The 72,089-nt window shown below is 45.9% G+C and overlaps 1 long non-coding RNA gene and 1 other non-coding gene across 2 annotated transcripts; both read left to right on the plus strand.

Annotated features, from left to right (window-relative positions):
- The first annotated feature begins 24,820 nt into the window (after window positions 1–24,820).
- On the plus strand, window positions 24,821–41,933 carry LOC149086308 (uncharacterized). The gene is made up of 2 exons (XR_016192679.1): window positions 24,821–24,935; window positions 40,975–41,933. It is a non-coding gene; the product is annotated as an uncharacterized LOC149086308 (long non-coding RNA).
- On the plus strand, window positions 28,781–28,852 carry TRNAA-GGC (transfer RNA alanine (anticodon GGC)). The gene has a single exon. It is a non-coding gene; the product is annotated as a tRNA-Ala (tRNA).
- Window positions 41,934–72,089: the final 30,156 nt, after the last annotated feature.

Raw genomic sequence — 72,089 nt, forward strand, 5'->3', positions numbered from 1 at the left:
TATTTACAGAAATGTTTAGAACAATTAATTATTGTTAATTTACGCTAGGGCCAAATCAATCTTGTTAATTGATTTACTTAATATTTTTATTACACCGAACCGGCTGCGTTAAATCCTTGAAGCAATTGACACTGCTTCGTTAAGCTAGTAGTCAGCATACGTCGCGACACGGGCAACACACGGAAAGGTGTGGTCTGAAGAGAAACGAGCCGAGAGACGGCCAACTGACGCCCAAGCTACGGTCCTGGCACGGTGCGGATATGTGTGTCCAGACCTTTCTGGAACTGTGTCGCGGGTCACTTAAGTGATCTGTGAATGTGCCACGGACCTACTTCTGTGGTCTGGAAAAATGTGTCACGGGCCTATTTAAGTGATCTGAAAATGTGCCACCTAAATGCTCTGCAATTGTGCCATGAGATGGGTCACCTAAGCGATCTGTAAATTTGCCGCGTAGTTTATTTTTACAAAATTTTGTTTGGGGGGGGGGGCACATCAGATAACCGGGTCCAGTGGCGTCGGAGCCGGGGGTGCTGTGGATGCCCACAGTACTTAGTAGCACGGGGCGAAGCACCCACAGAATTGACTAAGAAATAAAAATCTCCTACATAGATTTCTCATTTTTTTCGCAAATATTGAACTTGAAAAAAAAATTGAAAAGAAAAACAGTTTTTTTCTCTCTTATGCGTCTTGAATCTTGCTAGAGCCTCTGGTTTCAAAACACATTGATATAGCCTTTAGGTGCCGATAAAGGAGGGCCCACCCTTCTTTCTCACAATTTTTGCTTGTGTAAAAAATTCAAGGTTTTTGAATAAGAGATGGAGGCCATCCAGACACCATATGTTTTAGCAGGGGCATTGGAACCCGGTGGTGCTGTGATTGCTTGAGGATTGGATTGGATTTTTGGTTTAATGGCGCAAGGGCCAACAAGGCCAAAATGCGCCAAAACCAATGATTAATTAAAAGTAAGATGAAACTCATTCTTGTCAAGTGCAGAAAATAAAACTATGCGTGAAACGTAAAAAATGACATAAATTGTAAAAACTATAATTTGTCGTATAAACCAATGGCTTTGATGAATTTAAAAATGCGAGATGCATCGCTATTGTCATTTAAAATGTCATGAAGTGAAAGATGACTATGACCAAAAGCGGTCGTAAAATGATGACGATGATGTGAACAAGTAAAAGCATGAACAATGGTCAATGGATTTTGACAATGAGGGCACTCTGGTTGACTCTCTCGTAATAACAAATATGATTGTGTGAGGCGACTGTGTCCTATGCGTAACCGGGCAAGCAGAACTTCCTCCTTTCGGTTAGTCCTGCAGCTCGAACTCCAATGACCAAGAGTGGGCTTGATGCCATGTAATTTGTTATTAATTTCATTGTTCCAATGATCCTGCCAGCGGCGAAGCATCACTTCTCGGAGGGTTGAGAAGTGGTCCCTGGCAGGAACCAAAGGCTATTGTCGATGTTAGTTGTTGTTCCAGCTGCGTTGTCTGCTTTTTCATTGCCCGGTATTCCAACATGACCTGGTACCCAGTAAAATTTTACTGTGGTACCATGATGAATGAGGCGATTCAATTCATGAAAAATGGCATGAATGAATGGATGAGTGTGAAAAGTGAAGGAACACAGTGCTTGCAATGCGCTAAGAGAGTCGCTATAAATGATGCATCGTCGGTGGCGTTTGCGTCTTATATGACGTAGAGCCTGAACGATTGCGTACATTCTGCCGAATAAATAGAGAATGTGTCCGATAGTTTGAAAGATGTCTCCTCACAGCAGATGTAGGCACAACCAACATGCCCAGGGCTCTTAGAGCCGTCGGTATATATGGGGAAGTACCTACTCCTGTGCCTACAGAATATCTGTCGATATATGACATCTGCTGTGGTGGCTCTAGAGTAAGATTATAATGAAAGAGAAACATCTGGCAGAGACTGCTCCCATGGTGCCAGTTGCCAAGCAACAGGGGCCACACGACTGAAGTACGATTATAGTTCCTCCACAAGTGCCCTCATACGAAGACCGTAAGACGGAACACGTGAATGGCGAGCAGCAGAAAGTCTATTAAATGAGGGATTAAAAATGACACGATGAAGTGGATGATCTGGAAAAGACTTCATTTTGAAATAATATTTCAAGGAAAGTGGCTGGCGTCTTGACGTCAGTGATGGCTCGTTGCATTCGACATACAGGCTCTCCATTGGAGACGTCCGGAAAGCTCCAGAACAAATCCGCAGGGCGAGATGGTGGACTGGGTCGAGCACACTCAGATAGCTCCGAGGTGCCGAACCGTATACAATGGAGCCGTAGTCGAGCTTCGATCTTATCAAAGCTTTATATAAAAGAAGGAGCGACTTACGGTCAGCTCCCCACGATGTAGAAGAGATGACCTTCAAGAGCTTCGTCGTCTTCATGCAACGAGCTCTTAATTGCGCAATTTGAGGTTTGAAAGTGAGTTTCTTGTCAAATGTGATGCCGAGGAATTTAGTATTTTCTACAATAGGTATTAGATTGTTATTGAGAAACAATTGTGGGTCATCATGTAGGTCTCGACGCCGACAAAAGTGCATAGCAACAGTCTTGTCAGCGGAGAATGAAAAGCCGTTATTATGAGCCCACTTGCTAATCTTGTTGAGAGCGGTTTGTAATTGTCTCTCGGCTGACCTCATATTCACTGATTGGTAAGATATCAACAGATCATCCACGTAGAGTGCGCCAGTGACAGACAACGGGAGTTGGTTCAACACCCCCTTGAGTCTTAAAATAAGAAGTGTTATATTTAAAATGCTACCTTGAGGTACACCTTGTTCTTGAATTTGGGGAGCTGATAACGTGCTTCCGATCCGTACCTGAAAGATGCGGTGAACAAGAAAGTTCTTAATGAAAATGGGCAAGTTACCCAGCAAGCCGCAATTATAGAGGTCGCAAAGAATTCCGTGCCTCCAAGTACGGTCGTAGGCCTTTTCTACGTCGAAAAATACGGCTAGCATATGCTCCCTCTTCACAAATGCTTGTCTTATTGATGTCTCAAGGCGTAATAGATGGCATGTTGTAGACCTGAACCGTCTAAAGCCGCTTTGATGTGTCGATAAAATATTGTTAACCTCAAGGAAGTGCATAAGGCGATAGTTGACCATGCGTTCCATGAGCTTACACAAACAACTGGTCAAAGCAATAGGTCGGTAACTGTTAGGTTGCTGAGGATTTTTGCCAGGCTTCGGAAATGAAAGAACAATGTCTGCTCGCCAGGTGTCAGGAAATGAATGACAGACCCAGATCCGATTAAATAAAATGAGTAAATGTGACAGTGATTCAGATGAGAGATGCCGAATCATGGAATAATGAATGGCATCGGGCCCTACAGCTGAGTCAGGACTTCGCTGCAAGGCCGTCGTCAGTTCATGAAGGGTGAACAATGAATTGTACCCCTCCGGTGTAAAAGGCCGGAAGGTGTACGATGTACGTTCGGCTGATGATTTAATGGGATGAAACGATGGGGGATAATTCGCATCACTGGAGACAATGGCGAAATGGGCGGCGATGGTATCCGCAATATCCCTCACATCGCTGATGATAGTGCCATTGGTGTTTAAAATAGTGATCGGATGAGACAGATAATGACCATTGATTTTTCGGATCCGGTCCCAAATGACTTTGGATGAAGTAGATGAATTGATTGCCGTGGTAAACTTTTGCCAGGACTCGCGTTGAGCCTGGCGCCTGGTTCTTCTTACTATCGCCTTTGCTTTTAAAAACGCCAACTTGTTGTCATGGGTAGGATACCGCCGGAACCTACTCCATGCTTTCTTTTGTGCTTTAATCGTAAGGCCCTCCTCACACGGGGAAACTAAAATCGAGCTAGCTCGAGTTGCTTCAACTAGAGTTGAGTTGACTAGAACGAGTCGAGTTGCCCGTTCTCTCTCACACGGCGCTACTAAAAAAATATTCAAAGCCCGGGAAACTGAGTAAAAACAGCACAGTCTATTAGTTTTCCTTCTTATCTTCCGGTACTATCTTGTTAACCGGGTTAGGAAAAATCGAAACAAATAAATAAGAAAAATAATTTCTATTATATGTGAAATTGCTACAGAATTTCAGTTCACAGGTAAATACAAAATTTCATTATTTAAAGTGATATCATTTTGAAATGACAATAAAATGGTAAAAATTAGATAATTTTTTAGTATAATTTCATGTTTTATTCGGAAATAAAATTCGCAATAAAATGTCTGTTTTTCCTCTATAAATGTGCCTTTGAGTACCTATATATGTTGGATTTAATATATTTTTATTGTTTATTAGTTAAAATATTGTCACGCAGAATTTTAAGTAGTTTCATGAGATGAAACGACGAAAGCTGGTTCCCAGAGGCAAAAAATAAACTATAGGCAAAACTAGAGACAAACAACACATGAATTGTTTATGTTTCGGGGAATGATTTTCCCCTAATACTCCCACACACAGATGTGCGTGTAGGTGACCTAGATTACAGACATTCCAAGCAAGGGGGAAAATCAGGGACCATCCCTGTGGAACACGTGCTTGTTTAGGTACATGTAAAAGTAGACAGTATTTTCTGCAGGTTCTTATCCAGGGCCGTCTTAAGAGCAACATGGGGGCTCTCAGCCATTTATTTTTTTTTTCTGAGATCCTACTTGGCAAATTCATTTGGTTATTCCTGAAATTTTTTACCAGATATAATTTTTGTGATGCTCCATCTTTTGAAATCGCCCCCGCGGGGGAGTGCCCGGGTGGGCCCATGTGTTTACCACGGACCCGTCATCTAGGGGATCAGGTGGCTATTGCCCCCCGGCTTTCAAAAATACACTATAAATAGTATATATACGTACATACAGTGAGTATATGTTCTTTGCCCCCCCCCCCGAAAAAAGTTGAAATGACAGTCCTGGTTTACCATTTCATTCAGTGGCGTCAGAGCCAGGGGTGCAAACTCAAGCACCCACGGTAATTTGTGGCGTGGATCCGAGCACCCCAGAATTGATTAAGAAATTAAACTTTCCGATATAAAACTAAAGACGAGCACCCACAGTTTCGAAACAATTCCGACGCTCCTGATTTCATTATAATTTCAAAATAATATCAGTTTAAATAAAGAAATCGTGTATTTACCTGTGAACTGAAATTCTGAAGAAATTTCATTATATCCTTTCAACTGATAATTTATTATATATGTTGTATTTCTACGTAGAAAGAAACGTTCCCTCATGTACTAGGTGCTGGTGTACCCCCCATGTTTTCGGATTCTTGGAATGTGCTTGAGAATGGTAATGTAAATATAGGTCATGCTGTCTGGGGGTCACGCTGTCTGCGTGGGAGTGTATAGAAGAAGCCCATGTACTCGTATCAGTTGAGGTTTGTCTTTTGCAAAGGGTGGCAGCAGCTCTCATCTGCTCTCACCACTTTAAATAAATTCTCATTTTTCTTGATGTTATGGAATTGCTCTGCTGAGTGTCTACGTGTCCATATCTTAATATAAATACACTACGCATTTCTTTTTTAAATACCACATATATATACTCTGGATTGTTTTTCAATATGAGTCCAAACTCGCATGACGAAAATATGAAGGAATGCCAAAGGCAGTTTCTCTAGTTTCTTCAACAAAAGTTGGCGGCGACCAGCATGTCAGTCACCAAGTGACCGAGTCGCGTTCGGTATTTCGTCGCCAAGAGGCTAATTTCCTCGTGTGAGGGCGTCTAGAGCGATATACGTACTGGTCTCCGGGAGACGGTTTCTCTTATCAGTTGCCGAACTTTAGTTTCCCCGTGTGAGGAGGGCCTAAGACTACATTCGCGGTTCCACCAAGGTTTAGGAAATTTAGGAAGTTTCGAGGAGATTTTCGGAATTGTTTCATTTGCTGCAGAGATCATGCAACTGGTCACAAGGTCGACACAGTGGTCGACGTCGGGTTGCGAAACCATATCCTCCGTGATTTCTGCCTTGACCGTGAAGTCAGCCCATCGGGCGGCCACAAGCTTCCACCGAGGACGTCCCTCAGGTATGCTATGAGGTCGGTCAAGGCACTTAACCACTAGAGGAAAATGATTGCTCCCGTGGAGATCCGGATCAACCGACCAGGACCAGTTGGGCAAGAGTGAAGGTGAACATAAGGATAGATCTATTGCAGTGAAACGAAACTATTGTTTGGGGCATGGAAATGGGTGAAACTGCCATCATTCATGATGGCGAGGTCCATGTCGTCTAACAGTCGTTCAACCACTTCCCCACGAGGGGTGTTGCTGTTAGAACCCCAAATCATATTATGTACGTTGAAGTCTCCAAGAAGAAAAAATGGTGGTGGTAATTGATCAATCAGATCTTCTAGATCTCTCTGTAAGATGATATAATTTGGTGGGCAAATAAATGAAACAGATGGTAACTCTTAGGCCTGTAGAGATTTCCACTCCGATGGCTTGCAGGTTCGTGCGCAGCGTTAAAACGCGCCACGACACGTGATGTGGAACCAACAGAGCAACACCGCGCCAAGCCCTATTCCCGTCATCGTAGTCAATACGAAACAGGGAATGTCGCCTGATGTTCCATGTCTCCGAGAGTTTCGTAAAAGTTTCCTGGAGTGCCACGCAAACAGGATGATAGCGATTGATCAAATCCTTGAGATCGTCATAATTGGATCTAAGACCACGAATGTTCCATTGAATTATGTTGGCCATAAACTAAAGAATTAAATAGAAGTAGACGGTTCAAGGTCTTTGAATTTATTCCGGTCTAGTTTACGGCGAGTTGTACCGGAATCGGATCGATTGTCAAGCGCCATGTCACCAATTGATGTGTTATCAGTTAATGACACATTTTTCATTGATGGATATTTCAGTGCTCTTTGTATTGCTTTTCGTGAATATACAGTTTTGAAAGGTTTTTTTTTTTGTTTTATTACTAGAAATAGTTTTAGGTTTAGTACCTGTAGAGGTCTTTAATGTGTTTGCTGTTGCTTTTCTCGCTTCTTCTTCGGAGGTAGTGGACACCCTCCGGAATCCAGCAGAGCAACAGCAGCCATAACTGTTACATGGTTGGTTAGATGATGTTGATGTTTCAGCTATGAGTTCGGTTTGAGTTGTTATGGATATTTTGGTGACATTGTTAGTCTTAGCTAATGATAGAGTGGGGGTGTAATGTGATAGGCCTCCTCGTGGTGCACTCTGGGTAACGCTAAATCTATCACACGTCATAGTCATCGCTTATTTGTCCTGATATACTTCACCTCCAATAGCCCAGATTAGATGTTTATTTCTACACATCTTGCAGTACATGTCTTGCGTCTCTTTTTGTCCTGTACATGTCCTTGTCTTTTGTGTCCAACCCCTCATTGTGGGCCCCGCTCAGGCGGAGAGAGGTCCTCCCAGACGGGGCATTGCTTCTAGCGTATGCTCTATCTGGGACGCTGTCTACCTGCGTGTTTGCCGTGCGTGGAGACCCGTAAGGCTGGAGATGGGGATCCTGGTTAGCCTGATGCGCTAGCTTTGGCCTCGGATTCAGACGAAACGGGAGGCTTGGATTAGCCGCGTCCAGGTCAATCGTCTGTGGTCGCCTCGGTGGCTGAAGGGGTTACACTACTGGGCAGGTAGAGGGGCCGGGCCTGCCGGACGTCGTTGAGATTTGTTGGTGCTGCTTCACGACGATCTTGGATCTTGAACGCGTCTGCTCGCCTGCTTCGGTGGTGTATAGCTCTCACCTAACCTGGCGTTGCTACTAACCTTCATCGGTTATGTGTGCGCGTCCCCTCGTAGGGCTCCATGGTGGGCATGGTGGGTGAGAGTGGAACAATACCCATTCAAATATGGGAAAAACAAAAAATGCACCAAAACGTCAAAGAACTACTCTAAGTGAAACAATTGTCACAGAAACCGCTTCTTCAAATCTGTCTCTTTCTTCTTCTTGCATATCTCTGATACCAATAAACAGCTGGCAAAAGTATCACAATTCCTGAATGATAAAGCTCTCTATGGCGCAGTAACTCGGGGACATTCCCATAACTGTCAAAATCCACCCCACGCTGAATTATGCACGTGGCGTCATCTCAGACCCTAACTTAATTAACATGGATGAAGATGAACTAACCCAGGAGCTAGCGTCTCAAGGCGTAACATCTGTCAAACATATCATGAGCCGCAAAGATGGCAATCTAGCTCCATCACGTAATATACTCCTGACATTTTCATCCCCAACATTGCCGAAAGATGTCAAAATCGGTTATATAACCTCCATATACGGCAATACATACCTAACCCTGTAAGATGTTTCAACTGCCAAAAATTTGGTCACTCACGAATGGCGTGCCGAGGTCAACCCACCTGCGCAAATTGCGGCGAGAGGAACCACATTTCGGACAACTGCACTAATTTACCATTCAAGTGCGTCAATTGCGGTGGCGACCACCCCGCATTTGACAGAAAGTGTCCGAAATGGAATGAAGAAAAAGAGATCCAGAAGATCAAGGTCCTTAATAACATCTCATATATTGAAGCACGCCGTCGTATAATGCCTAACCAAACTGCAATAGCTAGTAGATCATACTCTAATATGGTAACAAATCCATCAACAGCTAATAAGACTAACAATGCCACGAGAGCATCTGTAAAAACTCAGACTGAACCTATAGCTGATACATCAACTCAAACATCATCTAACCAACCATGTAATAGTTGTGGCTGCTGTTGCTCTGCTGGATTACGGAAGGAGTCCACCACCTCCGAAGAAGCAGGAAAAGCAACAGCAAACACATTCAAAGTAACTACAGCTACTAAGCCAAAAATCAATAGTGGAAATAAATCTAAAATTAAACTATTCAAGACCGGATATTCAAGAAAAGCCATTCAGAGAGCAAAGAAGAACCCTACATTACAAAACATGTCACTTCTTGATGACAAATCAATTGGTGACATGGATCTCGATAATCCTACAGAATCCGGTACTACTCGCCGGAAATTGGACCGAAATAAGTTCAAAGACCTTGAACCGTCTACATCTATTTGAAATTTATGGCCAACATTATTCAATGGAACATTCGTGGTCTTAGATCCAATTATGAAGATCTCAAGGATTTGATCAATCGCTATCATCCTGTTTGCGTGGCACTCCAGGAAACTTTTACGAAGCCCTCGGAGACATGGAACATCAGGCGACATTCCCTGTTCCGTATTGACTACGATGACGGGAGTAGAGCCTGCCGCGGTGTTGCTCTGCTGGTTCCACATCATGTGTCGTCTCGCGTTCTAACGCTGCGCACGAAACTGCAAGCCATCGCGGTGGAAATCTCTACAGGCCTAAGAGTTACCATCTGTTCCATTTATTTGCCACCAAATGACACCATCTTACAGAGAGATCTAGAAGAACTGATTGATCAATTACCACCACCATTTTTTCTTCTTGGAGACTTCAATGCACAAAACATGATATGGGGTTCTAACAGCAACACCCCTCGTGGGGAAATGATTGAACGGCTGTTAGACGACATGGACCTCGCCATCATGAATGATATCAGTTTCACTCATTTCCATGCCCCAAACAATAGTTTCACTGCAATAGATCTATCCTTATGTTCACCCACACTCTTGCCCAACTGGTCCTGGTCGGTTGATCCAGACCTCCACGGGAGCAATCATTTTCCTCTAGTGGTCAAGTGCCTTGACCGACGCCATAGCATACCTAAGGGACCTCCTCGGTGGAAGCTTGTGGCCGCCCGATGGGCTGACTTCACGGTCAAGGCAGAAATCACGGAGGATATGGTTTCGCAACCCGACGTGAACCATTGTGTCGACCTTGTGACCAGTTGTATGATCTCAGCAGCCAATGAAACAATACCCAAAGTCTCCTCGAAACTTCCTAAATTTCCTAAACCTTGGTGGAGTCATACGATTAAAGCACAAAAGACAGCATGGAGTAAGTTCCGGCGGTATCCTACCCATGATAATAAGTTGGCATTTTTAAAAGCAAAGGCGATAGCTAAAAGATCCAGGCGCCGGGCTCAACGTGAGTCCTGGCAAAGGTTTACCACGGGAATCAATTCATCAACTTCATCCAAAATCATTTGGGAGTGGATCCGAAAAATCAATGGTCATTTTTAGTCTCATCCCATCACCATTTTAAACACCAATGGCACTATCATCAACGATGTGAGGGATATTGCGGATACCATCGCCGCCCATTTCGAAGCTGTTTCCAGCGACGCGAACTATCACCCATCGTTTCATCGCATTAAATCATCAGCTGAACGCACATCGTATATCTTCCAGCCTTCTATACCGGAGGGGTACAACTCATTGTTCACCCTTCATGAACTGACGACGGCCTTGCAGCGAAGTCCTGACTCAGCTGTAGGGCCCGATGACATTCATTACTCCATGATTCGGCATCTATCACCAGAATCACTGTCACATTTACTCATATTATTTAATCGGATCTGGGTCAGTCATTCATTTCTTGAGTCATTCATTGGCGAGCAGCCATTGTTCTTGCATTCCCGAAGCCTGGCAAAAATCCTCAACAACCTAACAGTTACCGACCTATTGCTTTGACCAGTTGTCTATGTAAGCTCATGGAACGCATGGTCAACTATCGCCTTATGCACTACCTTGAGGTTAACAATATTTTATCGACACATCAAAGCGGCTTTAGACGGTTCAGGTCCACAACATGCAATCTGTTACGCCTTGAGACATCAATAAGACAAGCATTTGTGAAGAGGGAGCATATGCTAGCCATATTTTTCGACATAGAGAAGGCCTACGACCGTACTTGGAGGAACGGAATTCTTTGCGACCTCGATAATTCCGGCTTGCGGGACCACTTGCCCATCTTCATTAAGCACTTTCTTGCTCGCCGCATCTTCCAGGTACGAATCGGAAGCACATTATCAGCTCCCCAAATTCAAGAACAAGGTGTACCTCAAGGTAGTATTTTAAGTGTCACACTGTTTATTTTAAGACTCAACGGTGTGTTGAGTTCCCGTTGTCAGTCACTGGTGCACTCTACGTGGATGATCTGTTGATATCGTATTAATCAGTGAATATGAGGACGGCCGAGAGACAATTGCAAACCGCACTCAACAAGATCAGCAAGTGGGCTCATGATAACGGCTTCAATTTCTCCGTCGACAAGTCTGTCGCTGTGCACTTTTGTCGGGGTCGAGACGAACACGATGACTCACAGTTGTTTCTAAATAACAATCTAATACCTATTGTAGAAAATACCAAATTCCTCGGCATCACATTTGACAAGAAACTCACTTTCAAACCTCATATTTCGCAATTAAGAGCTCGTTGCATGAAGACGATGAACCTCTTGAAGGTCATCTCTTCTACATCGTGAAGAGCAGACCGTAAGTCGCTCCTAAAGTTATATAAAGCTCTGATAAGATCGAAGCTCGACTACGGCTCCACTGTATACGAGTCGGTACCTCGGAGCTATGTGAATGTGCTCGATCCAGTCCACCATCTCGCTCTCCGGATTTTCTCTGGAGCTTTCCGGACGTCTCCAGTGGAGAGCCGGTATGTCGAATGCAACGAGCCATCACTGACGTCAAGACGCCAGCCACTTTCCTTGAAATATTATATGAGGATGAAGTCTTTGCCAGATCATCCTCTTCATCGTGTCATTTTTAATCCTTCTTTTCATAGACTTTTTGCTGCTCGCCCTTCATTCGTTCCGTCTTACGGCCTTCGTATGAGGGCACTTGTAGAAGAAATAGCCCTAAACTAGACCAGATGTCTCTCTTTCATCATCATTATATCCTAGAGCCACCACAGTAGATGTCATATATCGACAGATATTCTTAAGGCACAGGGGTAGGTACAGTAGGTACTTCCCCATCCATACCGACGGCTCGAAGAGCCCTGGCCATGTCGGTTGTGCCTACATCTGCTGTGAGGAGACATCTTTCTCACAGACACCAGACACATTCTCTATTTATTTGGCAGAACTGTATGCAATCCTTCAGGCTCTACGTCATATAAGACGCAAACGCCACCGACGATGCATCGTTTATAGTGACTATCTCAGCGCATTGTAAGCATTGTGTTCCTTCAGTTTTCACACTCATCCATGCCATTCATTCGTACCATTTTCATGAACTACATCACCTCATCCATCACGGTACCACAGTAAAATTTTACTGGGTACCAGGTCATGTAGGAATACCGGGCAACGAAAAAGCAGACACCACAGCTCGAACAACAACTAACATTGACAATAGCCTTTTGATTCCTGCCAGTGAATACTTCTTAATCCTCCGGGAATGATGCATCGCCGCTGGCAGGATCATTGGGATACTCAAGTAAATAATAAATTACATGGCATCAAGCCCACACTTGGCCATTGGCGTTCGAGCTGCAGGACCAATCGAAAGGAGGAAGTTCTGCTTGCTCGGTTACGCATAGGACACAGTCGCCTCACGCAATCATATCTATTATTACGGGAGAGTCAACCAGAGTGCCCTCATTGTGAGAGTCCATTGACCATTGCTCATGCTTTTGCTTGTTCACATCATCGTCATCATTTTGCTACCGCTTTTGGTCAAAGTAAACTTTCACTTCATGATATTTATAATGACAATAGCGATGCAACCTCCCTTTTTTAAATTCATCCAGGCCATTGGTTTTTACAACAATTTATAGTTTCACAATTTATGTCATTGTTTTACGTTTCATGCTGCTTTTTATCATGCGCTTTTTTCAATTTTGTGACATAACAAAAGGACAATCTTCTTTTTTATAATCATGTGTTTTGGCGCAGTTTGACCAAATTGGTCCTTGTGCCAATGAGTTTAGAATCCAATCCAATCCAAAGAAACGTCCGGAAATAAACAGACATGTTCGGTTTGACTTTAATTACTCTCTGGAAATCCGTCTGCAGCCGAACGGGAACACACGTTCCGTCGGTACACAATTCTCACGCCCGCTAGAGACCAATGGCCGACAATATGATCGACGGCGTCTGTTCCCTCTTCTAATCTATCCCCATCGCGATAATGCTGAAGTGTATGGGCAGCATCGACATCGCACCCTTACTATGTACAAGCTAGAAGACATCCATTCGGTTAATTCAATTAAAAACGGAACGGCAATAAACTTCCTTTCAACAAAAGACAGACAGTTAGCAAAGAGAGCAATCATCGATTGATCGGCTACAAGACCCCTGTCTGAGGAAATCTACATAATAATTTTTATTTATAACGTGATCCACACGTATTCCCAAGGGGTCAGCATGATTCGTCCCCAAACATTTGTTAGTGTTAGTAGACATCCATGCCCGAACCGGGATTCGAACCCAGACCTCCACAGTGAGAAGCTAGTTCCTTAACCACTCGACTGCCATATATGATTGGATTCCTCCTTTCCAGAAAGAGAGAAAAGAGTCCCTCAGCAGGGTTACACAAGGGTCTAGGAAACATAGGACCCCCAGCAATACTACAGCCCCCGTGGCCAACTGTCAGTAATCTCGACTTAGTTACCCGGGTCCTTCGTTGACAAACTGCGCCCCTCGTAGACGCTCTCTTCAACCCTATGGGCACTCTGCTGGATCTGATGTAGCATATCGTAGTATTGACAATCATCACGCTGATGAACCAGACGGTCGGAAATATTCTCGATTCTTCTACCCGAACTCTACAGATATACGGAAGTATGATCATTCCACCACTGGACGGCTAAACAAAGCTGGCACCATTAAACGCAAAGCCTTGGATGACAGACTCCAGTGGAGCCATATCTCGCCACCTCAAGTCCCCCTTATCACTCGCTAGCGCATCAAATCTCAGGTAGGTCGTAGGGGAGGCCAACATATCACGTTCCTGAAAACGCTAGAGCTCAATCATATTATGAATCATATGTTTAAATTCCTCAAAATTGCCAATACAACGCAGATCATGGTCAGTCCATTATGATACACGCCCTCCAAGAAGCATTGACGGGTAGAATTGCTATTCTGCTTCTTCAAGAGCCTTGGACTATTAGGCACGAACGCAAGGGCCTTCAGGAGAATTGGAAACGATGGCTTTCCAAAGATGGCAGGTCGGCTATCATATGTTATAATCCTCAGATACATCCTGTTACTGTGGCCGTCTTGGATTCAGCTGTCGCTATACAAATTGCTTTACAGGGCTTGGAGATGGTACTGATCTCTGCATATTCTTCACCACTAGAAGATCTGGAATATGTATTTTTGAACCATAAATCGTCCCATGTGCTTATCGGCGCCGGCATTTATAGTCACCAGCCCCAATAGGGATATAAAAAGGAGGACGTCCGAGGCTCCATGGCAATGTCTTTCATTAACCGTCACCGCTTAATTATCTTGAACAAGTCTGGCACCCCGACATATCAACATGGCGATCGTGAAGGCTGGCCAGATCTCACGTTAATGAACTCTTCCACTCTGGCAACTTTAGCACAGTGGTCAGTAGGCAGATTAATCTCCATTGGCCAACACAAGGTCATCTCAGTTGATTTCCAAGACTCGCTGTCACCACGATTTTCCTAGGTACAAAACTACAGAATGCAAGTGGAAGACACTCTGCAGGAGGCTCCATCCCAGGCTGGCTATACTACAAGAAGCTTTCCAGAAATCTAATGATATCCAGGCCGCTTCTATCGCGGTGGACAATTTACTAGATGATACAGAATCCCATATTAAGGGAACCTTGTTCCGTATTCAGCTCACCCCACGCTTCGGTCTCAGTTAGTGGAGCTCAGACTTTCAACGGGCCAAGCGTCAAGTGCGAGCTCTCGAACGAAAATTCCTCAGCACCACTGACTCATCAAACAAGCTTATTCTTCGTTCACTATTTCACCATAAACGAGCTGAATATAAGAAAACCCTACGGCGTGCCAAAATTCTTCATTCTGGGGTTTTTGTGAAAGCGTGCAACAACCTAGTCCTCAAGAGTATGGCGTAATGTCGGTGGAAGAGGAAGATTATACGATAAGCTGTTGATAATTTTTTCGTGACCAAAGGTTTGAAGGCTCCTCAAATATCGAGAGAAATGAGGGCGGAGAGAAGAGCTTGAAGATGATTGAGAGCATCATCAGTGGAGCGTCCCATCCGAAATGGATGGAAAAAACGAGAAACTTTGAACTAAAAGGCGTTCGAGTATCTTGCCCCGGTTAGATGTTAACGTCATGGGCCGAGATGCAGATGAAGAGTGTCCTCGTTTAGGGATAAAAACGAGAGTACCGGACTTCAAGAAATACACCAAGAAGCAAACATTTATTGAAAAAGTCTGTGATTTAGTTTGGGACTGCTCTGATGATAACCTGGACGATGCGGTTAGAAAGTCCGTCAGGTCCTGCAGATTTTTTCAGGTTGAGCTTGTTGGCCGCCCGCAGGATTTCCCCCTATAGAAAACGGCGGCTCAGGAGAAGAACTGTTAAAGGTAGCAACATCTATAGCAGAAGAGATGCTGGATGGGACGGGATTTGATGATGATTAAAAATGGCCTTGGTTGGACTCGCAACGCAAGAAACTCTTTATTCCAAACCGTGTCCTCTTTGATAGAATGATATGCATCCATGAGAGACGGCCCTTGTATGAAAGTAGAGATTCGTCAATATATCTCTCTCAGGGGTGTATACAGCTTGCAATTTCATGCATAATGGTTTTAAAACATCCCAATTATTTTTCAATTTGGGCTGTGGTAGGATATTCTCTGCATCAATCAGACTCAAAATGCAGGAATTTCATCATGAGTTCATACCTTCTCTGTGGCATTAATTTGCGAATAAATGGCGTACACAACATTGGAATTTGCGACCACATCTGTCTTTCTTCTGGCTTTTCGATGAGGCCTTGAAGAAGCATAAGTGCAAAAAACACTTTCATCTTTGATACGGTTGTCTACTCCCATTGGGAAGCCCTAGACTTGGGCGTCACATCATTGGTCTGTAAATACGTTTCAACATAATTGTTCTATTTTTGAACAATATCTCCAACAAGGTGATCGTCATAAAACAGTTGGAAAAAATCCAATGGATTGCTGATGTCTTCTACGTAGGCATTCAAACCAGGTGTTCCTTCAAATCGGAAATGAGGAAGTGCAAGCGGAGGCTTGCTCATTCTAATTTATACAAATACAACGCCACAACAGGCAAAATGACCAACGAGGTGGCTGAAAAAAAGATGGCCATGAAAATATGGATGTCATATATTTCAAAAATATAGCAACCCAATTAAAAATGCAATTAACAAAATTGTAAACAATATATACACATGATAAAATATTATACAATGCCCATAAAAAATACTTATGGTTGTCTTATACTAAGTATGGATAGCTTCTCGATTTACCCCAACATGTTTATCATATTTCATTTTAAACGTGTCAATTGTGTTACAATTTACTGCCTGTGGGGGTAAGTTATTCCATTTTTCTAACAACCCTATTAAAGAAAAATTCCCTGCGACACCATAATCCTGCATTGTCCCTCACCAATCGATACTGGTGTCCCCTTGTAAAAGCAGTTGATTGACGATGTACTAAAAGTTCATGGTTCATCCTATCCATCCCATTGAAAATTTTGAACACTTCGATCATATCTCCTCGACCCCTGCGTTTTCATCCAATGTAAACATATTCAAAAAATGAAGTCTCTCTTCATAACTCAAGCCCCGTGTGCCAATAAGGACACGCGTAGCTCTTCTCTGCACCCCTTCAACCAAGTCTATGTCCCTCTGTAGGTATGGCCTTCCAAACCTTACAGCATGCTAGAGTTGTCTATCTCTAATGCATGCTGGTTCTATTCGATTTTTTGACCACCGCTGAACAATGTTCAGAAAACCTAAGCCGCTCGTCAATGAGAATTCCCAAATCGGTGACCCTAGTTGCATCCGGGATAGTAACACCATTCAACTCATAAGAGAACCGTGGGTTGTTCGAATCCAAATGAGAGCTAAATCAACGCTAAACGTCATGCTCCAGTCATTTGCCCTAAGTTGGTCTGGAGCAACTCCTTATCACATTGATTCCGGATTACCCCCACTAGTTTCACATCATCTGTGAATTTGCTAGTAATCCCATCGATACCCTGATCGAGTTTATCGATAAAAAGAGAAAAAAATATGGGGCCGAAGACACTTCCTTGAGGAATTCCACTTGTGACGCCTCTCCAACCAGAGAATTCCCTGTTCACCATAACTCGTTGCGACCTATTTCTTAACCACGATTCTATCCAATTCAACAAGTTGCCCCAATTCCAATCTCGTGTAAACGCTTCAAGAGTGGACACGATCGAATGCCTTCTGGAAATCAAGGTAAACAACATCTACATTTTTACCCTTACCCAAAGCTTTAGTCACGTGATCATAGAAGCAAAGAAGGTTAGTTACACGTGACTTCCCCTTCCTGAACCCATGCTGATTATCTGACAATACATTATTCTCGTCTATCCACTTCACAAACTGCATTTAGATGATAATTTCCAAAATTTTCGGGATGGAGCTCGTCAAACTCACTGGACGATAATTGGACACACCTTCTCTACTACCCTTCTTAAATATCGGAACAACATTAGCAAGTTTCCAATCCCTTGGGACGATACCCTCAGCAACACTACTCCTGTATATCTGTGCGACTGGCCCCAACAATTCATTACCACATTCCCTGAGGACCCTGGGATAGATATCATCTGGTCCTGGTGCTTTGCTTGCACATACATTCCTTAGAAGATTTAGGACCTCCACGTCTTCTACTTGAATATCGTTGAGCGTTTTATTACCCCATGCAACACCCGTATATCGAATATCATTATCTCCATTAAAAAACCGATGCGAAAAATTCATTGAAAGCACTACACATGCCTACATTGCTTTCTAACCTACAGCCTCCTATCGAGGGAGGACCAAATGTCCCTTTACACCCATTATTGACATATCGGAAAAATGATTTTGAGTCAGAGCCAATGTTCTCTGCCAACCTAGATTCAACTTCCTTTTTACTATCACTCATCGCTTTCTTTAACACACTTCTTTTATCAGTAAACAATGATACGTCACCTCGTCCACTTTTATACTCTCTGAATGTTCTTTTCTTTTCAAGATAAAGGTTACGCACGCTATCCCCAAACCATAGAGGGTACGATGTAAACACACGCTTTTTTCGATCAAATGATATGACGTCGTGCAAAACAGAGGACAGCTTCGTACTAAATTCTTAACGTGGACTTACCACCCCTACTGATTCCGATGGGTCTTTGAAAACTTCCGCTAACCTTCTTCTCAAAACATCAAAGTTGGTTCTTCGAAAACAAGGAACCAGTCTTTTGTTATCAACCTTACCCAAGGAAAAGTTAGTGAAATCTGACTATACGATGATCACTGGAAGAAAGCTCTTCCCCCACCGAAACATGTTCAACTAGATCCTCAGAACTAGTAAGAACTAAATTCAAGATAGCAGTACCCCTAGTGGCTTCTGTTACAAGCTGATACAAAAAAATTTTCGAGCACCAACTTAAGAAAGTCTCTTTCATACTGATATTTTTCATACTGATCTCTAGATAAAAGGTTCCCCCGATCAATACCTTCGTAATTGAAATCTCCTAGTATGACAACCGTCTTACGCTTACACAGGTACGAAATTCCCGTCAGTACTGTTGTGAGTATCATTAACTAACTCGCTTCACACCAGTCTCTTGCTTCCGCCAAATCGTCATCGTCGGATTCGCTTAAGAGATGGAATCACTTTCCGAGCTTTCGAAGAGTTCTTCAAATACAAATACAACGCCACAACAGGCAAATTGCCCAACGAGGTGGCTCACTTAAGACATCATGGATCCCCGAGCCATTTTTTGGAAGCCCTACCTACTACTGCTACACCACACATGCACCCCGCCAACATAGCCCCCCCCCGCGGAACCCCCAACGAATCGGTACATGCGGGAATGTACGTGTAGTGAAACCTGACGTGAAGTTTTTTTTTGTTTCTCTGTAATGCTTGTTATGTGTAGTGCTGCCATCTGCCACCAGTTTTTCTAACTATGAGTGAAGTGTTACGATTGAATGATTTATCGTTGTAGGACTGTTGCTCTCTGTGGCGAGACTTTTTAACGGGGAGATCGGCTCGCATTTGCGCCTTGAAGTTGGGAACCACAGAAAACCAACTTCAGCCGACCACGACTGTGGGGTTCGAACCCGGATCCTCGCATCGTGAGTCCGTCACTATAACCACTTCACTATCACTCATAATTTTTTTAGGTTCTCTTGATCAACAACCGTAAAAATATATCAAACAAATAATTAACAAAAAAAAAACCTCAAAAAATAATCGCATAAAACTATTCAATATCAGAAATATGGTATATAGGATGAGACTGATCCGAGCAACGAAAACTAATAATCAACTGATCAAATGTAAGTGACTGCTACATGTCCAAGTGACAAAAGCGAGGGGAGGGGGAAGGATGAAGCTCGGCACATGTAGGGTGACTATACGTCCCGTATTTCCCAGAACAGTCCTGGTTTTCTTTCTTTTTCTTGCCGTTCCGACTTTTTGGCAAAAGTGTTCCGGTGTCTCCAGATTTTACATGACGCCCAATTGGATTTTTATTCTTTATTGAAGTCAAAGACTTAAATTATTTTTCAACTCATAAATTACATTATGATAATTACAACTATAAATAAGAACATTAATCTCCCACATTTGTCTTGGTGAACGTTTTATGACGTGGAATTTATTTTAATCTACTGCAATTTCAGTAATGCTTCGTTTCCCGCCATTGCGATTTTTCCGTAATTTCAACAATATTTGGTTACTTTGTTCACTTTTGTTGTCGTTCTTGGCGATAATTGGCGATGTCCCGTATTTGGAATCATAATTTCCCGTATTTCTCTCGAAGAAATATGGTCAGTTCAAGCATATGAAAAGGTACAACAGTTCAAAGAAAAAAATTTCCCCCTGAAAGTAGGATTGATTTTTTTTCCTCGAACTTCGGGGTACGACTTCCATGGAGGAAAGAATAACAGGAGGTGACATCGGGAACGAAAATTGAAGCCGTTGTGGCAACCCTATGGGCTGACGAGTAAGCCCAAACAAACTGCTCTTTTCCCTATACTTAACATGTGTTTTGCCAGATCGAATTCTTTTAAAATATTAATCTTATATATAAATGTGAAAGTATGTATGTATGTATGTATGTATGTATGTATGTATGCTCTTTATACAAATCTACAGTTTTAGACCGATCGTCGCCAGATTTTGCATATATACCAAACAGGACCGGGATTGAGCCGTAGGCTACTTTAAAAGTTCGTCAGAGCTGGGCAAATGCCCGAAATGGGCGAAAAACTGTCGGGCAACAATGGTTTTGGGGGCCTCAACAATCACTTTCGGAACGTTTACTTTGGTTACCGTGGTTCCCAACAATGCATTTCAGACGTGTATATATCTTTACAATAGTTTGTCACATCTTTAACGCTGCCATCATAACAGTTTATTCCTTTATAATGGTTTGTCACTTTTCCAATCCTCCCAGTAATTAAAAAAAACCCGGGAAGTGCCAGATATTTTTGCTTGCATGTCCTGTAAGTGCTAATGTGGCCTTTATCTCATCAACCACCCATCGTTGAGGTATAGTTTCAATTTAAAAAGTGCTTAAAAGGAGTTTGAATAATATTCGCTGCAGAAGCTGGACATATGGCGTCACTAACAACAGAGAACAACAACTACGGCGATGAAACTGAGAATAAAAATGTTCAACGCCAGCTGATGAACTCAATGCTTGCCTCAAAACATCAGCACTCTACTTCACCAAACACCAACTCTGGCCATATCGCTACATTGCAATTTACTGCCATTAGTGAGATGGGTTGGAAGTGAAGGTGCTGTCTATCGGTGGTCGCCTCGAGTTTGTTAGGACATCAACACTCTGGCACGAAGCTAAAAAATTATCATTATCCACCAACATGCGAGTTCAACTGCAAAATGACTCAGCACTGCTATCATTTTCACATCAGTTGATCAAACTTGGCAATGGAAGAATTCCCGTAGACCCAAGCACTGAACTGATAACGTTCCCAAATGGATTTTGCCAGTTATTATATATATAGACTCAGTTCAAGAACTTGCAGACCACGTCTTCCCAAACATTCAACAAAATCACCGAAACCATGAGTGGCTTTGTGAGAGTGCGATTCTGGCACCGAAAAATGACAGTGTGAACAAGATCAACGGGAAAATCCTAAAAATTATTCCGGGAGACTCCACATCTTACAAATCGGTTGACACTGTCACAGACTCAGCGCAGACAGTTCTGTATCCTGCAGAATTTCTGAACTCTTTGGATATTCCGGGTGTGCCACCACACAACTTGACCCTCAAAGTCGGAGCACCTAAAATGATTTTAAGAAATTTGGAGATACCGATACTCTGCAATGGCAACAGACTCTGCGTGAAGAAATTGCACAATTACATCATTGAAGCAACGATTCTAACTGGATGTGCTGGAGGAGAAGACGTCTTCATTCCACGTACCCCAATTATCACTGAAGAAATGCCATTCACTTTAAAGCGATTATAGTTCCCGATTCGTTTAGCTTTTGCCATGACAATCAACAAAGCGCAAGGCCAGTTGTTAGTAATGGCAGGTATCAACCTACATGAGCCCTGTTTTTCACACGGACAGCTTTTCGTCGCGTGTTGGTAATCCCAAAAATTTGTACATCTACACACCAGATGGAAAAAGAAAAAATATTGTGTGTATCCACAAGCGATTGCCTGAAGTTTTTAATTAAAATATTTAAAAATAAAAGTAATTTTTCTTACTTGATGCAGAAATTTTTTTCATTAAGATATAATTATTAAGCTATACATATATAAATTTTTTATGGGGCGGGCAACGTCGCCGGGTATCAGCTAGTAACTAAATAAATTTAAGCACCATGACCATTTAATGCGTCTTCAGGTAATCTACATGATCTAATAAAGGGGAAAAATAAAATCTTATCCTTATATAAGGGGTTGTTATATTTTTAATTTATTTTTGAAAAAGGAGAAGATCACTTTTCACGCTCGACTCGTCATAAGTTTTTAGTTCAGTGCTTCAATTTATTTAAAAATTTGATGCATCACATTTATGTCTATGGGAATATGATTAATTAAAATAATATGAAGCTGCAATAAAATGCAATTTCATAATTTTTTTTCTTTTAACTGTTTATCTTGCCCTTTTGTTTCGTTCATCATTATGATAGATCCGGGACATTTCGAGAGTGTTTCAGGGAGTGGGCGCTCGTCTTAAGCTTTACATGAAGAATTTTGATTTCTGAATCAGTTCTGAGGTGCTCGAGCACCTTCTGACAGGGCCGTAGCTAGGATTTTTGCCACCCGGGCAAACATGATTCAGCCGTCCGGGGCAAACAGCATTTTGCCGCCCCCGTGCCTCAAAGTACTGGAAGTGCTCGAACGTCGTCCGCCACTGTGTATTTATGGTTTTGCTGCCTGTAGGCTGTACAAATTTCGCCACCCTTCTTCCGTTATCTCTCATATTTTTAAATACGTATCCACTCCCATATTTTTGAGTACGTATTACTGGAAATACAGTCAGACCTTGCTAATGAGTTGGGAGAGCAAAAATATGACTTAGTAAGCGGAGTGACTCGTTAAAAGGAGTGAGCCCTAGCTGTGCCAATTCCTGCCTGAGGACAATTGGGACTTCCAAACAGTGACCCGGTAAGCGGAGTGACGTGCTAACGAGGTTTGACTGTATATGCCGCCCATCCGAACTTTCCACTATGTAGATGTATTGAGAAAAAAATATTAAAAAATAGAAAACTTTTTTTACGAGCCGCGATAAGTCATCTCTCTGGCCTATAGTATTTAGAAAAATAATCTGGGCTGTTTTTTTTTCTCTTCATTTTGTACCAATTACTTTGCTTTTAAAGTGGTATGTGTACGAAAATTTGACAAAAAGTTTCGAATTGAATTTGAAATCTAAAATTGTCTGTGCTCTAGTTTTTCTTCCACCTGGACTGGAAATATTTCAACGATATTTTAATATAAACAGCTGAAAGGCATTATATATGCTAATGTTTTGCATATATAATGTTTTTCGCAAAAAAAAGTCCGATTTTTTCAAACACCGCTTGTTCAAGTGTCTTTAAACATTGTGTCCCTCTCAACGCTGAGGTGTTACATACTTTGGCATAATTTTTTTTAAATTAAAATGCCGAGAAGAAATTTTGTGGCACAAGATATAGGTAAATTTTGGTTATTTTTGTAAAAGGTTCCATGTTGTTGAAGTTAATATTCGAAAACAAATAACAACTAAAATTGTAAAAGCTCTCGTTCAATTGTATAAATATATCCAAACAATTTGAGGGGTAAAAATGGAGTTCCTAAAATGAATAGTAAATTTTTAAATGATTTTTAAAAACGGGGATGTTTCTCATAGGAAAGCATGGGAAGCCACGGTTTTTTTGGGCTTACTTGGTCCCTTTAATAGAGCGATCACTGGCTTCATCTGGCAACCTAGATTCCTCATGCTTTCTCAACGGAGGCGCTGGTCGCGTCACGTCCTGTTATTCTTCCCTCCATGTACGACTTCGAACCAAGAAACTCGGCTAAAATATTATTTCGGTCAATAGAATTTCAATCTTTTTAGGTAGCATAAAGACGGCACTGAAATTAATCTTTTAATGAATATTATCACCAGAGAAGTCATAATTTTTAGAATTTTTAGTATGATTGTTAACAGATACATGCTTGCTGCCTTCGCCTCGGCTGTCCTCTATATCCTCTTTGTCTAAATTTTTATGAGAGCAAAAAACCCAGAGAAGGCCGTCCCTGGAGAACTTATCGTTTTAGTTGATCTATATCAGGGGTGGCCAATAGCTGGACCGTGAAGGGATTTTGTGCGGCCCGCGACAAAGTAAAAGTAACGTAAAAAAATTAGATTTGTCGTCATTATTTGAACTATCGGTTCCAACAGCAGATTTCTTGACTAACAAACTGCTTACAACTTCTTATTTCTAGTGACGAAATTAATTTAATAACCAACTAATTACTTCAATTAATAATGGAGCGGTTTATACACCGATGTTGCACCACTGATCCGCCCCGCGAACAGAAAGAAGTCGACTACCCGTGATCTATATCTTTCCTTCCAACAAAAAAAGGGCTCTGCCCCACCAGTGGTCATTTTTTATCTCCACTGGTGGGGCGAATAGAAAGGCTAGTGGGGCAAAATCCCCACCAGTTAAGATGTAAGAAAGGCTTGATGTGTAGTGCTGCCATCTGCCATCAATTTTTCTAACTGCGACTGAAGCATAATCATTGAATTGTTGTATCGTTGGTCTGTTGCTCTTTGTGGCGAAACATTTTAAGTGGGGTTGACAGAAACTGGTCTGGGGCTCGACAGAGATTCCAGCCTAGGAGACCCTGGGCGGGGACCATGCGTGATTCAAAAAGCCACATAAAGTTGAGTATACATTATCGAGCGTATCTTGAAATGAAAGCATTCGCAATTGGTTGTGTGTGTGTTCAGTAATTTGTCCGCTGTTGTGAACGATTCTTGAACTGATTGAACTGGACCCACCTGGAATCGTTTTTCAACGACCAAAAAGGAAACAAAGGAAGTTTGTGCACCCAGGAGATGATCAGAACCACTTCAGGTGGTCGTACCAAGATCGGAGCCCTAATGTATACGCGCATTTAGAGCATGTACCAGAAAATACTGGTCATATGGTCACGGCAAAAAGTTTCAGTGTTGTCCTGTCCGATGCGGGACATATAGTCATGACAGTAAAAAATGCATCACAGAAAGGCATGCTGTCGGCCTAGCCGATAAAAAGGCATGCACACTCCAACCAGCTTTAGTGTTGCACCACCACGTGGCAAAGATGAAGAGTCACAAATATCCCAATCGGCTTTGCATATATCCGAGGTTTATTTCAAGATCTCGTTGTTTTGTAAGTGAGAATTTACTTATTTTTTTCAAAGCTTAATGACTGTTACAAATTGTACAATCATTGTTTAAACATGTTCATTATTTTAATTGAAATCAACACTTATATTGTCTCACTCAAAAGGTGATTCATTTCTACTAGGGAAAAACGTGTGTAGACCAAACAATTTTAAGGTCCACACCTAGTTTTTTCATTACTCAGGGTTCGTACAGCCCTTGAAAGAAAAAAAGTTTTGAAAATTTTCAAGTCTTTAAAAGTCCCTTGAAAAAAATATAAATGATTCTCCAGTCCTTGTAAGTGCTTGAAAAAAGAATTTTAAGTGCATTTCTTCAGATATTATCAAATATCAGATATATCAAAATATTTTAAACTATTGAATTAATGAATGTCAGTTGCATATATGTGAGCTGACCATATTTCCTGGATAAAAATACGGGAAAATCAATTGTCACTGAAAATGAGAACAAAGGTAAGCAAACTTGTCAATTACTGCTAAAATTGCCAGCAGAAAATAAAGCACCATTGAATTGAAGCAGTATGTTTAAATGGATTCTATATGGGAAAAAATTAACACGACAATATTTAAAATCATAATTATCGTAATATAATTCATAGGAGTGGGAAAATAATTTTAGTACTTAATTTCAGTAAAGAATAAAAATTTCAATAGACTTTGTTGAAAATTATAAGACATTTTCATGAAAAAGTTGAGGTGATTACGTGAAAATATGGGAATGTTCCAAGAAGTACAGTTCATATACAGTCAAACCTTGTTAGTGTGTCATCTGGTTAACTCATCACTCTGCTTACCAGGTCACTTTTTGGAAGTCCCAATTGTCCTCAGACAGGAATTGGCACAGCTATGGCTTATTCCGTTTAACAAGTCACTCTGCTTACTAAGTCATATTTTTTGCTCTCTTAAGAGTGACTCATTAACAAGGTTTGACTGTAGTTACTCCAGATCAGCGGTTTTCGACCGTTTCTGACTCGCGGAGTCCTTTTCAGTGTACAATGTCTATAGTGGAGTCCTGTTTTACTCGAGGAGCCCTTTTTAGTATATTATTTATATGGTGGTATCCTTTTGGCCTCTTTTTTTTTGTCTGTTTGTTCATCAAATTTATTGATTTATTTTATTATCCTTGAGTGGCCGCGGTGCCCCTGAGAAGTGCACACAGATCCCCAAGGACTCTGCTGAGAACCGCTGCTGTAGATATACGATTACATGCTTTCTAATTTTTTTATTGAAGGCAAAGTTCAATACTGTTTCAAACATAGAATGATTTCTGCATACATATAGTTTAGTATGCAAACGTCATTTGCATACTAAACTACAATGACATTTTTAAAAGCAAGACCTTTAGCACTCAACATTATCTAGAAGTTGAAAAAGAACTATAATTGTTTTAAAAAATTAGCATTTCAAAATTAAAAATGAGTAAATGTTGAATATAAATTAAGAAATTCAAGTAATTTCATTTTTGTGAAAAATCAGTTTTTAACAACTGCGATATGAATGTCCTTGAATTTTAAAATTTTTCCTGGAAAAGTGCTTAAATAGTCCTTAAATTTTTTTTTTACATTCAAAGAGTATGAACCATGTTACTGTTATTACGAGGGGGGACGACAAAGTGTAATTCATGGTGGCTGTGGGAAGAGCTTCCTCATTGTATTCTACTCATTTTTCGAATGATTCCGTGAGTGTGAGTTTTATTTCATGTCAATCGTGATTTCTCTTAGAAAAAACTTTCACAAGTGTTTATTTTGAGATTTTTTTTTTCACGATTAAAAATTTGTAATTGACCCTTTACTGGCGTTGTGAAAATTCTGTGCGTAACTGGCATTGTGGTGCCATTTTTTGGCCTTTTCTCTAAATTTTTCAAGTTTTGTCAATTATTTTTTCGAAAGTTGTCTAGTCAAAAGAAATGGAGGCATGCATTACATGGCTTTTGGAAGTGTTTGAATGCACTTTTCATGATTGAAAAAGGAACAGATATGATTAAAATATACTCAATGAAATTTACATATTGTGAAAATATGTCAGATTATATTAACCCTTGAAATAGTCCTATTCCAAGTCAAACACAGTACTTGTAAACAACACCATGACGTGTTTAGCACACAGATCTTGTGTACAATTCATGAACAACATAATCCTTATATCCTATATTTCCATCATTAATTTGAAACCGTTATTTCGAGAAAATTAGCGCTCGTCGGATACGCCTTTTTGATCTGAACACTCCGTCTGTCCAACAAAAAAAAGACTGTGGTGAGTTAAATGACGGGGTGAGGTCATTTTGACTCTATGGAAACTTCGATCATTGATATAAAGGGAAGAAAAAGTAGAATAGCATCATAAATTTAACACACGCGTAAATAGTCAACTTAAAAGGTATTAAAAATAAGATGGTTCAGATGCAGTTCTTTCTCAAGGGGCAGCAAGATGAAATATAGTCTAAGATCATGAGAAAAGTTACACGAACACCCCCCCCCCCCCTCTCTGGAGAGGGTCCATTTCGGTGCGGGGAAAGGATAAAAATTGTCACAGGTTGCCAGTAAAGGCTGTCTTGGCGCAAATCTGTTCTCTGTTATAAGGGTATTTTTCACGCTTGAGTGAACTCTGTCGGTCTTCACGCTTGAGTGAGCTGCGTTTTTTGTGTTGCCGTTTGTTAAGATATACTCAAAAATTGTTATAAATTTGGAAGTAAATTAAATTTTTTAATTTCAAAAATTTGAATTTTTATTAAATTTAAAATTTTGAACTGAAATATTTGATACAGAAAAAAATTCGAAGGGAGTCGTGATCATTTAGTAATAAAGGGAGTAAAATTACTTTAAATTAATAATTAAATTCTTAAAATAATAAAATAAATTAATTGTTAGATTACTTTAAATTAATAATTTAATACAAAAAAAGAGTATTTTTGATATAATAATAATTTATTACTACTGTAAATTATATGGCATTTTCTTCGGTTTAATTTCTATACCGCAGCAAGAGAATGGCTAATTGCTAGCAGGTGGCATTCTTCTGTTTACCTTCTCTTATAGCCATATCATCGTCTTTTTTACTTTCTCGACAGAAGCTATTCATATGGGCTTTTTAAATAGATGACAAATACAGTAGTGACAAATAAAAAGATTGAGCATGCCTGCTTGTCAAGTTTGCAGTTACATCTATAGCCACCTTGAGGGCATGTCCCCCCCCCCCCCCAAAGGCAGGGCTGACAGAGATCCAGCCCTCGATGATGCTAATAATTTTTTACAACTATAAATTCATTTTAGAGTGACCGGCTGCAAGATGTGGGGGCTATGCTTAAGGGCATTGGAAGAATAGTTCTCTTATGATGTGGCTGGGATCTCTCACCGGCCGTCCATTCTGAATTTACAGTGTGGAGAGAAAAAGAAAATTATAATTTTCTCCTATAGGCTGGATTTTGTCAGCCCATCCTTCGTCTTCAGCTCGTCTGGCGTAGAGAACCTAGCCTTCCTTTGCCCATGAGCAGCGGATGGAGCGGTTGTCTCACATCGGGTACTTTCCCTATTTTCTTATGAGTGAAACCTCCGTTCTTGTGCAGGTGGGCCATCTGGTTGTCCAGCCAGACTTGAAAACCTCGCCTGGATGACAAAGCACATAGAACCCAAGTCCCCCACGGGCAGTGTGAGAGACCTCTGTATGACACTGGTCTGAGACGCGTCATTTAGGTTATCCCGGGGTGTAATGCAATAGGCCTCCTCATGGTGCACCCTGGGTAATGCCAAATCTATCACAAGTCATTGTCTTAACTTATTTGTCCTTGTATCCTTCACTTTCAATAGCCCAAATTACATGTTTATTTCTACAATCTGCTTCCATAGCTTAGTTGGTAGAGCACTCGTCCGGCAAGCGAGAGACCGGGGTTCGAGTCCCCGTGGGGGCAGTGATGAATTGGGGTGTAATGTGATAGGCCTCCTTGTGGTGCACCCTGGGTAACGCCAAATCTATCACACGTCATTGTCATCGCTTTTTGTGCTCATATACTTCACTTTCAATAGCCCAAATTACATGTTTATTTCTACACATCTTGCAGTACATGTCTTGCGTCTTGTTTTGTCCTGTACATGTCCTTGTCTTTTGTATCCAACCCCTCATTGTGGGCCCCGCTCAGGCGGGGAGGGGTCCTCCCAGATGGGGCATTGCTTCTAGCGTATGCCCTATCTGGGACGCTGTCTACCTGCGTGTTTGCCGTGCGTGGAGACCCGTAAGGCTGGAGATGGGGATCCTGGTTAGCCTGATGCGCTAGCTTTGGCCTCGGATTCAGCCGAAACGGGAGGCTTGGATTAGCCCCGTCCAGGTCAATCGGCTGTGGTCGCCTCGGTGGCTGAAGGGGTTACACTACTGGGCAGGTAGAGGGGCCGGGCCTGCCGGACGTCGTTGAGGTTTGTTGGTGCTGCTTCACGACGATCTTGGATCTTGAACGCGTCTGCTCGCCTGCTTTGGTGGTGTATAGCTCCCACCTAACCTGACGTTGCTACTAACCTTCACCGGTTACGTGTGCGCGTCCCCTCGTAGGGCTCCATGGTGGGCATGGTGGGTGGGAGTGGAACAATACCCATTCAAATATGGGAAAAAATCAAAATGCACCAAAACGTCAAAGAACTGCTTCAAACCAAACACATGTCACTGTAACTGCTTCAAATTCATCAACTGTCTCATTTTTCTTTCTGCACTCTTCAGATGCTGAAAAACCGCTGGCCAAATTATCACCATTTGTAATAGATAAAGCTCTCTATGGTACAGTTGGTACCTTAAAATCGGTGAAGGCCCTTCGTTCAGGAGACCTTCTCATCGAAACTAACACATCCAAACAAGCCGAACTCATTCAAAAGCTCACATCTCTCGGAGACATTCCAATAACAGTCAAAATCCATCCCACGTTGAATTATTCACGTGGTGTCATTTCAGATAATAACTTAATTAACATGGATGAAGAAGAACTAACACAAGAGCTGGCGTCTCAAGGCGTAACATCTGCCAAACATATTATGAGCCGCAAAGATGGCAATCCAGCTCCCACACGAAACATAATTCTCACATTCTCATCACCAACATTGCCGAAAGATATCAAAATAGGTTATTATAACCTCAAAATCCGGCCATACATTCCTAACCCTGTTCGATGCTTTAACTGCCAAAAATACGGCCACTCACGAACGGCGTGCCGCAGCCAACCCACCTGCGCAAAATGCGGTGAGAAGGACCACATTTCGGACAACTGCACTAATTCACCATTCAAGTGCGTCAATTGCGGTGGCGACCCTTCCGCATTTGACAGAAAGTGTCCGAAATGGAATGAAGAAAGAGATCCAGAAGATCAAGGTCCTCAATAACATCTCATATATCGAAGCACGCCGTCGTATAACCTCTAACCAAACTCCAATAGGTAATAGATCATATTCTAATATGGTAACAAATCCATCATCAGCTAATATGACTAACAATGTCACCAAAGCATCCGTAACAACTCAGACTGAACCAATAGCTGATACATCAACTCAAACATCATCTAACCAACCGTGTAATAGTTGTGGCTGCTGTTGCTCTGCTGGATTACGGAGGGAGTCCACTACCTCCGAAGAAGAGGCAGGAAAAGCAACAGTGCACACATTCAAAAAACCTACTGTTACTAAACCCAAGATTAATTCTGGAAATAAATCTAAAAAGACCGGATATTCAAGAAAAGCAATACAGAGAGCAATAAAATGTCCCACCCTCAAGAATGTGTCACTAATTGATGACAAGTCAATTGGTGACATGGATCTTGATAATCTATCAGAATCTGGTGGTACTCGCCGGAAACTAGACCGGAATAAATTTAAAGACCTCGAACCGTCTACTTCTACCTAATTTATGGCCAACATAATTCAATGGAACATTCGTGGTCTTATATCCAATTATGAAGATCTCAAGGATTTGATCAATCGTTATCATCCTGTTTGCGTGGCACTCCAGGAAACTTTCACGAAGCCCTCGGAGACATGGAACATCAGGCGACATTCCCTGTTTCGTATTGACTACGATGATGGGAGTAGAGCCTGCCGCGGTGTTGCTCTGCTGGTTCCACATCACGTGTCGTCGCGCGTTCTAACGCTGCGCACGAACCTGCAAGCTATCGCGGTGGAAATCTCTACAGCCCTAAGAATTACCATCTGTTCCATTTATTTACCACCGAATGACACCATCTTACAGAGAGATCTGGAAGATCTGATTGATCAATTACCTCCACCATTTTTTCTTCTTGGAGACTTCAATGCTCATAACATGATATGGGGTTCTAACAGCAACACCCCTCGTGGGGAAATGGTTGAACGACTGTTAGATGACATGGACCTTACCATCATGAATGATGGCAGTTTCACTCATTTCCATGCCCCAAACAATAGTTTCACTGCAATAGATTTATCATTATGCTCACCTTCACTCTTGCCGAACTGGTCCTGGTCGGTTGATCCAGACCTCCACGGGAGCAATCATTTTCCTCTAGTGGTTAAGTGCCTTGATCGAAGCCATAGCATACCTGAGGGTCCTCCTCGGTGGAAGCTTGTGGCCGCCCGATGGGCAGACTTCAGGGTCAAGGCAGAAATCACGGAGGATATGGTTTCGCAACCCGACGTCGACCATTGTGTCGACCTTGTGACCAGTTGTATGATCTCAGCAGCCAAAGAAACAATACCCAAAGTCTCCTCGAAACTTCCTAAATTTCCTAAACCTTGGTGGAACCACGAATGTAATCTCACGATTAAAGCACAAAAGAAAGCATGGAGTAGGTTTCGGCGGTATCCTACCCATGACAACAAGTTGGCATTTTTAAAAGCAAAGGCGATAGCGAGAAGAACCAGGCGCCAGGCTCAACGCGAGTCCTGGCAAAAGTTTACGACGGGAATCAATTCATCAACTTCATCCAAAATCATTTGGGACCGGATCCGAAAAATCAATGGTCATTATCAGTCTCATCCCATCACCATTTTAAATACCAATGGCACTATCATCAGCGATGTGAGGGATATTGCGGACACCATCGCCGCCCATTTCGCCGCTGTTTCCAGCGATGCGAACTATCCCCCATCGTTTCATCCCATTAAATCATCAGCCGAACGTACATCGTACACCTTCCGGCCTTTTACACCGGAGGGGTACAATTCATTGTTCACCCTTCATGAACTGACGACGGCCTTGCAACGAAGTCCTGACTCAGCTGTAGGGCCCGATGCCATTCATTACTCCATGATTCGGCATCTCTCACCAGAATCACTCTCACATTTACTCATATTATTTAATCGGATCTGGGTCAGTCATTCATTTCCTGACACCTGGCGAGCAGCCATAGTTCTTGCATTCCCGAAGCCTGGCAAAAATCCTCAACAGCCGAACAGTTACAGACCTATTGCTTTGACCAGTTGTTTGTGTAAGCTCATGGAACGCATGGTCAACTATCGCCTTATGCACTACCTTGAGGTTAACAATATTTTATCGAAACATCAAAGCGGCTTTAGACGGTTCAGGTCAACAACATGCAATTTGTTACGCCTTGAGACATCAATAAGATAAGCATTTGTGAAGAGGGAGCATATGCTAGCCATACTTTTTGACATAGAAAAGGCCTACGACCGTACTTGGAGGCACGGAATTCTTTCCGACCTCTATAATTGCGGCTTGCGGGGCAACTTGCCCATTTTCATTAAGAACTTTCTCGCTCGCCGCATCTTCCAGGTACGGATCGGAAGTACATTATCAGCTCCCCAAATCCAAGAACAAGGTGTACCTCAAGGTAGTATTTTAAGTGTTACACTGTTTATTTTAAGACTCAACGGTGTGTTGAACCAACTCCCGTTGTCTGTCACTGGCGCACTGTACGTGGATGATCTGTTGATGTCATATCAATCAGTAAATATGAGGACAGCCGAGAGACAATTACAAACCGCACTCAACAAGATCAGCAAGTGGGCACATAATAACGGCTTCTCATTCTCCGCTGACAAAACTGTCGCTATGCACTTTTGTCGGCGTCGAGACCTACATGATGATCCACAATTGTTTCTAAACAATAGTCAAATACCAATAGTAGAAAATACAAAATTCCTCGGCATCACATTCGATAAGAAACTGACTTTCAAACCTCATATTGCGCAATTAAGAGCTCGTTGCATGAAGACGATGAACCTCTTGAAGGTCATCTCGTCTACATCATGGGGAGCAGACCGTAAGTCACTCATTCACTTGTATAAAGCTCTAATAAGATCAAAGCTCGACTACGGTTCCATTGTATACGGGTCAGCACCTCGGAGCTATCTGAGTGTGCTCGATCCAGTTCATCATCTTGCTCTCCGCATTTGTTCTGGAGCTTTCCGGACTTCCCCTATGGAGAGTCTGTATGTTGAATGCAACGAGCCATCTATTACAACAAGACGCCAACAGCTTTCTTTGAAATATTATATTAAAATGAAATCTTTACCAGGTCATCCACTTCATCGTGTCATTTTCATTCCGTCATTTCATAGACTTTTTGCTGCTCGCCCTTCATGTGTTCCATCTTACGGTCTTCGTATGAGGGCACTTGTGGAAGAACTAGAATTAGACATCAGTCGTGTGGCCCCAGTTGCTTGGCAACTGGCACCATGGGAGCAGTCTCTGCCAGATGTCTCTCTTTCATTATCATTATACCCTAGAGCCACCACAGCAGATGTCACATATCGACAGATATTCTTTAGGCACAGGGGTAGGTACAACAGGTACTTCCCCATATATACCGACGGCTCCAAGAGCCCTGGGCATGTCGGTTGTGCCTACATCTGCTGTGAGGAGACATCTTTCAAACTTCACGACACATTCTCTATTTATTCGGCAGAACTGTACGCAATCCTTCAGGCTCTACGTCATATACGACGCAAACGCCACCGACGATGCATCATCTATAGCGACTCTCTCAGCGCATTGCAAGCACTGTGTTCCTTCACTTTACACACTCATCCATTCATTCATGCCATTTTTCATGAACTGCATTACCTCATTCATCATGGTACCACAGTAAAATTTTACTGGGTACCAGGTCATGTAGGAATACCGGGCAACGAAAAAGCAGACGCCGCAGCTCGAACAACAACCAACATTGATAATAGCCTTTTGGTACCTGCCAGTGACCACTTCTCAATCCTCCGGGAAGTGATGCACCGCCGCTGGCAGGAGCACTGGAACAATCAAGTAAATAATAAACTGCATGCCATCAAGCCCACACTTGGCCATTGGCGTTCGAGCTGCAGAACTAACCGAAAGGAGGAAGTTCTGCTTGCCCGGTTACGCATAGGACACAGTCGCCTCACACAATCATATTTATTATTACGAGAGAGTCAACCAGAGTGCCTTCATTGTCAAAGTCCATTGACCATTGCTCATGCTTTTACTTGTTCATATCATCGTCATCATTTCACGACCGCTTTTGGTCAGAGTCATCTTTCACATCATGACATTTTAAATGACAATAGCGATGCATCTCGCATTTTTAAATTCATCAAAGCCATTGGTTTTTATAACAAATTAGTTTTACAATTCATGTCATTGTTTTACGTTTGTTTTCCTTTTTATATGTTTTAGTTTTTTGACACGACAAAAGGACATTTTTCTTATTTTTGTGTCATGTTCTGGCGCAGTTTGGCCAAATTGGTCCTTGCGCCAAAAAAATTCAAAATCCAATCCAATCCTATTTCTACACATCTCGCAGTACTTGTCTTGCGTCTCATTTTGTCTTGTCCCTGTTCTCGTCATTGTGGGCCCGGCTCAGGCGAGGAGGGGTCCTCCCAGACTGATAATTGCTTCTTGCGTATGCCCTAACTGTGATGCTGTCTACCCACATGGAGACCCGTAAGGCTTGTGGTGGGGATCCTGGTTAGCCTGATGCGCTAGCTTTGGCCTCAGATTCAGTCGAAATGGGAGACCTGGATTAGTCTTGTTTGGGGTCAATCGGCTGGTTGAAGGGGTTTCATTACTGGGCAGGTGGAGGGGCTGGATGTCGTGAGGTTTCTTGGTGCTGCTTCACGTCACTCTTGGATTTGAATGGGTCTGTTTCTGTGATGTATAGCTCTTACCTAACCTGACTGTGTTACTAACATTAATTGGTTACGTGTGCACATGGTTGGTAGGGGCTGAACAAATTATCTCCGAAATGGGGAAAAATCAAAATGCACCAAAACGTCTATGAATTGCCATGAGTGAAATAATTGTCACTGAACCTGATCCTATAGTATAATTTTTCTTGCATTCTGATACTGATGGCTGAACAGCTGGCCAAAATATCAACAAAATCAATGGTCATTATCAGTCTTGTCCCATCACCATATTAAATACCAATGGCACTATCATCAGCGATGTGAGGGATAATGCGGACACCATCGCCGCTATTCCCAGTGATGCAAACTATCCCCAATCATTTCATCACATTAAATAATCAGCTGAACGTACGTCGTACACCTTCCAGATTTTTACACCGGAGGGGTACAATTCATTGTTCGCCCTTCATGAACTGATGATGGGCTTGCAGCGAAGTCCTGACTCAGCTGTGGGGCCCACTGCCATTCATTATTCCATGATTCGACATCTCTCACCAGAATCACTGTCACATTTACTCATTTTATTTAATCGGATCTGGGTCAGTCATTCATTTCCTGACACCTGGCGAGCAGCCATAGTTCTTGCATTCGCGAAGCCTGGCAAAAATCCTCAGCAATCGAATAGTTACAAACCTATCGCTTTGACCAGTTGCCTAAACTTATAGAACGCATGGTGCACTATCGCCTCATGCACTGTATTGAGGTTAACAATATTTTATTGAAACATCAAAGCGGCTTTAGACGGTTCAGGTCCACAACATGCAATCTGTTATGCCTTGAGGCATCAATAAGACAAGTATTCGTAAAGAGGGAGCATATGATAGCCATATTTTTCTATATAGAAAAGGTCTACGACCGTACTTGGAGGCACAGAATCCTTTCCGACCTCTATGATTGCGCCTTGCAGGGCAACTTGCTCATTTTTATTAATAACTTTCTGGCTCAACGCATCTTCCAGGTATGGATCGGAAGCACATTATCAGCTCCTCCAATTCAAGAACAATGTAGTATTTTAAGTGTTACACTGTTTATTTTAAGACTCAACGTGGTGTTGAACCAACTCCCATTGTCTGTCACTGGCGCACTCTACGTGCATGATCTGTTGATGTCATATCAATCAGTGAATATGAGGTCAGCCGAGAGACAATTACAAACCGCACTCAACAAGATCAGTAAGTGGGCTCATGGTAACTGTTTCTCTTTCTCCATCGACAAAACCGTCGCTGTGCATTTTTGCCGGCATCGCGAGCTTCATGATGACCCACAATTATTTTTAAATAATAGTCAAATACCTATTGTAGAGAATACAAAATTCCTCTGCATTACATTTGACAAGAAACTTACATTTAAACCTCATATTTCACAGTTGAGAGCTCGTAGCATGAAGACGATGAACCTCTTGAAGGTCATCTCTTCTACATCGTGGGGAGCTGACCGTAAGTCGCTCCTTCACTTATATAAAGCTCTAATAAGATCGAAGCTCGACTACGGTTCCATTGTATACGGGTCAGCACCTCGGAGCTATCTGAGTGTGCTCGACCCAATTCATCCTCTCGCTCTCCGCATTTGCTCTGGAGCTTTCCGAACTTCTCCCATGGAAAGCCTCTATGTCGAATGCAATGAGCCATCACTGATATCAAGACGCCAACAACTTTCCTTGAAATATTTTGATCAAGATGAAGTCTTTGCCAGGTCATCCACTTCATAATGTCATTTTTAATCCCTCATTTCATAGACTTTTTGCTGCTCGACCTTCATGTGTTCCATCTTACGGTCTTCGTATGAGGGCACTTCTGGAAGAACTAGAATTAGACATCAGTTGTGTGGCCCCAGTTGCTATCATTATCATCTTATACTAGAGCCACCACAGCAGATGTCATATATCGACAAATATTTTTTAGGCACAGGGGTAGGTACAACAGGTACTTCCCCATATACACCGACGGCTCTAAGAGTCCTGGGCATGTCGGTTGTGCCTACATCTGTTGTGAGGAGACATCTTTCAAACTTCCCGACATATTTTCTATTTATTCAGCAGAGCTGTACGCTGTCCTTCAGGCTCTACGTCATATACGACGCAAACGCCACCGACGATGCATCATCTATAGCGACTCTCTCAGCGCATTACAAGCACTGTGTTCCTGTACGTTTCACACTCATCTATTTATTCATGCTATTTTTCATGAACTGCATTTCCTCATTCATCACGGTACCACAGTAAAATTTTACTGGGTACCAGGTCATGTAGGAATACCGGGCAATGAAAAAGCAGACACCGCAGCTCGAACAACAACTAACATTGACAATAACCTTTTGGTACCTGCCAGTGACCATTTCTCAATCCTCCGGGAAGTGATGCATCACCGCTGGCAGGATCATTGGAACCATCAAATAAATAATAAACTTCATGCCATCAAGCCCACACTTGGCCACTGGCGTTCAAGCTGCAGGAGTAATCGAAAGGAGGAAGTTCTGCTTGCCCAGTTACGTATAGGACACAGTCACATCATACAATCATATCTTTTACTACAAGAGAGTCAACCGCAGTGCCCTCATTGTCAAAGTCCATTGCTCATGCTTTTACTTGTTTACATCATCGCCATCATTTTACGACCACTTTTGGTCAGAATCATCTCTCACTTCAATCATGACATTTTATCTGACCATTGCGATGCATTTCACATTTTTAAATTCATCAAAGCGATTGGTTTATATGACAAATTAGTTTTTACAATTCATTTCATTGTTTTATATTTCACGTTGCTTTTTATCATGCGCAGTTTTATTTTTATATCATTTGTTTTGCACAGTTTGACCAAACTGGTCCTTGCACCAATAAATTTAAAATCCAGTCCATTAACCTTGTCCAGCTCAATCGGCTCCGGTCCCCCCTGTGGCTGAAGGGGTTACACTGCTGGGCAGGTAGAGGGGCGGGGCGGCAGACTTCGTGAGGTTTTCTTGGTGCTGCTTCACGTTGATCTTGGATCTGGAACATGTCTGCTTGCCTATTTCAGTGGTGTATAGTTCCTACCTAAACTCTCGTTGTTAATAACCTTCATCTGTTACGTGTGTGCGTCCCCTTGTAGGGCTCCATGGTGGGCATGGTTGGTTGGGGCCGAACACATTATCTCCATAATGGGGAAAATTTCAAATTCACTGAAACGGCAACAAACTGCTTTTAGTGAAGCAATTGTCATTGAACCCGATCCCGTTGTCTCATTCTTCTTTTTGCATTCCTCCTGATAAACCGCTGGCCAAAGTATCATTCTTAATAGACAAAGCTTTCTATGGCACAATGGTTAATTATGGTGCAATTGTAATGTATATTGTGTAATGTATGCTTTTTTATGAATAAATTGCCAGAGGTATATATCCAGTCGGTAAGGACAATGAGCCAATATGGCGATGTGGCTGGGTATCTTTCGGTTTGACGGTCACTGTCATTTTTATGGTCACTCATACGATCATTCACATGGTCACTCATTCCATCACTCCCTAGTTCATTGTAATGGCCACTCATTCTGTCACCCATATGGCCAATGACTCAGTAATTTCCTTGGACACTCATACCGTCATTCATACAATCATTCATATGGTCAATCACTTCGTCACTCCTACAGTCACTCGGTCAATCACTCACTTCGTCAATCATATAATCATTTATATGGCCACTCACTTGGACACTTACACGGTCAATCACTTGGTTACTTACTTTGTCACTCGTACAGTGAATCACTTGGTAACTCGCTTGGTTACTCATATAGTGAGTCACTTATTACGCTCAATCAATTAGTCACCCGCTTGGAAACTCGTACAAGCATTCAGTCATCACTCCCTTGGACACTCATATGGTCAATCACTTGTCACTTGCTTGGATACTCATACCCAGGGCCGCAACTAGAGGCGGTTCTCGTGCCTTGGGTGCTGGACCAGAGGGGTGCAAATTTTATTCTTAAACCTCCAACATTACAAGGAGGCGCCAAAATGCTCACTTGCCCGGGTGACTAAACATCTAGTTGCGGCCCTGTTCATACCGCCACTCTCCTAATCATTCATATATTCAGTTACTCGTACAATCTACTTGATTACTCATATGGTCCCTCACTTGGACACACATGGTCACTCACTCATAAGATCAATGCCACACATACTGTCGCTCATGTGGTCAGTCATTCTGTCACTCACTTAGTCATTTGTACGGTCACTAACTCATTCCTAAAGCCGATTTCACTCATTTGGTCACTCACTCTCTGCATTAGCTCTGGAGCATTCCAGACGTCTATGGATAGTCTGTATGTTGAATGCAACAAGCCATCTCTTACAACAAGATGCCAAAAGCTTTCTTTGAAATATTATATCAATGAAATCTTTGCCAGGTCATCCACTTCGTAGTGTCATTTTTAATCCTTCTTTTCATGGGCTTTATGTTGCCCGTTCTTCATGTACTCCATTTTATGGGCTTCGTATGAGGGCACTCGTACTACACGTGTTAATAGTTTCTGCCAGTACTCCTGTTCATAGTGATATTGCTCAATTAATACAGAATTTATGCAACCACTTTCTTTATGACTGGTTACAAATGCTTTCATGCATCGCTGGTGCTCATTGCTGTTTTCATATTCCGAGATAACTTCACTAGAATGTTTCTGGTCATTGAATATATAAGTAGCAAAAGGGAATTCTCTGGCAGATAACAGGCGGCACACAAAATAACCTTTGGATGGTGAACAGAGCAGCCATTCACGTTTTATGAATTCACCCTTTCAAAGTTTGTGCTCAAAAACATTTTTTGTCGAGTATCTTTCCTTTGCATTTTTCTCAGTACCTGCTTTTGTGTATGTTCTACGTGAATTCGAAAAGTCAGTATCACAATTCTGGCACGATGTTGGTCCAACCTGAATCCAATAATTTGCTGTGGCAGTATCCTTGACATTCCACAATCCTGGATCAGTCTGAGTAGTAATACCTTTTACGATGATCTTAAATAATGACTCCCCGTGGGATTTCTTGAGCAGAGTCAATTGGTACTGAAACTATAAGATTTTCTTCAATTGGAGAAATGGGTGTACCAATAGATGTGGTACTGGTAAATGAAGGCGAACTCAAATTCAGCCAATATTTTAATTTTGGAAGTTTATTAATTTTTTCTTTTTTCTCCATCACATCATTCAAAAAGATGTTTCATTTTCATTAAGAGATATAACATTTAAGAAATTAAAAAAATTGATTTTTGATTGAAAACAAAGTTAGAGAATCAGTTTTTTTGAAGAATTGGACTTGTAGATAGGGCAGGAGTTCCAATAATCTCAAATATATATGAAGAATTGAAAAAGCCATGCTACATACACACAAGGGAATATTTTTAGTATTTCTGATTAAAAAAAAGCCTTATGATAAACTAAGAATATAGGGGGCTGTTTTGCTTTCCAGAAATTTCGTTTATATCTAGAAAAGAAAGCTGAAATAGCTAGAGAAAGATATGAGGTATTTAAAATTCTCACACCTTAAAATGGACCCGCCTAATCCTTTTACATCTCCCGAAAACAAAAATCCATGAATACAACCAATATTCTTCTGGGAAAGCAAGAGGTCAAAAATAGATTTTTAAAAATGACACGACAAGGGACAGAGGTCTCAAAGGAACAAGCATTCTTGGTTTAATTATGCGATTTTTGGTGGCTACCTTTTGATTTTTGTGGTGATGAAATAAATTTCTGAATAAACAAAAGTTCAAAACCTTGGCAAGATAATCGAGGATAGCCAGTTCGGAAGAAGTCTTGCTTACGGAATCGTAGCTTATTTTTTCGCCCATTTAATCAAGGTTACTGTTGTAATTTTAAATGCTTTATAGATCAATTTGAATGTACTTATATTTTAAAATAACTTTCTTTTTTATTTCCAGGGGCTGCCCATTACGCCACTGTATCCAGTTTGATTCCTATCAAATCATCAGCAGAATGTACATCATACATCTTTCAACCTTTTATACCAGATGGACACCATTTATTGTTCACACTTCATGAATTAACAATGGCCTTGCAGCAAAGCCAAGACTCAGATGTAAAGCTCAAGCATACATGAAGAGACTAAGCATCATACTCCATGAGTCAGAATCCGTTCCCAGAATTTCTTCACTCATACTCTTTAATTCAATCTGGATCAGTCATTCATTTTATGATGTCTGGCAAACAGCTATAGTTTGTGTTCTTGAAGCCTGGCAAAAGTTCTTTGTAACCAAATGGCTACTTACCAATCATATTGAGGAGTTGCCTATGTGAATGCACAGAGCTCTCAAGGTCAATTTATGTAGGCTTATCAACTTACTTCAGTGGGCATGGTAGCCCAGGTTGATATTTGCAGACCTGCCAACTTTGAAAAGGCAAGAGTCGTGCAAAAATCCCGAAATTTGCAAGTTGTATGCAAGCATACGATAACTTCCTGTGCATAATCCCCAAAGTAAAAGGGAAAATAACAAACAATTAAATGTAAAATATGGGTACATTTTTATAAGGTAACAGACTGCATGGATGCAACATTTTCTCTGAAAATCAAATACTCATTTCTCAATATTTAAGGGGAATAAAAATTACTCGTGTGGATTACAGGTCATTTTTGGTCCTCAATGTGCAATTTATTGCAATAAACTGTTTAAATGTTTGAAATATTCACGGATAAAATAATTATTCTAGAACTCTATTACATTAAACTGATTGGATGATTTTACCTTTCATGTTAATTTTGATGCTCCATCACAATCATATTGTAAAAGAATTACCATTGAAAATCTACACTCTAATAACTAACGCAAAAACAAAACTATATGCAAGCTATTCACAAATGGGACTAAGTTTTATGCAATGCGGGGTGTAATGTGATAGGCCTCCTCGTGGTGCACCCTGGGTAACGCCAAATCTATCACACGTCATTGTCATCGCTTTTTGTGCTCATATACTTCACCTTCAATAGCCCAAATTACACGTTTATTTCTACACATCTTGCAGTACATGTCTTGCGTCTCGTTTTGTCCTGTACATGTTTGTCTTCTGTGTCCAACCCCTCATTGTGGGCCCCGCTCCGGCGGGGAGGGGTCCTCCCGGATGGGGCATTGCTTCTAGCGTATGCTCCATCCGGGACGCTGTCTACCTGCGTGCTTGCCGTGCGTGGAGACCCGTAAGGCTGGAGATGGGGATCCTGGTTAGCCTGATGCGCTAGCTTTGGCCTCGGATTCAGCCGAAACGGGAGGCTTGGATTAGCCCCGTCCAGGTCAATCGGCTGTGGTCGCCTCGGTGGCTGAAGGGGTTACACTACTGGGCAGGTAGAGGGGCCGGGCCTGCCGGACGTCGTTGAGGTTTGTTGGTGCTGCTTCACGACGATCTTGGATCTTGAACGCGTCTGCTCGCCTGCTTTGGTGGTGTATAGCTCCCACCTAACCTGACGTTGCTACTAACCTTCACCGGTTACGTGTGCGCGTCCCCTCGTAGGGCTCCATGGTGGGCATGGTGGGTGGGAGTGGAACAATACCCATTCAAATATGGGAAAAAATCAAAATGCACCAAAACGTCAAAGAACTGCTTCAAACCAAACACATGTCACTGTAACTGCTTCAAATTCATCAACTGTCTCATTTTTCTTTCTGCACTCTTCAGATGCCGAAAAACCGCTGGCCAAAGTATCACCATTTGTAATAGATAAAGCTCTCTATGGCACAGTTGGTACCTTAAAATCGGTGAAGGCCCTTCGTTCAGGAGACCTTCTCATCGAAACTAACACATCCAAACAAGCCGAACTCATTCAAAAGCTCACATCTCTCGGGGACATTCCCATAACAATCAAAATCCACCCCACGCTGAATTATTCACGTGGTGTCATCTCAGACCCTAACTTAATTAACATGGATGAAGATGAACTAACCCAGGAGCTAGCGTCTCAAGGCGTAACATCTGCCAAACATATCATGAGCCGCAAAGATGGCTATCTAGCTCCATCACGTAATATAATCCTGACATTTTCATCCCCAACATTGCCGAAAGATGTCAAAATCGGTTACTATAACCTCCATATCCGGCCATACATACCTAACCCTGTAAGATGTTTCAACTGCCAAAAATTCGGTCACTCAAAAATGGCGTGCCGTGGTCAACCCACCTGCGCAAAGTGCGGCGAGAGGGACCACATTTCGGACAACTGCACTAATTCACCATTCAAGTGCGTCAATTGCGGTGGCGACCACCCCGCATTTGACAGGAAATGTCCGAAATGGAATGAGGAAAAAGAGATCCAGAAGATCAAGGTTCTCAATAACATCTCATATATTGAAGCACGCCGTCGTGTAATCCCTAACCAAACTCCAATAGCTAGTACATCATACTCTAATATGGTAACAAATCCATCAACAGCTAATAAGACTAACAATGTCACCAAAGCATCTGTGACAACTCAGACCGAACCCATAGCTGATACATCCACTCAAACATCATCTAACCAACCATGTAATAGTTGTGGCTGCTGTTGCTCTGCTGGAATACGGAAGGAGTCCACCGGGCTGAGGCTTCTTAGCTTTGTTTTTCTTTTTCGCTAACTGCCACTCACCTGCTGTTGTGGCTCCTGCCACTTGGCTGTCTCCTTGTGCCTGGCTACCGTTTCCTTTGGTAGCCACTGCCTGTCTCTGGACCGGCCTGGGTGTCCAGGTTCCTTTTTCTTTTTTGGGGACCTCCGTTAGCGGCGACTGCCGCGAAAGACCCTGTATTTTGGAGGTTGTCCCCATTGCTTTCTTGACTTGGCCCTCCTTGCATCCGGAGCTGATCCCGGTGCATGGCCATTTCCTTATATACCTTAACCTCTCCTCGAAGTCTTGCGACCTCGTCGTAGAGAGGTTCTACGAGTGCACTTACTGAGTCGAAATAGACCAGGAGTTCTGCGTGGGCCCTTCTGATGATCCCTTTCTCGCTCAGGATGTACCTGTCGAGGGCTCCACGCAACTCTCAGTCGTCCTCTATATACTGCTCCGCTTTCCGGGATGGTCTGTGTGGGAGGGCCACCGTCCCCTGGCTACTCCGATCCCGCTCTCGCCGGTCCATTTAGCAATCTTCGCAGAAGATCATTTGGCTCCGATGTATCGCTCGCGTTGTCTGATACTAGATATATTTCTCGCAATCCAGTCACATTCGAAATTACTTTATTTGTATCCATATTGACAAAGAGAGAGAGTTTTTTCCCCACTTACGGCAGAGGGGTCCGTGCTGTTTCTCATACAGAGCACCACATCTGGTCCATTGCTTCCCAGACTGCCACAGCCAAACCTCTGCACCTCGAGGTATCCGTTGTGCTCTAGCGAAGTCGACATTGGCCATTACTCCGGTTACCGGCCTCGGATCCCTTCATTCCCAGGGTTTCCCAAGCGACCGGTAGGGATATATTTTATTCACCCTTGCCGGCGGGTACTTTGCCCGGTCTGTTCACTTCTTCCGGTAACCCTTTCACTTCTTTCCTGGCTGGCGCCCTTCCGGATGTGGGGAGCTACCCCACGACCGCCTCCTCCGCCTTTGCAGTCCCAGATAAACGAGATCGCAGCGAGGGCGGTTCGGTAGAGTGCCCTCTCTTTCCGTGCCTTCACTTGGCCAGACTTACTTCCTGTGCCATGGTCACCAATCCTACGAGTAGGATCGTGGAGGTGGGTTCGCTTTGCGTCCTGGGCCTCCTGAACCATGGTGGGTGTTCGGCACTTGGCGGGTTGCATGACACTTCCGGAGATTCTTCTCGAATCCTCCCATATCCCTCGCTCAGCGGACCTTTGGGTCTCTACTCTGCCACTAGCTTGTGGTTTTTCGGACCCTCGTGAAATGCGTGACACCTCGCGGGTGTCTCCGCTCAAATTATCAGTGATCTATTATTCAAAGCACAATGATCACTGATGGCACTAATGGACTTGAGTATATCCCAGAATGCGCCTATTACAGGAGATAGTGCCACCTATCTCCTTTGTGGATCCTAACGAGCAATGAATTTATTTTTGGTTTTTTGAATTTTTTCTCACACAAAAGACAGCACAAGACAAGACTACAATTCTATTGGGGCTGGGCAGGTCATGGCCAGCCTGAGATATGGGCATCCACTACCCATTAGATATTTTGATGTCCCTGTGGGGACTTCGAGTTTTCACTGCTCCTCGTCCCCATCAGGTCATCGTTTCAACAACACAGATTTTTTAGCTTAGTACCAAGTCCCCTGGGAGGGACTTTGGTTTTTAGGGCTGCCCGGGGCGGTCGAGCAGCCTTAGAATTATTTATTGTCGGATTGGGCCACCGACTCTGTATTCTTTTTGGCGCATATATACTCGCATCGTTCAAAACTCTCACTACCGCTAGCTCGGGAACTGCTCCCTTTACGTCTTCCGTATGGGGACGGGGGAGCGCCTTCGGTCGTATCATTGGTGGCTATCTCCAATGATACCCCTCCGGACTTATGCTTTGTAGTGAGGGGGATATCCATGGGCGAGATGAATATCCCATGTCCTGTGTCGGGATAGGGCACCGGCTCGCTAAGTGTCCCACCTGATCCTAGCCGGACGTACGCCAGTCAATTTCTTCTCCCGCCATTAGGCATTGACTTGACGCTTTTGGACTTAGTGCTCCAGGGCTACTTTGTTTTGTCGTCGGGACTTCTATCCCGATCATAGTTACTAGGATTCCAAAATAACCTGTCCCTTGGGGTGTTTCTTTTGATGGAAGCAGCTCTCAAGTGCACGCGGAAGAGTCGATGTGTAGGCATCGACTCGGATCCAACGAAGTTGGACTTAGACAAAATCTGAATGATTTTGTGTTGGACTTCGCTGTCCTTTGCCCGGGAATTCTGGGTCCTGGAGGGACCACGGAAACCCCGGGGCGAAAAATTTAAAGAACCGGGTGGCTCCATTTGGGGTCCCCGGTCCTGATTTTTCCGTGTTATTGACTTATCTGGGCACTACTCCAGTATAAGTCCGAGTTAGGGCTATTGCATCCGGTTGCCAACCCGGTGCCTTAGCTCCACTTGAGAGGAGCTAAGTTTTTACTTGAGTGAGAGCGTGCAGCGTACTTCCATCGAAACTACGCTGTCTTCGCCGATATCAACAAAGTCCAAACTGGGCTTTTGGACTTGTACTTTTAGATATCGTTGCCTCTGTCTCTCGGACAGGTCTGGCCTACAACCACCTCCGAAGAAGCAGGAAAAGCAACAGCGAACACATTCAAAGTAACTACAGTTACTAAGCCAAAATTCAATAGTGGAAATAAATCTAAAATAAAACTATTCAAGACCGGATATTCAAGAAAAGCCATTCAGAGAGCAAAGAAGAACCCTACAGTACAAAACATGTCACTGCTTGATGACAAATCAATTGGTGACATGGATCTCGATAATCCCACAGAATCCGGTGGTACTCGCCGGAAATTAGACAGAAATAAGTTCAAGGACCTTGAACCGTCTACATCCATTTAAAATTTATGGCCAACATTATTCAATGGAACATTCGTGGTCTTAGATCCAATTACGAAGATCTAAAGGATTTAATCAATCGCTATCATCCTGTTTGCGTGGCACTCCAGGAAACTTTTACGAAGCCCTCGGAGACATGGAACATTAGGCGACATTCCCTGTTTCGTATTGACTACGATGACGGGAGTAGAGCCTGCCGCGGTGTTGCTCTGCTGGTTCCACATCATGTGTCGTCGCGCGTTCTAACGCTGCGCACGAACCTGCAAGCCATCGCGGTGGAAATCTCTACAGGCCTAAGAGTTACCATCTGTTCCATTTATTTGCCACCAAATGACACATTCTTACAGAGAGATCTAGAACAACTGATTGATCAATTACCACCACCATTTTTTCTTCTTGGAGACTTCAATGCACATAACATGATTTGGGGTTCTAACAGCAACACCCCTCGTGGGGAAATGGTTGAACGATTGTTAGATGACATGGACCTTACCATCATGAATGATGGCAGTTTCACTCATTTCCATGCCCTAAACAATAGTTTCACTGCAATAGATTTATCATTATGCTCACCTTCACTCTTGCCGAACTGGTCCTGGTCGGTTGATCCAGACCTCCACGGGAGCAATCATTTTCCTCTAGTGGTTAAGTGCCTCGACCGACGCCATAGCATACCTGAGGGACCTCCTCGGTGGAAGCTTGTGGCCGCCCGATGGGCTGACTTCACGGTCAAGGCAGAAATCACGGAGGATATGGTTTCGCAACCCGACGTTGACCATTGTGTCGACCTTGTGACCAGTTGTATGATCTCAGCAGCCAATGAAACAATACCCAAAGTTTCCTCGAAACTTCCTAAATTTCCTAAACCTTGGTGGAACCACGAATGTAGTCTTACGATTAAAGCACAAAAGAAAGCATGGAGTAGGTTCCGGCGGTATCCTACCCATGATAATAAGTTGGCATTTTTAAAAGCAAAGGCGATAGCAAGAAGAACCAGGCGCCAGGCTCAACGCGAGTCCTGGCAAAAGTTTACGACGGGAATCAATTCATCAACTTCATCCAAAATCATTTGGGACCGGATCCGAAAAATCAATGGTCATTATCAGTCTCATCCCATCACCATTTTAAATACCAATGGCACTATCATCAGCGATGTGAGGGATATTGCTGATACCATCGCCGCCCATTTCGCCACTGTCTCCAGTGATGCGAATTATCCCCCATCGTTTCATCCCATTAAATCATCAGCCGAACGTACATTGTACACCTTCCGGCCTTTTACACCGGAGGGGTACAATTCATTGTTCACCCTTCATGAACTGACGACGGCCTTGCAGCGAAGTCCTGACTCAGCTGTAGGGCCCGATGCCATTCATTATTCCATGATTCGGCATCTATCACCAGAATCACACTCACATTTACTCATATTATTTAATCGGATCTGGGTCAGCCATTCATTTCCTGACACCTGGCGAGCAGCCATAGTTCTTGCATTCCCGAAGCCTGGCAAAAATCCTCAACAACCGAACAGTTACCGACCTATTGCTTTGACCAGTTGTCTATGTAAGCTCATGGAACGCATGGTCAACTATCGCCTTATGCACTACCTTGAGGTTAACAATATTTTATCGAAACATCAAAGCGGCTTTAGACGGTTCAGGTCAACAACATGCAATTTGTTACGCCTTGAGACATCAATAAGACAAGCATTTGTGAAGAGGGAGCATATGCTAGCCATATTTTTCGACATAGAAAAGGCCTACGACCGTACTTGGAGGCACGGAATTCTTTCCGACCTCTATAATTGCGGCTTGCGGGGCAACTTGCCCATTTTCATTAAGAACTTTCTCGCTCGACGCATCTTCCAGGTACGGATCGGAAGTACATTATCAGCTCCCCAAATCCAAGAACAAGGTGTACCTCAAGGTAGTATTTTAAGTGTTACACTGTTTATTTTAAGACTCAACGGTGTGTTGAACCAACTCCCGTTGTCTGTCACTGGCGCACTCTACGTGGATGATCTGTTAATATCGTATCAATCAGTGAATATGAGGACAGCCGAGAGACAATTGCAAACTGCTCTCAACAAGATCAGCAAGTGGGCACATAATAACGGTTTCTCATTCTCCGCTGACAAAACCGTCGCTGTGCATTTTTGCCGGCGTCGTGAGCTTCATGATGACCCACAATTATTTTTAAATAATAGTCAAATACCTATTGTAGAGAATACAAAATTCCTCGGCATTACATTTGACAAGAAACTTACATTTAAACCTCATATTTCACAGTTGAGAGCTCGTTGCATGAAGACGATGAACCTCTTGAAGGTCATCTCTTCTACATCATGGGGAGCTGACCGTAAGTCTCTCCTTCACTTATATAAAGCTTTAATAAGATCGAAGCTCGACTACGGCTCCATTGTATACGGGTCGGCACCTCGGAGCTATCTGATTGTGCTCGACCCAGTCCACCATCTCGCCCTGCGGATTTGTTCTGGAGCATTCCGGACGTCTCCAATGGAGAGCCTGTATGTCGAATGCAACGAGCCATCACTGACATCAAGACGCCAACAACTTTCTTTGAAATATTATATCAAAATGAAGTCTTTACCAGGTCATCCACTTCATCGTGTCATTTTTAATCCCTCATTTCATAGACTTTTTACTGCTCGACCTTCATGTGTTTCATCTTACGGTCTTCGTATGAGGGCACTTGTGGAAGAACTACAATTAGACATCAGTCGTGTGGCCCCAGTTGCTTGGCAACTGGCACCATGGGAGCAGTCTCTGCCAGATGTCTCTCTTTCATTATCATTATACCCTAGAGCCACCACAGCAGATGTCATATATCGACAGATATTCTTTAGGCACAGGGGTAGGTACAACAGGTACTTCCCCATATATACCGACGGCTCCAAGAGCCCTGGGCATGTCGGTTGTGCCTACATCTGCTGTGAGGAGACATCTTTCAAACTTCACGACACATTCTCTATTTATTCGGCAGAACTGTACGCAATCCTTCAGGCTCTACGTCATATACGACGCAAACGCCACCGACGGTGCATCATTTATAGTGACTCTCTCAGCGCATTGCAAGCACTGTGTTCCTTCACTTTTCACACTCATCCATTCATTCATGCCATTTTTCATGAACTGCATCACCTCATTCATCACGGTACCACAGTAAAATTTTACTGGGTACCAAGTCATGTAGGAATACCGGGCAACGAAAAAGCAGACAACGCAGCTCGAACAACAACTAACATTGATAATAGCCTTCTGGTACCTGCCAGTGACCACTTCTCAATCCTCCGGGAAGTGATGCATCGCCGCTGGCAGGATCATTGGAACAATCAAAGTAATAATAAACTTCATGCCATCAAGCCCACACTTGGCCACTGGCGTTCGAGCTGCAGAACTAACCGAAAGGAGGAAGTTCTGCTTGCCCGGTTACGCATAGGACACAGTCGCCTCACACAATCATATTTGTTATTACGAGAGAGTCAACCAGAGTGCCCTCATTGTCAAAGTCCATTGACCATTGCTCATGCTTTTACTTGTTCACATCATCGTCATCATTTTACGACCGCTTTTGGTCACAATCATCTTTCACTTCGTGACATTTTATCTGACCATTGCGATGCATCTCGCATTTTTAAATTCATCAAAGCCATTGGTTTTTATGACAAATTATAGTTTTTACAATTCATGTCATTGTTTTATGTTTCACGTTGCTTTTTTATCATGTACAGTTTTTGTTTTGACATGACAAAAGGACATTTTTTTTAATTTTTATATTTGTTTTGGCGCAGTTTGACCAAATTGGTCCTTGCGCCAATAAACCCAAAATCCAATCCATACTGCCGTGTGTCGGCCTTCCAGTCTCGCCGTTTTCATTTGTTCCGCTATTTTGTAGGCCGCTAGGGTCGAGCACTTTTGCTGTGAGAAACCATATTGGTTCTTGTGGAACAGCCCTCTCTGTTCGAAGTGGTATTTGAGGCGTTCTAGCAGTAACTTCTCGAACACCTTCCCAAAGATACTTAGGACGCAGATCGGTCTCATGCTCCTTGGATCTCCTTGGATGAAGAGTAACGAAGCGTCCGACCTCCGGAAAGATAGCCAGCTGCTCCGCGTTTTTGACGTCCCAGGTTACGCGAGCTTGCCTAAGGGCGATCGTCAGGTTCGCCGTGTACGGGCACCTCAGAAGGTAATGGAACGAGTTCGACTTCCTCGCCTTCTTTGAATTGGTCGCAGGCGGGTGTGACTTTTTAACCGTTGTCCTTCCCGAAGGTCCGACCTTGGTCCAAGCCGTGCGGTTCCCTGCCTCCTGCTTCCCTTGACTTACTTTTCCCGCGTAAGTCGGAGCCCCGACACCTTGTGCCTGCTGGCCCTTCTCTTTTTCTCCTGTAGCCCCGACACCTCGTGCCTGCTGACTACCCTTATTTTGCTTTTGAGGCCCGGCACCTTGTACCTGCTGCCCCGTTATCTTGTCCGGTGCTGGCTCCTGACCTTGGGACTCGGTCGCTTCCGCGGCCTTGACACCTGGTGTCCCTTGACCACTGGTTTTGACCGGTTTGGTCGTGGAGCCCTTGTCCTTTTTCTTGGGGGCCCCGGCACCTGGTGCCTGCTGACCCTTGCTCTGCTGGTTCCCGGCCCGTGTGGACTGGAGTGCTCGCCACGCCTTAGCGTCACGCTTTAGCATGGCCCATGAGCCCAGCTTTTTCCCACCCTTGGACTTAGCGCCTTTCGGGATCCCGTCACGTTCGGTTTTAGCCGTCGAGTCCTCCCCTCGGCCTATGGTCGGGCTTGCTGGGTTGGAGTCTTCGGCATCGAGCGAGTCTCGGCCTGTGGTTGGGCTTGCTGACTCGTCGTTCGATTTCTTCCCCTCGGTCTCGGCCTGTGGTTGGGCTTGCTGACTTTGGGTACTTGCGTCTGTCTGGGTCTGTTTGCTCTTCTTTTTCGGGCTAATTGTCTGCGTTTGAGCCGACGCCACCACCGCGGCTACCCCAGCCGACATGGGAGACTCGAAAGTCTCGGTGGTCGCCGATTGTGTCGGAGGTGAAGCCGCTCGGACTTCCTTCCACACGCGCAACTCTGCTTGAACCGCAGCCAATTCCAACTTCAGGCCCCAGAGCCTTCTGTTGTACCCGTTGCTCAAGTCGAGGAAATACCCCCTTACTTGAGCAGCTTTCCATTTCGTTATCTGTTTATCCTTCACCAATGTTTCTTCGAGTTGGCGGAAGATCTCTTGTGAGGTCGCCACGTCCTCGACCCGGGTTTCTCGCTCGACTGCAGTCACGAGTTCATTGATGGAGGGAACGCTGGTGTCATCTGCATCCTGAGTACCCTTCTCGCTCCTCTCGGGAGTCGCCGGTCCCAGGGTGATGTCGTTCACCGCGACGTCCTCATCTAACCTTCCCGGGTTTTCCGTCAAATCCTCTTTGACCTCGGTGACGGGGGCCTCGTCATGAGGTTTTTCAGCCTGCACTGGCTGTTCCGTTATTTCTTTCCCCAATCTATCTACGTCTCAAGACTGACCGAATCCGTTAGCCACTGAATACACAGTGTTTATCCCGGAAACCACGCAGAGGTGGATTCGGCAATTTGCTCTGGCCCGAGCGGATGCTCGAGAGCTTCCCTCTGGCCCCTTTAGCACGCTTTCGTCGCACTTATTGACTGATCTCTTTGAATAAACTCTGGGCTATTGTTCAAAGAGTCAGTATTGGCCTTCTGAAGCTTATTTCGCTAATTCAGATTTGCAAATTCAAATAACAGTGTCCCTTCCGGGAGTAGATAGGGACAGTGAGCGGTTACATCAACGTGTCGCCTTACCTCTGTGAGGCATCCGACAGCAGTTAACCCAGCCGAAACGGCCGTTGTCTAACTATCCGACGAGCCGGAACCACCGGTCAAGCACGACCAACATGACACCCAGCCTGGAAACCTTTAGATTGCTCCGCACTTCCGAACAAGGATTCCCTTTAAGGCATGTCAGAGGTTGTGACTTGGCGCAGCTGGGGAGATACCAGGGGGGAAGGTCTGGCCTTCCCTCTCGTCAGCGGGCCCTCCGAGCAAGGGAAGCCGCATGACGCGACACGAAGCTTGCGACAGCCGCAAAGGCCGCGCGCTGTTGGTCGCATAACACGTCCCACTGGACCGCACCGTTCCTGAAGATCCCCGAGATGTGTCTGGTATGCGGGCAACGGAGAAGGTAGTGGAACGGGTCCCCCACTTCATCCGAGCACACACACCTCGCATCTTCTATCTGCCCAAGCTTCGCTCGAGTAGATGGGAATCTTCCGTGACCAGTTAGTACTTGGGCTACGTAGAAACTGGTCACTAGCACTCTTAAACATTGTACCTTAGGCAGGAACCGATAAGTGATCCTGCCTGTAGACGCTATGTCCCATTTGGTCTGCCAGACTCTTATCGCTCTGGACTTCAACTCGGTCTTCGTGGCTTGCATGGTCTTATTGAAATGCCACACCGCCTCTTGCTCCGGTCTTCTGGCTGCCCTCTTTGCCATCCGGTCCGCTAACTCGTTCCCTGGAATGTTGACATGTGCACGCACCCATCGGAGCTTGATGACTCGGCGGGCCATCTCGCTTCTTAGGGCCGCTGCCAACTCCCATAGGAACGGTTCCGTGGTCTTGAGTGACTGCATTGCCTGCAACACCGAGAGACTATCCGTTAGTATGGTCACCGTGGTGTGCAGGTCCAACGACTCCTGCACCCACTCCAGAACCTTGCGAATAGCGAAAGCTTCCGCTTGATAGTTGTCGGCAGACCTATTAAGCCTACATAGGCCATCACACTTATGATCGCCCTCAAGGAATACGCAGTAGGCAGAGCCCACCTTCGTACCCTCTTTGCTGCCATCCGTGAATATCTCCCAGCCTTTGTCCCTTTGTTTTCCGCGTCTCCACGGGCAACTGGGACGATCGGCCGGGTGATAATTCCACTTCGGGTTCGCTCGAACGACCGGATCTACTGATCCGTAGAAATTTGCAGGGATGTCGTTGGCAACCCTGAAAATAGCACACTCCATTCTCGCCTGGATGTCCAGCGGCATTGTTCCCGCCAGAACCGCTAAGGATTCTGTCGAGGCAGTCTTATACGCTCTACAAATAAATTTATTACACTTACGCTGGGCCTGGAGCAACATCTCGTCTTGTTCTCCTGTGGCCTTGTACCAAACTCCGACTCCGTAGAGTATATTCCGCTCGATGGCTGCCTTATACAAATACCTGAGGGCTGGCGCTTTGAGCCCCCAATGAGCTCGCGCCACCCTTCCTAGTCGGTAGACTGACTTTTTGACCTGTGTACTCACCTCGTGCACATGAGGGGTCCAGAGAAGTCGCTCATCCAGAGTTATGCCAAGGATCTTGACACAGTCACGGAATCTTATTGACTCACCTTCCATTCGGATGGTGGGCCGACGGCAGACCTTTCCCGGTGTTTTGGGATAGTATAGCCCTAAGGTCTTGGAGGGACTGAACTTGATCTTGTGCTCCCTACTCCATGTAGAGAGCTTGCTCAATGCCAACGTTCCTTTCCTCTCGACCGCTGCTCTCGAGTGTCCCGTCACGAGCAAGACCAAATCGTCCGCGTATGCCTGTAGGGTGACCCCCACTGGCAATCGCAGCCTTAAGAGCTGGTCTGCCACGACGTTCCACAGGAAGGGCGAGAGGCATGAACCTTGCGGCGTGCCCCTGCCTAGCTCTCGCTGGGTCCGGTATTGTTGGACTTCCAACATTATTTTTCGGTTCCTCAGAAAGTCTTTGAGGACTTTCAAGATATTCCGAGGAACCTGAGCACTGATCAGTCCCACCAGTATGTCCTCGAAGGCTACCGTATCGAACGCTCCGACCACATCAAGTGCGATTACTGCGGTGTGCCATCCGCTACGCCTTGTTCGCTTCATCCGATCCACCAAGTTATATATTGCCAAAGGTGCCGATTTCTGATCGGCGAACCCATACTGTTTTTCATTAAAAAGCCCCCGCTGGTGGTAGTGATACTTGAGCCGTTCTAACAGTAGCTTCTCGAACACCTTGCCGTACATGCTTAGAATGCAGATCGGACGCCAACCTCTAGGGTCGTTGTCCTCCCTACCTTCTTTGGGAATCAGGACTACTCGGCCCTTTTTCCAGCTGTTCGGAAAGATCCCCTGTGTGAGACAGGTGTTGTATAGATGTTCCAACACCTGCGGGCAAGTCTCACATATGCATTTTATGCAACGATCCGTGACCATGTCCTCTCCTGCGGCTTTACCCGTCTTGAGGGACTTCACTGCCTCCGTGATCTCCTGCCTTGTGAACGCTTTGTCATCTGGGGTGGCTGTTTCCCCGGACCACGCCTTTCTCCTTTTCCTTTGTGAGGGCGTCTCTTCGTCCCTGTTCTCCGGAGGGAACAAGGCTTCCAAGACCGCCTCCACCGATTCTTCTAGACTTTGGGTCAGAGAGCCATCTGCCTTCCGAATAGCACCAATCTGAATTGGTCTCCTGCCCCGGTCATTCAGCAAAGCATAGACAGTTCCAAAGGGATCATCGCTCGTCTTCTCCGTACAAAAATCACGCCAGTTATCGAGTCGTGCTTTTCTCATAGATCTTTTGTAGATGGCCTTTCTTCTTTTGAATTCGATGAGGAGTCAAGCTCTCTCCTCAATCGTATTGGCCTTCTGCATCGTCCTCCTGGCCTTGGCAGTTCTTGATCTTAATTGCGTAAGTTCCGTGGTCCACCAGGAGACCAGGACCCGCTTTTTCTTAGTTCCTTTACGGGAACACTGCCTTGCGACTTGTGATGTTATCGTCGCTATTTCTTCTGCGAGTGCGCCAGTATCAGTAATCGCTGATGATCCCGAGATTGTGCCCGGCAACCTCTCCTGGATAGCTTGCTGAAATCTGGGCCATTCGACCATTCTGTCGTTTATGCGTGGTCTGGACCTGTTCTTAATAGAGATATCTAGCTCGCAAAGGATATACCTATGGTCGCTAGGTACCTCGTGGACCAGCACGTTCCAGTCAGTGACCGCCGATAGCATGATGGAGTTTACTATCGTTACATCAATCCATCCTCTCAGTTCTGCATTACTTATATATGTGGGGGGAGAAACGGAGGTATTGAGCACGTGCAATCCATGATCTTCTACGAACTCGATCAGGTCTTCGCCCTTCTGATCCGTGTGGTCTGCACTCCAGATTTCATTGTGGGCGTTGAAATCTCCTCCGATGAGGAGTTTGCAACCGCTCCATCTCTGGGTCACCTCGTGCACTTCTCTGAGTCGTTCTTGAAAGTCCGTGTTCGGTGAGGCATATACCGACACTACCACGAGATCCCCCACATTAGATCCCGTGATTTGAACTGCTACCACGTACTTTGATGTATATACGGGAAAACAGCTCAGACTTTCATCGAATATTAGCACTGCGCTCCACACCTTCTCCCTGGATTGATGGAATCTTCGGATAGGAGTGGGAATTCCTTCCAAGATCCATTTGCCGCCCGGCTCGTATTGCCGAGAATGCGGCTCTTGCAGTAAGACCACTGGCCATTTGTGTGTCTCTGCATCGGCCACCAACTGTAACGAGGCCGCTCCGGTCCGTCCAGCATTATAATGAATTATATTCATGGTGCTATTAGTTGGCGGCTCTGGCCCTAAATAGCCCATCCAAGGCTGCTATGTAGCAGGGACACTTAGTGTCGCTTGCCGCGTGGTCCATTTGCCAACTGGCCTTGTTGGCAGCGTTATATCTCTGGCAGTTGATGCACCTCGGCTTGGATTCCCCAAGTGCAACAGCGCAGGTCTCCAGCGTGCACTGCTTGGCACATTTGTGACACGCTGGGGACTCTTTGCATCTCAGGGCCACGTGCCCGTGACCTTGGCACCGGTAGCATCTCACTACCTCAAGGAAGGGGCGGATGCGGTATCGCTCCCACGACCCCTTGAGGTAGCCTTCTGTGATGGCCTTATTATATGACTCACCTTTACAACCGATGATCCAGTGGGTTTGGCCCTCTGTCCGAGCTTTCACCCCCTTGACAAGAGAGAAGTCCTCCTTGCTGAACCACGGGTTCTTCGCCTTGACTTGGTCAAACAATTGTTCCTCGGTCCATTCGGCCGGGACACCGTAGACCATCAACCTCCGGTCTTTGGCCGCTGGATCTAGGATCCGGGCCATCTCCATGAGTTTTTCGTTGCTGGAGGTGAGCGTTTTCATTTGCTCGACTCCAGCTGGTTTTTGCACCAGGACCATCACTCCCTTATTTTTGAGCCGGGCGATTCCCCTAACGCCACCCTCGATTTCATCGGGGTTAATCTCGGCTCTGAGTGTCATGATCAGGCTTTCCACCGTGGTTCCATCTTCTTTTGGATAGAGGACTATCTCCCGTTTTGGGGGCAGCCGGATGAGCTGCTTCACCTGGGGCTGAGGCTTCTTAGCTTTGTTTTTCTTTTTCGCTAACTGCCACTCACCTGCTGTTGTGGCTCCTGCCACTTGGCTGTCTCCTTGTGCCTGGCTACCGTTTCCTTTGGTAGCCACTGCCTGTCTCTGGACCGGCCTGGGTGTCCAGGTTCCTTTTTCTTTTTTGGGGACCTCCGTTAGCGGCGACTGCCGCGAAAGACCCTGTATTTTGGAGGTTGTCCCCATTGCTTTCTTGACTTGGCCCTCCTTGCATCCGGAGCTGATCCCGGTGCATGGCCATTTCCTTATATACCTTAACCTCTCCTCGAAGTCTTGCGACCTCGTCGTAGAGAGGTTCTACGAGTGCACTTACTGAGTCGAAATAGACCAGGAGTTCTGCGTGGGCCCTTCTGATGATCCCTTTCTCGCTCAGGATGTACCTGTCGAGGGCTCCACGCAACTCTCAGTCGTCCTCTATATACTGCTCCGCTTTCCGGGATGGTCTGTGTGGGAGGGCCACCGTCCCCTGGCTACTCCGATCCCGCTCTCGCCGGTCCATTTAGCAATCTTCGCAGAAGATCATTTGGCTCCGATGTATCGCTCGCGTTGTCTGATACTAGATATATTTCTCGCAATCCAGTCACATTCGAAATTACTTTATTTGTATCCATATTGACAAAGAGAGAGAGTTTTTTCCCCACTTACGGCAGAGGGGTCCGTGCTGTTTCTCATACAGAGCACCACATCTGGTCCATTGCTTCCCAGACTGCCACAGCCAAACCTCTGCACCTCGAGGTATCCGTTGTGCTCTAGCGAAGTCGACATTGGCCATTACTCCGGTTACCGGCCTCGGATCCCTTCATTCCGAGGGTTTCCCAAGCGACCGGTAGGGATATATTTTATTCACCCTTGCCGGCGGGTACTTTGCCCGGTCTGTTCACTTCTTCCGGTAACCCTTTCACTTCTTTCCTGGCTGGCGCCCTTCCGGATGTGGGGAGCTACCCCACGACCGCCTCCTCCGCCTTTGCAGTCCCAGATAAACGAGATCGCAGCGAGGGCGGTTCGGTAGAGTGCCCTCTCTTTCCGTGCCTTCACTTGGCCAGACTTACTTCCTGTGCCATGGTCACCAATCCTACGAGTAGGATCGTGGAGGTGGGTTCGCTTTGCGTCCTGGGCCTCCTGAACCATGGTGGGTGTTCGGCACTTGGCGGGTTGCATGACACTTCCGGAGATTCTTCTCGAATCCTCCCATATCCCTCGCTCAGCGGACCTTTGGGTCTCTACTCTGCCACTAGCTTGTGGTTTTTCGGACCCTCGTGAAATGCGTGACACCTCGCGGGTGTCTCCGCTCAAATTATCAGTGATCTATTATTCAAAGCACAATGATCACTGATGGCACTAATGGACTTGAGTATATCCCAGAATGCGCCTATTACAGGAGATAGTGCCACCTATCTCCTTTGTGGATCCTAACGAGCAATGAATTTATTTTTGGTTTTTTGAATTTTTTCTCACACAAAAGACAGCACAAGACAAGACTACAATTCTATTGGGGCTGGGCAGGTCATGGCCAGCCTGAGATATGGGCATCCACTACCCATTAGATATTTTGATGTCCCTGTGGGGACTTCGAGTTTTCACTGCTCCTCGTCCCCATCAGGTCATCGTTTCAACAACACAGATTTTTTAGCTTAGTACCAAGTCCCCTGGGAGGGACTTTGGTTTTTAGGGCTGCCCGGGGCGGTCGAGCAGCCTTAGAATTATTTATTGTCGGATTGGGCCACCGACTCTGTATTCTTTTTGGCGCATATATACTCGCATCGTTCAAAACTCTCACTACCGCTAGCTCGGGAACTGCTCCCTTTACGTCTTCCGTATGGGGACGGGGGAGCGCCTTCGGTCGTATCATTGGTGGCTATCTCCAATGATACCCCTCCGGACTTATGCTTTGTAGTGAGGGGGATATCCATGGGCGAGATGAATATCCCATGTCCTGTGTCGGGATAGGGCACCGGCTCGCTAAGTGTCCCACCTGATCCTAGCCGGACGTACGCCAGTCAATTTCTTCTCCCGCCATTAGGCATTGACTTGACGCTTTTGGACTTAGTGCTCCAGGGCTACTTTGTTTTGTCGTCGGGACTTCTATCCCGATCATAGTTACTAGGATTCCAAAATAACCTGTCCCTTGGGGTGTTTCTTTTGATGGAAGCAGCTCTCAAGTGCACGCGGAAGAGTCGATGTGTAGGCATCGACTCGGATCCAACGAAGTTGGACTTAGACAAAATCTGAATGATTTTGTGTTGGACTTCGCTGTCCTTTGCCCGGGAATTCTGGGTCCTGGAGGGACCACGGAAACCCCGAGGCGAAAAATTTAAAGAACCGGGTGGCTCCATTTGGGGTCCCCGGTCCTGATTTTTCCGTGTTATTGACTTATCTGGGCACTACTCCAGTATAAGTCCGAGTTAGGGCTATTGCATCCGGTTGCCAACCCGGTGCCTTAGCTCCACTTGAGAGGAGCTAAGTTTTTACTTGAGTGAGAGCGTGCAGCGTACTTCCATCGAAACTACGCTGTCTTCGCCGATATCAACAAAGTCCAAACTGGGCTTTTGGACTTGTACTTTTAGATATCGTTGCCTCTGTCTCTCGGACAGGTCTGGCCTACAACCAGACGGCCCACACCACGTAGAGGTGCAGCGTAACGGGTGGATAGGGACACCCGTGGGCCAGTAGATAGGGACAATGTCGTGAATCACCTCGGCGCTCTCCCTCAGCGAGGTATCCGCCTCAGGGTCAGCGACCCTCCAAAGCTATCTGCCCGACAATTCCACTAGGGAAACGGCCCGTCATGTCCATCATCCCTGTTGTCAAACCCTCTTGTGCTAGACCTCCACCTGCTCACGTGCAATGTGGTACATCTGCCGCACCGAGGCCGAGCTTTCACCCAGGACATACAGGTAAGTGCGGCTTAGAGAACCTAGCCTTGCTTCACCAATGAACAGCGGACGGAGCGCTTGTCTTACAGCGGGTATTTTCCCTCTTTTGGTCGAGTGAAACCTCCGTTCTTGTACGGGTGGGCCATCTGGTTGTTACTCCAGACTTGAAAACCTTGCCTGGATGGCTTGGCGCACAAGACCCGAGTCCCCCACGGGCAGTGTGAGGGACCTCCGTACGACACTGGTCTGAGACGCTTCATTCGGGTTTTCCCACCTTGTCCCTAAGACGTGGGTTCCTTCTGCCATCAGTCTTCCGAGCTATCCTCCTGGGGATGTCGGACAACTCGCCCAGTGCGCCTCCTACGTGACCACCTTGCCAGTCGGTCCGCATTGAGGGCTACAAACGCAGCTACTGATCCGAAGACGTTTCTCTGTTCTTCATCGTCCACGTTCCATATTGCCCGTCGAATGCGAAAGAGATCCGTAAGATGTGCCGTGTGTGGGCAACGTAGTAGGTAGTGGACTGGGTCCCCTTCCTCGTCCGAGCACACACACCTTCCATCCGCCAGAAATCCTCGCTTTCTTCGAGCGCTTGGGAATCTGCCGTGTCCAGTTAATACTTGGGTAACGTAGAAACTGGTTCCCCAAGCCTTCTTAGGTGACACTCTGTTAATAAATTGGTGGGTGGTCCTCCCCTTATCGGACCGCTCCCATCTTCTCTGCCATTCATCGAGTTCCACTCGGTTACGGACGGAAGCATCTTAGTGTTCACCAGTGTTATGTCTATCCAGGCCCTACCCCATGAGTCCACAAATGTGGGCGGGGAAGTAGAGGTATTGAGCACATGTAGATCATGTTCTTCTATGAAATCCAGGAGACATTCCCCTCTGTCATCCGTTTCTTCAGCGCTCCATATCTCACTCTTGGCATTCCAATCTCCGCCCAAGAAGAGTTTTTCACCTCTGAACTTTGTTAATATTTCTCCTAGTTCTTCCAGGAGCGCTCCGAAGTCCTTTGTCGGTGAGGCATATACCGATACTACCACGAATTCCCCGATTGGAGAACCCGTGATTTGGACTGCCACCAAGTATTTTGACATATACAAGGGGTAACAGCCCAGACTTCTGTCGAATATTGCTACTGCGCTCCATACCTTGGCATCGGCTTGGTGGTATCGCCTTGCTGTTAGGGGTAGGCCTTCTAACACCCAAGGTGCTCTATCAAAGTGTCGCTTCGAATAGGGTTCTTGTAATAACACTATTGACCACTTATACTCCTCCGTATCCGCAACCAGTTGGTACGTCGCCCCTCTGGCCCGACTAGCGTTGTAATGCACTATATTCATTACTTATCTTTTGTTTTGAGTCTCTCTAGTGCCTTCAAATATTGCGGGCACTTCGCATCGGTAGCGGCGTGGTCCATTGGAACGCTTGCTTTATTGGCTCCGTTATACCTCTGGCAGTTTATGCACCGGGGTTTGGACTCCCCTTTAAGCACCGTACATGTCTCCTTTGTGCATTGTTTGGCACATTTGTGGCAAGACTGCTCCTTGGTGCACCGGATTGCCATGTGTCCAAACTCTTGGCACCGGTAACATCTCAGCACTGTGTGGAAGGCGCTGATCCTGTAGCGCTCCCAGGCGCCTTTGATCGCCTTGGCCTCCAGAGCTCTTTGGTGGGCTTCCGGCGTGCAATTAAAGACCCAGTGGGTCGTTCTCCCGTCTTTACTTTTTATCTTGGTGGAGAGCTCAAAGTCCGCCTCCGTGAACCAGGGATTTTTCTTTCCTATTTCTCCGTGTAGGACCTCGTTTGTCCATTCGCTTGGCAATCCGTAGACAACTATCTTCCTCGTCTTTTGGTTGGCTTCTGCCACCTTTATTTTGTTTTTCAATTCCGGCTTAGCTTGAATGAGGGATCGGAGGCTTTCGATCCCCGCCGGTTTCTCTAAGAGCACCAAGACTCCTTCGTTTGGGAGCCTGGCAAAGCCCCGTGCTCCTCCCTCAACCTCATCCGGGTTGATTGCCTTTTTGATGGCATCGATTACATCGTCTGCCTTATCCTCTGGTATCGCCGGGTAGACCAGGAGCTCTCTCCGCTTTCCTGCTGTTCTCTTCTTATTTGACGAGGGGGTGATCTCGCCTTTCTTTTGCTTGTTTCCACCCCTGTTAGTCACCGGTTTAGACGGCTTTGTAGAAGAAGCCGTTGCCTTCTTTGTCTTTGACGTTTTTGGAGGTCCACCGTCTTTGGCGATCTCCGCAAATGTCTTGGACCCCGAAGGGCTTTCACTGGTATTGGTTTCCCGAATAACGGGAGGGATATATGGGCCAGCCATCATCCCTTCACTGGGTCGGCGAAAGGCTAATTCTTTTAGAATGCCGTTTTCGCCCTTTAGCCTGGCTATCTCATCCAAGAGAGCCTCTGCCAGTTGCGTCACCGAGTCAAAATGCACCAGGATTTCACCGTGGGCCTTCTTGGTGATTCCTTTCTCACCGAGCATATATCCTATTAGGCCGGACCTAATTTCACCGAGATTCTTTCTGAGTGGCGGGTTCCCGGGTCCAGCCCGGTTTCCTCCTCCACTCAGTATGGTCGGGTCCTCGCTACTCGGAGTGACCGCGGCCTCACCGGTCTTGTGCTTTCGCAACAAGGTGTCGACAACTTCCGCAATTTCACCTGTCAGGCTATCGCCTGAAACGCTTTGCGCATCAACATTCTCCACTGTCTCCGTATTCGTGTTTGCAGCCATCGATATTTCAACAGTTGCAACCATAAATTGAGAGAGAGGGTTCCCCACTTACGGCAGAGGGCTCCGTGCTGTTTCTCGTACAGAGCACCACATCTGGTCCATTGCTTCCCAGACTGCCACAGCCAAACCTCTGCACCTCGAGGTATCCGTTGTGCTCTAGCGAAGTCGACATTGGCCATTACTCCGGTTACCGGCCTCGGATCCCTTCATTCCGAGGGTTTCCCAAGCGACCGGTAGGGATATATTTTATTCACCCTTGCCGGCGGGTACTTTGCCCGGTCTGTTCACTTCTTCCGGTAACCCTTTCACTTCTTTCCTGGCTGGCGCCCTTCCGGATGTGGGGAGCTACCCCACGACCGCCTCCTCCGCCTTTGCAGTCCCAGATAAACGAGATCGCAGCGAGGGCGGTTCGGTAGAGTGCCCTCTCTTTCCGTGCCTTCACTTGGCCAGACTTACTTCCTGTGCCATGGTCACCAATCCTACGAGTAGGATCGTGGAGGTGGGTTCGCTTTGCGTCCTGGGCCTCCTGAACCATGGTGGGTGTTCGGCACTTGGCGGGTTGCATGACACTTCCGGAGATTCTTCTCGAATCCTCCCATATCCCTCGCTCAGCGGACCTTTGGGTCTCTACTCTGCCACTAGCTTGTGGTTTTTCGGACCCTCGTGAAATGCGTGACACCTCGCGGGTGTCTCCGCTCAAATTATCAGTGATCTATTATTCAAAGCACAATGATCACTGATGGCACTAATGGACTTGAGTATATCCCAGAATGCGCCTATTACAGGAGATAGTGCCACCTATCTCCTTTGTGGATCCTAACGAGCAATGAATTTATTTTTGGTTTTTTGAATTTTTTCTCACACAAAAGACAGCACAAGACAAGACTACAATTCTATTGGGGCTGGGCAGGTCATGGCCAGCCTGAGATATGGGCATCCACTACCCATTAGATATTTTGATGTCCCTGTGGGGACTTCGAGTTTTCACTGCTCCTCGTCCCCATCAGGTCATCGTTTCAACAACACAGATTTTTTAGCTTAGTACCAAGTCCCCTGGGAGGGACTTTGGTTTTTAGGGCTGCCCGGGGCGGTCGAGCAGCCTTAGAATTATTTATTGTCGGATTGGGCCACCGACTCTGTATTCTTTTTGGCGCATATATACTCGCATCGTTCAAAACTCTCACTACCGCTAGCTCGGGAACTGCTCCCTTTACGTCTTCCGTATGGGGACGGGGGAGCGCCTTCGGTCGTATCATTGGTGGCTATCTCCAATGATACCCCTCCGGACTTATGCTTTGTAGTGAGGGGGATATCCATGGGCGAGATGAATATCCCATGTCCTGTGTCGGGATAGGGCACCGGCTCGCTAAGTGTCCCACCTGATCCTAGCCGGACGTACGCCAGTCAATTTCTTCTCCCGCCATTAGGCATTGACTTGACGCTTTTGGACTTAGTGCTCCAGGGCTACTTTGTTTTGTCGTCGGGACTTCTATCCCGATCATAGTTACTAGGATTCCAAAATAACCTGTCCCTTGGGGTGTTTCTTTTGATGGAAGCAGCTCTCAAGTGCACGCGGAAGAGTCGATGTGTAGGCATCGACTCGGATCCAACGAAGTTGGACTTAGACAAAATCTGAATGATTTTGTGTTGGACTTCGCTGTCCTTTGCCCGGGAATTCTGGGTCCTGGAGGGACCACGGAAACCCCGGGGCGAAAAATTTAAAGAACCGGGTGGCTCCATTTGGGGTCCCCGGTCCTGATTTTTCCGTGTTATTGACTTATCTGGGCACTACTCCAGTATAAGTCCGAGTTAGGGCTATTGCATCCGGTTGCCAACCCGGTGCCTTAGCTCCACTTGAGAGGAGCTAAGTTTTTACTTGAGTGAGAGCGTGCAGCGTACTTCCATCGAAACTACGCTGTCTTCGCCGATATCAACAAAGTCCAAACTGGGCTTTTGGACTTGTACTTTTAGATATCGTTGCCTCTGTCTCTCGGACAGGTCTGGCCTACAACCAGACGGCCCACACCACGTAGAGGTGCAGCGTAACGGGTGGATAGGGACACCCGTGGGCCAGTAGATAGGGACAATGTCGTGAATCACCTCGGCGCTCTCCCTCAGCGAGGTATCCGCCTCAGGGTCAGCGACCCTCCAAAGCTATCTGCCCGACAATTCCACTAGGGAAACGGCCCGTCATGTCCATCATCCCTGTTGTCAAACCCTCTTGTGCTAGACCTCCACCTGCTCACGTGCAATGTGGTACATCTGCCGCACCGAGGCCGAGCTTTCACCCAGGACATACAGGTAAGTGCGGCTTAGAGAACCTAGCCTTGCTTCACCAATGAACAGCGGACGGAGCGCTTGTCTTACAGCGGGTATTTTCCCTCTTTTGGTCGAGTGAAACCTCCGTTCTTGTACGGGTGGGCCATCTGGTTGTTACTCCAGACTTGAAAACCTTGCCTGGATGGCTTGGCGCACAAGACCCGAGTCCCCCACGGGCAGTGTGAGGGACCTCCGTACGACACTGGTCTGAGACGCTTCATTCGGGTTTTCCCACCTTGTCCCTAAGACGTGGGTTCCTTCTGCCATCAGTCTTCCGAGCTATCCTCCTGGGGATGTCGGACAACTCGCCCAGTGCGCCTCCTACGTGACCACCTTGCCAGTCGGTCCGCATTGAGGGCTACAAACGCAGCTACTGATCCGAAGACGTTTCTCTGTTCTTCATCGTCCACGTTCCATATTGCCCGTCGAATGCGAAAGAGATCCGTAAGATGTGCCGTGTGTGGGCAACGTAGTAGGTAGTGGACTGGGTCCCCTTCCTCGTCCGAGCACACACACCTTCCATCCGCCAGAAATCCTCGCTTTCTTCGAGCGCTTGGGAATCTGCCGTGTCCAGTTAATACTTGGGTAACGTAGAAACTGGTTCCCCAAGCCTTCTTAGGTGACACTCTGTTAATAAATTGGTGGGTGGTCCTCCCCTTATCGGACCGCTCCCATCTTCTCTGCCATTCATCGAGTTCCACTCGGTTACGGACGGAAGCATCTTAGTGTTCACCAGTGTTATGTCTATCCAGGCCCTACCCCATGAGTCCACAAATGTGGGCGGGGAAGTAGAGGTATTGAGCACATGTAGATCATGTTCTTCTATGAAATCCAGGAGACATTCCCCTCTGTCATCCGTTTCTTCAGCGCTCCATATCTCACTCTTGGCATTCCAATCTCCGCCCAAGAAGAGTTTTTCACCTCTGAACTTTGTTAATATTTCTCCTAGTTCTTCCAGGAGCGCTCCGAAGTCCTTTGTCGGTGAGGCATATACCGATACTACCACGAATTCCCCGATTGGAGAACCCGTGATTTGGACTGCCACCAAGTATTTTGACATATACAAGGGGTAACAGCCCAGACTTCTGTCGAATATTGCTACTGCGCTCCATACCTTGGCATCGGCTTGGTGGTATCGCCTTGCTGTTAGGGGTAGGCCTTCTAACACCCAAGGTGCTCTATCAAAGTGTCGCTTCGAATAGGGTTCTTGTAATAACACTATTGACCACTTATACTCCTCCGTATCCGCAACCAGTTGGTACGTCGCCCCTCTGGCCCGACTAGCGTTGTAATGCACTATATTCATTACTTATCTTTTGTTTTGAGTCTCTCTAGTGCCTTCAAATATTGCGGGCACTTCGCATCGGTAGCGGCGTGGTCCATTGGAACGCTTGCTTTATTGGCTCCGTTATACCTCTGGCAGTTTATGCACCGGGGTTTGGACTCCCCTTTAAGCACCGTACATGTCTCCTTTGTGCATTGTTTGGCACATTTGTGGCAAGACTGCTCCTTGGTGCACCGGATTGCCATGTGTCCAAACTCTTGGCACCGGTAACATCTCAGCACTGTGTGGAAGGCGCTGATCCTGTAGCGCTCCCAGGCGCCTTTGATCGCCTTGGCCTCCAGAGCTCTTTGGTGGGCTTCCGGCGTGCAATTAAAGACCCAGTGGGTCGTTCTCCCGTCTTTACTTTTTATCTTGGTGGAGAGCTCAAAGTCCGCCTCCGTGAACCAGGGATTTTTCTTTCCTATTTCTCCGTGTAGGACCTCGTTTGTCCATTCGCTTGGCAATCCGTAGACAACTATCTTCCTCGTCTTTTGGTTGGCTTCTGCCACCTTTATTTTGTTTTTCAATTCCGGCTTAGCTTGAATGAGGGATCGGAGGCTTTCGATCCCCGCCGGTTTCTCTAAGAGCACCAAGACTCCTTCGTTTGGGAGCCTGGCAAAGCCCCGTGCTCCTCCCTCAACCTCATCCGGGTTGATTGCCTTTTTGATGGCATCGATTACATCGTCTGCCTTATCCTCTGGTATCGCCGGGTAGACCAGGAGCTCTCTCCGCTTTCCTGCTGTTCTCTTCTTATTTGACGAGGGGGTGATCTCGCCTTTCTTTTGCTTGTTTCCACCCCTGTTAGTCACCGGTTTAGACGGCTTTGTAGAAGAAGCCGTTGCCTTCTTTGTCTTTGACGTTTTTGGAGGTCCACCGTCTTTGGCGATCTCCGCAAATGTCTTGGACCCCGAAGGGCTTTCACTGGTATTGGTTTCCCGAATAACGGGAGGGATATATGGGCCAGCCATCATCCCTTCACTGGGTCGGCGAAAGGCTAATTCTTTTAGAATGCCGTTTTCGCCCTTTAGCCTGGCTATCTCATCCAAGAGAGCCTCTGCCAGTTGCGTCACCGAGTCAAAATGCACCAGGATTTCACCGTGGGCCTTCTTGGTGATTCCTTTCTCACCGAGCATATATCCTATTAGGCCGGACCTAATTTCACCGAGATTCTTTCTGAGTGGCGGGTTCCCGGGTCCAGCCCGGTTTCCTCCTCCACTCAGTATGGTCGGGTCCTCGCTACTCGGAGTGACCGCGGCCTCACCGGTCTTGTGCTTTCGCAACAAGGTGTCGACAACTTCCGCAATTTCACCTGTCAGGCTATCGCCTGAAACGCTTTGCGCATCAACATTCTCCACTGTCTCCGTATTCGTGTTTGCAGCCATCGATATTTCAACAGTTGCAACCATAAATTGAGAGAGAGGGTTCCCCACTTACGGCAGAGGGCTCCGTGCTGTTTCTCGTACAGAGCACCACATCTGGTCTATTGCTTCCCAGACTGCCACAGCCAAACCTCTGCACCTCGAGGTATCCGTTGTGCTCTAGCGAAGTCGACATTGGCCATTACTCCGGTTACCGGCCTCGGATCCCTTCATTCCCAGGGTTTCCCAAGCGACCGGTAGGGATATATTTTATTCACCCTTGCCGGCGGGTACTTCGCCCGGTCTGTTCACCTCTTCCGGTAACCCTTTCACTTCTTTCCGGGCTAGAGCTCTTCACCGCACTCGTCGGTGAAGCGGGCGCCCCATAGTTCGGAAGAGGAGTTGAAGTCCCCTCCGATGAGCACTTTGTCCTGACTTGTACAGACCGCTAGGGCCCGTTCTAAGTCATCCAGAGCCACCCTGAGGTCGATACTCGGCGGGCAGTACACCGAGATCGCTACTAGGTCTCCTATACTAGACCCAGTAAGTCGGACCGCAACGACATTTCTACTTTCGTAGATGGCGAAGCATCCTAGTGCTCCCTCAAAAACTACCACGCTCGCCCACGGCATCTCCGTGCTAACATGGAACCGCCGTACTCTCGGTGGGACGCCCTGGAGCACCCACCTGCCTTCAACCCTTTGAGAGTACGGCTCCTGCATGAGAACGCATGCCCACTTCATGACGTCCGCATCTGTGACCATCTGGTCCGTAGCCACTCTTGTCCGACTAGCGTTGTAATGAACTACTTGCATTAACGCTTTTCTTCATGCTTTTTCGCTTCTTTTCCTCGAGCCAGACTTAGAGGCTAGGTGACTTGTGGGCAGGTCAGTCTTTCGTGCCTGGTTGTACCTTACGCAGTTGGCACAACTCGGCTCTAGCTCTTTCTTGAGTACCGGACAAGTTTCGTCGGTACATGCACCCCCACACCGGAAACAGACAGCGGCGTACCTACAATTTGCCGCTTTGTGCCCCATTCTCTGGCACTTGAAACATCTCAGTGTTTCTACGTAGGGGCTAAGCGGGTGCCGTTCCCAGTCAGAGCGCACGCACCCTTCACGCATTGCCGCGTCTAATACCTCCACCGGGATCTCCAATATCGCACATCGGCGATCGCCGCGAGACGAGAACGCTCGCACAAGGGTTGTGGCCTCAGCTGGCAGCCACTCCGTTGACTCTACGAGTCTTGGTACTATTTCCTCACTCTTCCAGTCCCCAGGGAGCCGGGAGATGAGAATGCGTGGACGCCGTCCCTCGGCGGACTTAAAGTCCACCTCGTCCACAAGAGCCTCGGTCTTTGCGACCAGGTCTCTGAGTGAGCTAGGGCCCTCACTCTTTTTGCATCGTACCATAAGTCCCTTGTCTTTACCAAGGTGCACGAAACCGTCAACTCCGCCATCGACTGACTTCGGGTTCACGTGCTGCCTCAGCAGCGCCTCCAAATCCCGGCTATTCTTAGTGTTGTCCCGTGGGTACATCACCAAGACGTTGGCTTTGGAGTCCGGCTTTGGTTTGGACCTCGCAGGCGGGAGTGGGCTTTTTGTCACGGTCCTTCCCGAGGGTCCGACTCTAGACCAGCCCTTCTTTTTCCCTGCCTCCTGCATCCCTTCCCTCGCCTTGTTGGCGTAGGTCTGGCTTTGGGCCCCGGCACCTGGTGCCTGCTGACCCGAGGTCTCGTTCGCAACGGCCGCGACACCTTGTGCCTGCTGACCGCCTTTCTTGTCCTTTGGGGCCCCGGCACCTGGTGCCCGCTGACCCTCTTCGCCTTTTCCGGCCCCGGTACCTTGTACCTTCTGACCCTTCGTCACGTTCGGGGAGGCCCCGGTACTTCGTACCTGCTGACCTTTTGGAGCCCCGGCACCTTGTGCCTGCTGACTCTTCTTCGCCTTAGCCTTAGCCTTTTTCTTGGCTCGTTTTATGGCCTTCTTACTTTTCCCACCCGAGGGCTTGTCGCCCTTCGGGATCCCGTCACGTTCAGTATCCTCCGATTCCTCACCTCGGCCTATGGCTGGGCTTGCTGGTGTGGAATCTTTGGTTCTCTGCGAGTCTCGGCCTATGGCTGGGCTTGCTGACTCGACGTTCAAAGTCTTTTTCCCCTTGGCCTCGGCCTGTGGTTGGGCTTGCTGGCCTTGGGTACTTTTCGCTGTCTGGGTTTCTTTATGCTTCATTTTCGGGCTGCTGGTCTGAGTCTGAGCCGATGCCACCACCACGGCTTTCACTGCCGTTATGGGAGACCCTGGGGTCTCGGTGGTCACCGATTGTGTTGGAGGCGAGGCCGCTCGGACCTCCTTCCACACGCGCAACTCCGACTTAACAGTGGCCAGCTCCAACTTCAGGCCCCAGAACCGTCGGTTGTACCCGTTGCTGAGATCGAGGAAGTACCCCCTTACTTGGGCGGCTCTTGCCTTCGAAATCTGTCTGTCCTCCACCAGCGTTTCCTCGAGTTGGCGGTAAATCTCTTGCGAGGTTACCACGTCCTCGACCCGGGTTTCTCGCTCGACTGCGTCGACGACTTCACTGATGGAGGGGACGTTGGTCTCTTCAACCTCGCCATCACTGGTTCTGGTCTCACACTCCTCGGAGGTGGACGGCCCCATGGTGATGTCAATGACCGCTACGTCCTCAGTGTCGCTACCCGGGGTTTCTTCATCTGTGACCTCTCTGACGGGGGATTCGTCCTGAGGGTTTTCCATCTTTTCCGCTAACTGTCCCCTAATATTCGCAAGGACACCAATGAATCCGTTAGCCGCTGCAAGCAACGTTGATCCCGGAACCACGAAGAGGTGGATTCGGCAATTTGCCCTGACCCGAGCGGAGGCTCTAAAGCTTCCCTCTGGCCGCTATAGCACGCACTTGCTTCGCACTTATATGCTGCACTCAGTGAATAAACTCTGGGCTATTGTTCAAAGAGTCAGTTTTTGGCCTTCTAAAGCTTATATCGCAAAGTCAAAAGCAGTAGATAGGGACATAGCTTCGACACCACCAACTGACTCCTTGACCTCTCGTGGAGATATCGAGTCGCCGGCCCGTCAGGGCCCTCCTTCACTGCTCGGGTATAACCACCGAGGAAACGGCGGTCATAGCCACGAACCCACCTTCAATCTCATAGCACTACCTGACACATGACTCCATGGTCTCTTCCGCAGGATTTACCCGCTTCGTCGGCGCTCTTGAGCATCAAGCCGATATAGGTTCGTACGAGAGCAGAGCTTACACTCGTCCGGCGGGACAGGTGCATATTTCAGCACCCACGGCCAGCGGACCTGCTTTGTCAAACAGCGGGCACGTCTATGACCCAGCACCTGCACCTGGCGCTCTTTCACCCTACTATCATCCATCACCTTCCTATTGCTTTCGCTCCCTTTCATGCTTGCACCTAGGCGCAAGTGTCATGCCTCTTTCGTTCTTAGTCCTCTTCAGGGTCCTCTCGAGCCAAGGAGTCCCCTTGAAGAGTCACGAAGCGTCCGACCTCCCGAAAGATAGCCAGCTGCTCCGCGTTTTTGACGTCCCAGGTTGCGCGAGCTTGCCTAAGGGCGATCGTCAGGTTCGCCGTGTACGGGCACCTCAGAAGGTAGTGGAACGAGTTCCCTACCTCGTCGGAGCACCGACACCTGCTATCTGAGATCTGCCCCCAGTCCACTCGTTTCGCTGGGAAGCGGCCATGTCCCGTCACTACCTGGGCCGAGTAGTGATCGGTAACCCAGATCTTATCTCCGGACACCTTTGGGATGAACTCGTAGGTGATGCGTCCCTTAGAGGACCCGTCCCACCTCGCCTGCCAAGCCCTAAGTCCTCGGTGTCTGAGTTGTGTTTGTAGGCCTCGTCTAGAAAGGGGGAACCTCCAATCGCATTCGTCTAATTCCTTTCTGGCTCCTTGCTTAGCAAGTTTATCCGCATGCTCGTTCCCAGGGGTTCCGACGTGTGCTTTCACCCAGTGTAAGCTCAACTCCCTACGTGAACTTTCTTTGGTTACAGCGGTCGCCAGATCCCAGAGATACGGATCTTCGCTTCGGAGATTTTTGATAGCCTCTAGGACAGAGCGACTATCTGTGAGTATCCTCACATTCTCACCACTTGGGATATTATTCCCAACATATTCTACTGCCCGCATCAGCGCATGCGCCTCTTCCTGGACATTATCTGCTTCGACATTAAGTCTATAGGACCTCTGATCTTCAAGGTTCCCATCCTTGAGATAGCAGAAGGCAGAGCCCACCTTCTCTCCCGACTTGCTGCCGTCCGTGAAGATCTCCACCCCCCTGTCCGTTTGGTCCCCATTTGACCACGAACAGGATGGCCAATCGGCCGGGTGTGTTCTCCAACTTGGTAGACTTCTTTGCAAGTGGGGGACTGGTCCCATAAACGTCGTACTGCCAAGTTTTGCTCGGAAAACGGCTGCCTCCATTC

The sequence above is a fragment of the Pholcus phalangioides genome, unplaced genomic scaffold, assembly GCF_987345545.1.
Source record: "Pholcus phalangioides strain wild (caught in Gottingen) unplaced genomic scaffold, Ppha-v1.0 ptg000005l_1, whole genome shotgun sequence".
NCBI classification, from domain to species: domain Eukaryota; kingdom Metazoa; phylum Arthropoda; class Arachnida; order Araneae; family Pholcidae; genus Pholcus; species Pholcus phalangioides.